The 60,948-nt window shown below is 42.9% G+C and overlaps 2 protein-coding genes across 2 annotated transcripts; one reads left to right on the top strand and one right to left on the bottom strand.

The window, feature by feature from the left end:
- Nucleotides 1–6,255: 6,255 nt before the first annotated feature.
- On the bottom strand, nucleotides 6,256–30,730 carry IQCE (IQ motif containing E). The gene is made up of 22 exons (XM_059826540.1): nucleotides 30,689–30,730; nucleotides 29,251–29,298; nucleotides 28,553–28,595; nucleotides 27,001–27,141; nucleotides 26,576–26,707; nucleotides 25,529–25,599; nucleotides 24,733–24,846; nucleotides 24,010–24,060; nucleotides 23,425–23,495; nucleotides 23,127–23,199; nucleotides 22,664–22,713; nucleotides 19,820–19,977; nucleotides 19,253–19,308; nucleotides 18,732–18,940; nucleotides 17,852–17,956; nucleotides 16,947–17,049; nucleotides 14,561–14,656; nucleotides 13,831–13,854; nucleotides 12,628–12,723; nucleotides 11,502–11,632; nucleotides 10,644–10,762; nucleotides 6,256–6,386 (listed from the first exon to the last, which is right to left on the bottom strand). The coding sequence occupies exons 1-22, from the start codon at nucleotides 30,728–30,730 to the stop codon at nucleotides 6,256–6,258; spliced, it is 2,064 nt and encodes a 687-aa protein (XP_059682523.1).
- Nucleotides 30,731–31,494: 764 nt separating this feature from the next.
- BRAT1 (BRCA1 associated ATM activator 1) lies at nucleotides 31,495–40,681 on the top strand. Its single transcript, XM_059826229.1, has 13 exons — nucleotides 31,495–31,621; nucleotides 31,947–32,101; nucleotides 32,889–33,036; nucleotides 33,972–34,344; nucleotides 34,434–34,553; nucleotides 35,712–35,803; nucleotides 36,058–36,176; nucleotides 36,688–36,874; nucleotides 37,267–37,340; nucleotides 37,921–38,023; nucleotides 38,281–38,379; nucleotides 39,405–39,583; nucleotides 39,795–40,681. Exons 1-13 carry the CDS (start codon nucleotides 31,495–31,497, stop codon nucleotides 40,524–40,526), a joined length of 2,508 nt encoding a protein of 835 aa, XP_059682212.1. The 3' UTR covers nucleotides 40,527–40,681.
- Nucleotides 40,682–60,948: the final 20,267 nt, after the last annotated feature.

Here is a 60,948-nt window from a genome sequence, read left to right as displayed (position 1 = left end):
TGGTGAATTCCAGGGAAATGGGTGGAAGATGTGGAAATCCTATTGCAAAAGCACCTGCCCGCTCCTTTCCTTTCCCCAGAGAGCAACACACAGAACATTCTATTATTTAGTTAATTGCAAAGAAACAATTACAAAGGAACTTGGCGAATTCTCTCTAATCACAGTGAGACCCATTGCAGTTCAGTAAGTTCAGCAAATTAGCAAATAAGTGAATATAAAAAGGAAAGAATAACAGAGCTCAAATTGCACTTTGCTCGTTTGTTTTGTCACTCATCGTTACTGTTTAATTATTTAAGATATTTCTTCATAGCATTCTAGTACATTTTGTATAATAATGAAGGTTTACTAGCACAGAAATGCAATACGTGGCTATTAAATATCTGCCAAGTGGAGGAAGAAAACTGCCAATTCTATGTGTAAAGTATGGAGAGCCTGTTCAGAAAAAAATTCCAGGTTAGATAAACAGAAGGTTCTGCCACAATTTGTGTAAGATACAAATAAGGATTATTGCTAGATAATGACAATGCTAAGTAATGTTTGCGCAGAACATTATAACTTGTACTACGGGCATTCATGGTCGATCCCCTGTTTATTAAAAGCTATTCTAATTTTCCATGCATATAACTAGAGGCTATTTAAACATAGCCTTTTTTTACAGCAGCACTGTAATCAAATGACAGATTTTACGGTATTTCAGTTCTAAATTCATATTACAGGAAAGACTTTCAAGCTCCGTTACATTACTGAAACAGAGCTTCATCTCTACAGAGCTGACGGACTGAGGAGGGGCAGAGGAGCGAGATCCAGGTGTGGTATTATCTGGCTGATAGCGAGGGAGGTAAGACAGCCCTTTACAACGGGCATGATGTCCCTCCTGGTTCTTTCCAGACCATTTTGAGCACAAGATTTTATGACACATCTGTTCGCAATACCAAAAATAGAAGCCCTAAAGGGGCTTTTGCGGTACCCAGCACAAAGTGTCTGTGAGGCATGCTGGCAAAAACCCTTCCAAATAGTAGGGGAGCTGTTACAGTCTGAGCAACATCTTGAGAGGGGAAGTTTTGTTTATGCACAGCTCCGGTGAGGGGAACAACATAAGCGCTTTCCTGGAGACCAGAAAAGATGTACGAATAAATACGCTCTCAGATTTGAAAAAGGTAATTAGGACAGCCAGACAGGGGAAGGGGCAAGAGGAGCAGCGTGCAACTTCATCAGTAGACTACAACAGCGTATAGTTAATAAGAACATAGCAACACTCGCCGTTCAAGGCTATTCCTTTGAGCACAGCGAGGACAGAATGAATGCTAAAGGCCACGTATAAGCAAGAGCCAACGTGCCTTACACACATCTGAAAATAGGGCAAACATTCAGAAACTGATGTCAGTGCTGTCTCCACCAGGCAAAGAACCACTTCAGCAGATGTTAGAAGGAAACATCAGAGGAACTGATGCAGCACCAGACCACCAACCACGCCTGAAAATCCTCCCCTAATAACCTAGAGTCTAGCATGGGTATTTTGTTCTTTGCAGGTCCTCATGATGCCCACAGAATGAATGAAACTTCTTTTTTTTTTTACCCTTGGAAGTTCACATGGGGAAAGCAATTAGTTAGCTGACAAACCTACCATAAACAGATGCTGCAAAGCTTGCAAGAGTCAAGGGCACTCTGACTTCAGATGAAGCCAAAGTGTGGTTTAATACAACTAGTGTGAACACTTAATTGCTTTCAACTGAATTCAAGACTAGTCTGCTCCAAGAAATCGTATCAAAACTTTTCCATTCGTGCCACATGGCTTACCTCCAGTGTTTAAGGTTTAAAACTGAAGTTCCTGCTAAGAAATCCAGAGCATATGTCAGTGGAGCATAGAGGAAAGAACAAAAAAAGTGAAATTTAGATAATATATTCAGCAAACACAGATTGTTTGTTTCATCTCGTACTCTTATAGCTGTTCTAGTCCTACGACAAGGACTCTGCTTGATAGAAGATGACTACAGGATTCCCATGTCTTCATGGCAGTTAGCAGGGTCTTTTATTTTCATAAAGCAGCATACGGCTTGTTTTTCCTGGGAGTCCCTAAAGGCTTTTTCAGTGGACCTGGAAAGGAATGCAGACATCCTAGTTCCTTCCACCAGAGCGTCATTAACAGCAAGAACCAAGGTAAGGGGATACACTACAAGTAAACTGGACAGTCTCTGGAACCCTGTAGACTCCTGTTCTCCCCCCAGCTGACGGCAGACCCATTTCACCCAGTCCTCTGCATGTCTAGAGCACTACCAAACCCTAGCACAGGGAGCGCTCTCTGGCCCTAGTGAGTTCGAATACTGGTTATCCATCCTGCATCCCTCCTACAAAAGGTTTCTGAGAAGTATCCATCAATAATGTATTTAGGTATGAACAGTCACCACAACGACCTCTTTCGAATCTTCTACCTGAATTTCACTGGTTTGGTAACTGGTCAGAGTGACTGTTGGAACCAACCAGCAGCACAACAATAGTGAAAGGGCGTAAACGAAACTTGCTGTACTCCGCACAAAGCCAGGTATGTTTGAGGCAATGGCATGGCTTTTAGTTATAGAACTACTTGGCAGGCCCATCACCTCTTTCAGTTCCACTAGGCTTTGGTCAGGAACACCGTTCACTCCTGATGGGAGAACCCTGAAGGTGTACTCAAGAAGTTTCACACCCTGTGCGTTTGAGAGTTATCTTGTTACTATCGGCTCAGGAAAACAGTTCAGAGGGAAACAGTCAACCTAGGTGCAAAGTGAAAACAGCAGGAGCACGCAGCAGAGGCCAGAGCAGCAATGCAAATACAGAAACTGCAGCAGAAATGCACAAACAATGAATTTATAAACATTAACTTTATTTGAAAGTTCAACAATTAGGAGAAAATACATTGCAATTGTTTCAGCTTTTAAAAGATCCAAAATAACTTACATAAGACTTGCACAGTTCTAAATATTAAAAAGATCATAAAAATTAATGGCGCTCTCATATGCCAAGATTAATCCTTTTCCATTTCAACTATATTAAAAGTTGCCTGTGTAGCGATTATTTTTATAGCTATGCAGAAAACAATACAGTTTTCAGGTCTTGATGCCTCAAGTAAAGATTTACAGGCATAGGCACTTAAGGGCAAAAAGAGATCAAGAGAGATAACGTCCCATGAAAGTCAGATCTCTCTATTCACACACGATCGCTAAACACTACTGTAAATTGCAGAAGGTTTTAAGTAGGCAACATTATCCCATATCAGCAGAATGGAAAGTGCGCTGTTAGATTACGTAGGTTACAGTGGAGTTTAATTTTAATTCAAGACCTTGACGCCCCCACAAGGTTACCAGTGCTTTCTACAGAAGATGTATTTTTCAGAAACTGAGTACGTTTGTATTTTGAGCCACACTGATTTTTACTGTCCACAGCTCCCTTTTAAGGAAAACCACCATTTATTCCAAAATTAATTTTTTCTTCCTTCATTGTTCTTCCCAGGTTTACAGGTGCTGGCATTCAGATATATAACCACAGAATGAAAACTACTGTCAATTACTACTTCTTTCAACACATTCCATTACAGTATATAACAAAACAACATTAAAGGCTGCTAATACTGGGGAGGTTTCTCTTTCTACTGTACCACACCAAACTTCTGATGTGCAGTGAGCATATAGTTATCTTCCAAACTAAGATATGGCTTTGAAGCCTGGCTCAAGTTAAGTATCAGATTTTTGATAGCTAGGAGATAGCAGACTCAAATTTAGGAAGCTCTAGACACATCTTCATTCATCCCAGGAAACGTTTGCTCCTTTTCACCCCGATTTGTGTCTGTGCCTTTGGGTCATTCCAAGATACTATTTACCCTTTATCCCAGAACCTATTGACAGCACTACTGCTAGACATATGCTCAGCTAAAATGCAAGTCTTCCTGCTCTCTATCTACTTCCTAATACTTTCATATTGGTTATTACAGCACAGTAAAGTAAAAGAATGTCATTTTCAATATATTTGCTGTCCAAGTATTTCCGTATAGGTTAACAGCTAGGTAGGTATTTTGTATCAGTCTTGGTCCTGACACACTACTTACTCTCCCCTTACTGTGTCACAGTCCTCAGCTCTAGTTACTCTCTCTGGAGGTATCCATGACAGAGTCACAGTTACAGACTTGAAATATTATACATAAGCAACTCAATATAGCTCTGCTTCTATTTAGCAAATTGACTCTTTTTCATAGCATGACTTCCAGAAAAAGAGGGAAACAGGTCTCAGCTTCTGCCAAGAGGATTCTATCCCTTTTATTCCATATATTTTTTTATCCTCTCTGCAGATGACAGTCATGTGACCAAAGTACCAGCAGGAAAAATTTACCCAACGGGAGCATAAATGACATTCTTCAGACTGCTTTGGGTACAGAGAGCTCCCAAAACTGCCTTTGGAAATAGCACAGGCAGCATTTCCACTGATGGGATTAAATGAAATCAGCTGCATTGTGCTGCAGCCATCCAGTTTCCTCTTTGGCTCCAAGTACTGGCATGAACTATGATAAGCCTCAGATAGTGCTTCATTGAAATCAAAGAACCGAGACAGCTCTGACTTATTAGTATTCTGTGAAACAGTGGCGACCGATTTTTAATTTAAAATAGAAGAGGGAAAAGGTGATAAAAATCTTATATTTAAAAGGGTGCTTTCTGTTTACAAGAGCCTTTATTACTGCTTGATGACAAAAAAACCCCATTAAGGTCTTCACAAAAACTTCACTGTGTGTTTGTAAAATTAAATTCTCCTTCCAGTAAATATCATGTAATTTATCTAATTCACCTTAAAAAAAACCCCCACACATTGTAATGCCTATGAAGGATGTTGGCATGATAGTAAAAACTGTAAGGTCCTCCTTCCAGTCAAGAAAGGGTACAGTCTGCATAAAAGACCCCTCTGACCATATTCTCCACAGCCCACTATGTCTTTGGTCCTTCCATGGACAACAATATTGTCAAATAGTGTTATTTCTGGATGTACTTTTAATTTCTACTATAATCCAACCTACCACTTCTGTTCCTAAACAAAAACGTGCATGGGTTAGGTTTTGTCTATTATGCTCATCCCAATCCATATCACTCAGAATAGAGCTGGGAGTGCCCATGCTTTCCAGCAGTCAGCCACGTAGCTATACCAGATGACAGAAGATGGCTATATATTGCGATTGCTCTCCCAGCCTGTGACCGAACTTACTGTGCACTCACACGCACACACACACGTATATATAGTGTGCACATGCAAAGGTAGTACTGAGAAGAGATATCAACAACAGCAAAGCAACATTACACTTAAAACCCATTAGTGCTCAGAGTATGAGCAATCTAGTTACGTGAAAGTTTCAGTCAGTCAAGTGATGTAAGCTAAAACAGGACATAAAGCAACATATCTCCTACGTCAAATGTTTTCACATATTAGAGATGACCCTGCATAATCCACTCATATTTGTAATACGTAAGGAGAAAAAGCAGTCACAAGGGTATCCTTCACAGAACACTCCTGCTATTACGCACCTTCTCTGACAAATACAAAAAATTGATTATGCCATTGGACATTTCAAATACAAAATGGTACTATACATATCATAGCAAGCAAACTTGGAAAAAGCAATAAATAAGAAAACCCTGCTGTACAGTAGGCGTAGAATAGCCCTATGACAAAGAAATGGCTTTCTAAAAGCCTTTACAAGGTCTGCACAGACTGTAAATGTTCAGTATAAAAATAAACAAAAAAGATATTAAAATATGACACAGTAAAAATTTTAAATAGAGAGGACCTGCTAACAAATACAAGCTGTTCCCTTTCATGTACCCAGGCTAAAAACTGGAGCCATGTCATTAACCACTTTCCAATTAAACGAATTATTTTAGTCAACCTGAAGCAAAACTTTGACATGAAATAGCTTAAGGCTTTATTGCTTTCATTTGAATTTGGCAATTGCATTTATAATCCTCATTGCAAGACAAAACATTAAAGTGTTTTTGTTTAGTTTTTAAATCCAAACTCTCTGCATACCAGGAGGATAAGGTTAACAATCAGTCAGTGGCTTTTAGCCGTAAAGTCTGCAGAGATGACCTATCAAACAATTATTTATAGCTGAAATAATGACAACTGTCATTAAAAAGGGGCAGATATTCCCCCTTTTTTCATCTTCGATATGCTTTGTTTTGGTACAAATAGTTTTGTTTGTGGATCGAATAATTCAAGATCATCAGAGCCTGTTACCAAAACTTAGAAGTGGTTGTGGTTTTTCTTCATCTGCAACAACGGAGAGACAATGACAATATCATCTGAATCGTCTGAGTGAGCTTCATCCACGGACAGAGAGGGAGTAGGCTGTGATTGCTTCTCAGAGGACCTGTCTGAAATAATTACAAAGGAAACAAGGTCATCAATAAACAACATTGACAAAAACAAGCCCTTGTGGGAAGTGTAATATTCTCTGAGCCATTAAGTTTCCAGAATTGCCTACAGTTATGAATAACTCTGATCTATCTTTTTCTGCATATAACTATTCCTGTTCATCTTTAATGAAAGAGCATGCATTGCAAGCGTTAAGTTGACATACTGACCACGCATGATTTGTCTTACTATCTTTAAATCTTTGCAAGTGGTTACACACCACAAAGTAAACCAATTCGATACTGAAGCCATCTCAGGTCATAAAAATAAATATTTATTAGATGACCAGAAAAGGCAAAATTGACCCAGGCAAACTTAAGCTAAGCAGAAAGGTCATAATGAGAATTTCAGTCAGATACAGATAGAGAAAATGGAAATCAGTGACGGAAAAAAGGATGGAACCTCTCAGTGACTGTCTTTCATTCTTATATCTGTAAAATACCAAAACCAGTACTACCTTACTTAATGACAATAAAAATGGTGACCACACTACGGTTTTCTTTTTTTTTTTGTTTGCTTCTTTGCTGTTTTTCTGGATGCATGGTTCTATGCATCTCATCGATTCCAACATTTGAAGAAATGTTCAGGGCATGAACAGATACAACCCTAATGGTTCCAGTAAATACTGGAAAATCAGAGGGGTAAAATGGATACGTACAAGGCCCCTGATATCTGATGAGCAGAACCAGCAGCTTGTATCCCCTTTGCAAGAGATCTATGAACTAAAGAATGACAGTTGTATTAATACCTTCTAGCACAATATTCTCCCCTCAGCTCCACTTATTTTTCAGTTTAAAATATCAGTTCTCTGAAAACACTATCTCCCAGAGAAGAAAACAAATCAAAATGACCTTGGTAGAAAGAGGAAACAGACAAGTAAGAAGCCGAGATTTTGACACTGAAATGGAAAGGAAAAATGGAGGGCACACAGAGAATATTACTCACGGAGAAGAACAGACATGCCATGGGTCTCATAGTGAAATAAGAGGTTCCTGACACAGAAAAAACCTCTTGGTATGGAAGAGGAGGCATACACATCAACTGGAATCTGGAATAAAGAAAGGGGACTGCAACCAGCCCAGAAATAGAAAAAGAGTGACAGAGAGCCTGTGAATGGAAAGGAGGAATGCAGGGAGGCCACTACATTGACCTCAACCTACAGAAGCAAAGAAACATATGACTTCCTAGTTAAGTTAAATTCTTCTTTGCATGAGTCAACAAATAATGTCAGAGTTTTTCAGAAAGATCTATGAGCCAGTAATACCAGTGATAGGGATGAGCAAAGAGAACTTCCAGAAGCAGGCATGATAACTAGAAGATGCAACTCCAACAATAAACAGATATTATATATGAAATAGCTTAATATTATCCAAATCACTCTTGATTATATCCTGCTCTTGATGTCTGAGATTTTCTTGTCCTCATCTTCAGTTTGATATACTTCAGAGTGACAACTTTATCTTTCTGCTCGTGAAGGTGTAAGCACTGTATAGAGTTAAGGGTTGTATGTAAATTAATTATGATTTTAAAAAAGCCTCAAATTGAGTTAACAGTTGTATCCAGAGTGGCTAGTGATACGCAGCGAGAAATGCTGCCCTTATTCAAGATTGCTGTACATGCACAGCAGAACATATCTTCCTTCGTGCCACTCCCCTGACAGAAAGAAACAAAATGCGAAGTTTCATAGACTGAATTGTTACTATCTGTTCCATTTCGCAGGAAGCAGCAGAAATGGCTTTACAAATCTCCAAGTACTGTCCATGTTCTGAAGACAAGCAAAGCAGCATTGAATGCTACACCACTTTTGCCTTTTTTTTTCTTTTTAATGAAAACACAAATACCTCTAACATGATGCAAACAATGAATTCAAAGCCTGCAATGCTAGACCAGGATTATATACAGCTATTGTAGCAGATACATAAGGTTCTTTAAAACACATTTTGATCTTTCCCATTCCTCTCAATGCCAAAAGGCTAGAGAAATTAAATGACTTACTGCAGTATACACTTTCACTGAAAGTTTAAGATCATTGCAAGATCTACAGGTCATGAAATGCAAATTTGGACTTGGGACAAATGAAGCAACAGCTTGTTCAACAGCTGCATGATTTAAAGCTAAAGGAATTTGATTGCTTTAAATCACTCAGCTGTTAAACAAGCTCCTTGTCTCATGTACTTTCCAAGCTGCAGGATGACCAGTGAAATACATTACATCAAAAAACAATTTTGCTAGTGGATTTTTACATCAGTCATGAGCTAGGAATGACAGATGTTGGACTTTTAGTTAACTTTAACCTGTTTAAGCCACATGAATTCAAATGGCAAAAACCCGGCTATAACCAAACAGATTGCTGAGGGGTCACATTTCTTCATAGCGGTGGCATTTACACCAGAATGCTCTGCCTCCTTTAGTAGGTTTTACCCAATTTGTCTTTCAGGAGAGTTTGGTTGAACTCTTCAATGCACCAAGAGCTAATACTTCACAGAGCTACTTAGTGCAAGGCAGTCTTTTGGGCAGTTGTGCAGTTACAGAAGCGCATATCCAGTATGCCTCTTCAGAAGCTACCTAGACACATTCTATCCTCATCCCAGACTTTGAAAACGTCTCCCATATTTGTAAGATCAGCAACAAATATAGCCTGCTTTGCTCTCAATCTCTCCTTTTTGATATTCACCAGAAAAGGACTGCAAGGAAGAAAGCTTGAATGCTTATGATCTCCTCTCTATCCCTTCTGGTATAAATTCTTCCAGAACTTCTTCACTCATCATAATCTGCAATAAGTTAGCTTTGGAGGCTTCATAGCAAGACAGTGACTGTGCTTTATTAGTATTCATACTATTGCATTTACCAGACTAGCTTCATCTTACACCTTTCTTTGTGTCTTAGAAGCACTTCTTCAGAAGCGCAAAGAATTCATTTTTTTTGTTTAAGTGATTCTTTCTCTTTGGGTAGAATTTCACAAGTGATTTAGTCTGGGTTTAGACTGAGTGTACCAATAATGACTACTACAGTACAGCCCAGGCAAAACAGTATGCCGTGGCATTTCTTTTCTGGATACTATCACTAGACGTAACTAAAAATCACTCAAAACCGTAACATCTTCAGAAGCAAGTACTACCCACTCCTTCACAAAGTAGAACACACAGCTGAATATGGAATATAATAAAGTTTCTTAAATACATTTTCGTTCACTGAAGAGTAACCTCTGTATTCACAACCCCTGCAAGTCTGGCTTATTCCCCATCTCATATCTCAGAGAAACAGCCTCAGCTGCTTACAGCATGCTCTGTTTCTGAGCAAGTCTGCAGGGACTGTCAGCTTTTCACTGACAAAAAACAAGTCAATGTTTCTCAGGTCACCCTCAGAGTTGCTCTTTTTTCTCCAAGTGGTCCATAAAAGCCTAAAATATCCCACTCTGGATAGAACAAACCTTTTCCAGCTTGTTTTTAACTCCTTTGAAGCTGCATGTCTAACATCATCTTATCTGCATCATTGTTTTGCCTTTCCTACTCAGTAGTTCTAACTTCTTCTTAAAAGCCTCTTTGGCTTTAACTCCATCTTCTCACAAACAGCAACGAAGAATTCAAGAAGGAAACCAAATGGCATAAGACCCATAAAAAAGACAGATATTTTCCCAGTTTGTATTATAGTAGTACTAGTTGGCAAGGTTATCCAGGACTTCATTTTTCCCCTTACTGCAGCAACTGAAGACTGCTGAAAAAAACATGACTAAATACACATGGCTGACTAGGATGGTTCTTTTTACCAGATGTCTGTCCCCTTCAGAAACTAAGTCAGGACAGTGGAAACGTTCTCAGCTTGTTTATGGCTTTGGGCCCAAAACGTAGTGGAAAGTACCACATTACAGCTACAGGGCTGGGGGGACTGAAAAGGAAGTAGAGAGGCAATACAGGGGAACACCATGTTCCTTGAATAATTACCACGCACCCCAGAGAGAGACCTTCCAAACCACAGTTGTGACAAATAGGCAAAGCACTGTGAGGAAGCTGGTACTGATACTGTCAAAGCTTTTATTTTTTATGTAAGGGACTGCACTTGCCAGTACAAGCAACATGTCATCAAATTAAAAGAAGACACACACCCAGAGTACAAGTAAGCATTTGCACGTGTGTGCATGTGCAGATGTTCTCTACAAAATTGTGTGTGCACCCACTCAAAATCCACATACTTTTGAACACAGAGGGAAATGAGATTACCAGGAAGAGATGACATGAGGATTGAAGGAAGTCTCTGGAGTGCTGCTGAGACTGGTTTCTTTTCTGTAATGTAAACTGCAGAATCTCCTTTCTCACTTGGTGCACTGGACACAAAGGGCCTGCAAAAAGACAAAATGCATAGCATAAGGCACAGAACAGGAATTGCAGTCTGTCTTCAGAGGGTATGCAGAAAAGTTTCTTGTGTTGCTAGCCTCCAAGAGACAAAAGCTTATCACCTGCAGAAGTGAACTCAGACACTAAAGTGAGGTGACAAGTATGTAACTCTCCTCATAACCATAGCACCCAATATTAAAAGACTTTCGGAGCAGTAAACCCTGGAGACAAAGGAAGTATTTTCAAGACAGAGTCACCATAAACCTAAGCATTATGCAAATCACTGTGTTCTTCCTGAGCTAAGTCACTAGACTGGATGCAAGATGGTATTCTAGCTCTTCCCTGTTCTTCCTCCACATAACCCTTAACTTTTACATGTCAGGGCTTCAGATTCACTTACATTGAGGTGTGTACTAGCAATCAGTTTTATAGCAACTGTAATTTTTTTTTTGGTTTTGTTTTGTCCAAAGAGCAATTATTTTACTTTACTTCTCATCGCTATGGAAGAGAACACGGAACAGGATATGGGAAGACTACTACTGCAACAAGAAACCCTTTTAATTGCATACCCTTAGCAACTTCTCATGAGCAAGCTCTCCCTTGTCTTTGTTGGAACAATGGCCTTGTTCTCCTTCTCTGCCAAGGAACCCACACTAAAATTCTATTAAAAAAGCATGACCCCCCCTCCTGTAATAAAAACAATTTTGCGACTGCATGTTGCAGAAATATCTATTCCTCACTTACCTCTCCTCAAGCAGTGCTGTACGCGCTAAGTGAGCCCTGAAAATGGACTGGATGAATGTCACAATCTCATCTTTCTCCTTGCAACCAGAAGACAAGCTCAAGGAGTTTGACATGGAAGACATGCAGGAGTTCTGCAAAGCAATCAGGTTAAAGAAAACTGACCTTTTACAGATTGCACAGAAGCTTTCACAATTTTACTCCTGATTGTGAAAGTGGTAGCAGAGCAAATATTCCCATCTTTTGGTCTGCAGTCTATAAGACTAAAACAGCAGGAAATGCAAATCTGATCATCATACAAGCTTTGAAGCATCTGTATTCAATTAATGAAAGAGCAGACACCTGCAAGGAAAGTTCATTTATTTTCCAGGAAGGAAACCTTTCAAAGTTGAAGGAGGCAAGGCAATCTTCATGATGGATATATCTTCTGCTTGTATCAAGCAAAAGTATTCAGCCCTACTACATTGGGCCAGTTTACTGAAAAAAAAGTGCATGTAAAGTGCAACCAAATGGACAACCTGGATGGAGAATTACGAATTAACTTTAGCCTGCTGAAGGTCCAAATGATTTACAGAAACTAAATGTTTAATTGGTAAGGAAATTTTTTCATATTCAGAACTGAGCTATCTGGAGCGAATTTGAAGTGACAGAGGACACTACAAGTCTTTGGCTGAGCATGCCACACGCAAGACTCCTCTACTTTTCAATCCAATCAAAGGTGCTTTCCAAATTCTTATTTCTGAACTTCAGTGACAAAGGTTTGTCTATTACTACAATGATTCAGTGAACACTCGAGAGCAAGCAGAGTTTTCAATAGCAATCCGAATTAAAGAGTTAAAGGGTACGTTATTAGCTGATGGGAGAACCAGAAAAAAAAGGAGACTTAGTTACAGTCCATAATGCAGAGAAGTTATAGCTCTACATCTAAGAAAAACTGTGAACTAAAGAAGATGGAAAGGAAGGCTAGGGGATGAGCTTGATATCTTTCTGCAGTTACAGTGGTGCTGCCAACCAGTGCATTAAGACAACATCACCGAGCGATTCAGAGAATTAAGTCTGGAAGTACAGCACTTCACACTGTAAACTAAACATAATGGGATGCCTGGATACCCATTTGCCCCACAATTACCTTGTTGTGAGATTTTGCATCATGCATCTTGTTATTCAGTAACAGTTTCTGTTGAGCTAAATGTCCTCTGAAAGCTGCCTGAAGCGTAACAACTGCCTAGCATGGAAAGAAATAAGTAGATGTTAGCTCCTTTGAAAGATGGCAGCTATAAATTAAAATAAGAGTCCAGAGGGAAGAGGCACATGGAGAAAATAATGTTTCCCTGTGCAATGGAAACTCTTTGATTTCTTCATATTTTCTTATGTCTAAGGGATACATACACATCCCGTTCACTTCACAGGCATGCTGCTGCAATCCAGAGAATCCCCAGTGTGTGACAACCCATAGACATACACCTCCATGGTTTAAATTGAATCTGGGAGGTGTTTGTGATTGGTCTTATCAAATGCAGTTAAGTTCTAACTGCCAGCACTAGCCTATATTTCACAAATAGAGCAACATGCTCCCATTCCTGTATTAGATTCTGGCTACCCAGCAGGCTCTGTGACACTCTGGTACAATCAGAAATCAAACCAAGTCTTGCAGACCATTGCAATGATTACACTGAACATAAGTCTCTCCTCTCTACTCAGAGATTTTACTGGATTCTAATCAACAAAAAGCATCTAGATGTAAAACAGCATGTTTGTGTCACATGGTTAGAATTTGTTCTAATTTCTGAAAGTAGGATTTTTAATGTTAATGGAAGAAACAAATGTAAGATGCTACATTGTGCTATTTGAAAAACAGTTTAATCAAAATATTTGCACAAAACATTTATCAAAAAGTGACAAGTTTGTCAAACAAAGTCAATTTCTTCATAATACTCAGAGACATTTCTTCTTAGCAAAGGCTTCAAATTCTGACTTCAAATCTTTCTGAAGACTCATCATAGTGAAAATGAAAGCATTATTAGAATTACCTAATATAGAAAAACTCTCCTGCCTGTTTGTATCAAATTCTGTTCAAAGTTTTCTGAAGTGTTCATCTTGCAGAAGGTACCAAGTACAGAAAATTTGAGACCAAAAGCAGAAGCCTTTGACAAGATATATCAATCAAAACCAGGATCTTAGACGGTAGATCATGAGCCAGCCTGAAGAACACACATGATCTTAGTACAACAGTTTGTATTACAATAAAACCTCTTTAAAAATAAAAGTTATTTGTTTGTGCTGCGATACAAATTATATGTTTTACTGTTTTGTTGGTGTCAAATGCACTCACCTCATCCAGAGCAATTTCTTCTTTCTGAAATGAAAAATTACTAAGTTAATGCCACAAAGATATACAAGTTTTATCTAATAAAGATTTTCCACATTTTCCACAACAATTAAAACACACAGAAATACCTGTCCCATCTCCCCCTGAAAACTGAAACAACAAACTTAAGGTTAAAAAAAAAAGCTTTTCATCTTTGAAAGATGTGTGGGTAGTTCTTTTGTCTTTAGATTCTTAAGAAGCATTTACAAGACCCACCTCACACCATATGTTCTATACATGGAAAAAGCAGCATTATGTTTTTGCCCATAGAACAATATTTAAGGTTAACGCTTTTTTTTCTAGATCATTTTGTCCTAATTGAGTGTAACTCAATACATGAAAATTCCTGTATTGTTTGGAGGATTTCTGCAAGGGGAATTTAATTGCTCAGTCATACTCCAAGGAAGCAACAGCAGCAGTGCTGCTTCAAACACTGCTATGCTTCCTTAGTTCTCTGCTCACCCAGACCCCGGCTATCTCCCAGTGGGAACAACAGGGTTCTAGGGAGCAAAGGCAAAAGAAGCAGCAGGGAGGACTTGAAAAAAAGCAGTGGAAGAGAAGATGGTGGAAAGGAATCATACTGGGAAGCACTGCTGCAGTTCCTAGAGCCCAGCAGCAGGTTACTGTAGATACTAAACCAAGAGTAAAACTCAGAGGGGAATGTCCTCACTGTTCCCTCATAAGAGAATCTCACCTTGCTTTGGTACATCTTCCAGTGTCTCTGGATGGTTTTGGCTGCTTGTTCTTTCCTGTGATCTTCTTTGCCTTTAACCGTGCAGACTGGTGAAGGCTGCAAAGGAGAATCTTTAAGTTCGTACACTAAAGACACAAGTTGGAATTCTATGAGGGAAACAGGTTACAAATGACTCAAAAATCAGCACCAGAGTTGTTAAACGTTCATCCTGCTTGTGGGGTGGAAGGAAGTTAAGAGAGGAAACTCTTAGGTCTGAATACTGCTCATGTTCAAACTTATCATCTAGATGACTGTTACAGTGAAACACATTCCTGTCCCCATTTTAGCTGTTAGCAGAGCATGGGAATGGAAAGGTTTTCATTTACACATACTCCTATTTTTCTATGCATTGATAAAGCAATAGGAGCTCCAAAGTGGAATCCACTGCTTTGTTGATCAGAAATGGTTTTTATGTTATCGACAGACTGAGAACAAATATCAACATACCTAATTTTGCAATTCTTCTCCAGGAAAGACTAGTATTAATTAACTGGGAAGCTCTCTGATGTCTCATCCTGGCAACAGTGGCTCCATAAACATCTGTTTAATCTTACTGATGAGTTGACCATCATATAACACCAAAAAAGACAGAGAGCTTGTGTAAATTGGCATAACTCTTCTATCTTGAAGAAATTAATTAGAGGAAAAAGAAAGAAACCAAGAACAAAACAAGATTTTGTTCCAGTTCTTTTTTCTGAGGTGTGCCTGCATATTCCACCTCTCACCATCTGATCCTTTTGGTCCCTAATTATCCCATACTAATTGTCATACCTCACTTGCCAAACAAAAGTTAACTTCAATTTTAAAAGACTAATTTAATTTGTTGGTGTAAAATTCTAAGTGGAGGAACAAGAGATTTTATAGACTTTGAAAAAAACCTCTTGATTCTGTGAAAAGGATTTATTTATAACCTAAAAACGGCGAGTTACAGGCTTAAGTTTAGCAAATGGATCGTTATATTAAAAATGACAACCTACTATTAAAATGAAAAATTGGTAGGAACTTAGTGATAATTACAAATAATGGGAACATTTCAATAAATGGATTGTTACTGGCCAAGAATATATATAGTCTGCAGAGGCAAAAAGGAGCTGTTTGTTGGCTGTTTTTAAAGAATCAAGTTATTTGGTATTCAAGACATCATCCAGCATCCATCAGCCTATAACACACCAAAAAGAATCTAAAGAATTGCACAGTATATCAAAAAACAGCACCCTCTTAAGCTAGTGGACATTTTTATTCATATTTTTTACTACCTGTATTTCAGGGCCTATTTATTTTCAAGTACAAACAACCAAAATCCCCAGTAATAATTTTCAACTAGTTTTCAGTGAGATGAGATTAACATGACCACACTGCATCTGAAAGCATGTCTGTCAGTGCCCATTAATCTCCACTGGCCAGTTACAACAACGTTTAGCAGAGGGACGGAAGATTGCAAAGATATCAAGTTCAGTCATATTTCAGAAAAAACATCCAACTGATTACAGAGCCCCATTTAAGACTGTGCAGGGTTAACAGATGCACAATTATATTTATTAGATACTGGAAAATCCAAAGAGAAGAGATTATGAATACCTCAACTCTAAAAAAACTTCAGGTCAAAGGGAATAAGGGTTTATTTTATTGTATTGACATCTTTCCTAATTCTTTACTCAAATATGGTGTCCCATCAGCAGTGGAATTAAAAAAAGCCACAATTTTCATGATGATTACTGCTCTATATCCTGTAAGCCTGCCCATGAAAAACACCTCGCTTCCATCCAAACAGAACGGCTTAATGAATATTTTCTGACTGGACAGCACATGTGCCCTAACTGATCACCTGACAGCATAAAAATCATTGAAAAGGCTTTTTTTCTTTTGCCAGTCTGCCAGCAAGCACCCTTACCTGTGTCTCTATCCTTTATCTAACTGTCAACTCCTACAAGACCTCCCTCCCTCTACAAAATTGGACTGAAATTAGCTAACAGGTTCAGATGTTGTAAGAGGATACAAGCAAAACCACAAATGTCTTTTTTTTTTTTCTCAGAAAGTAAGGCAAAACCCCCAAACACTCAAAAGCATAAGCTTTTTGTAAGATTCCACTGAATAAGAAAAAAAAGCGATGCTGGGTCAGATCTAAGAGAAGAGCTCCAAAAAAACCCAAGTTGCAGTGTTAATTATTGAAACAACTTACCAGCAAATGCTGGGAATTAACCATCATTCAGAATCTCTATGACAAGATTTAATGCCTCTCTGAAAAGACACAACTAGCAGCTATTTAGACTATCAGCTCAATTTGCAATATATTAGTTAGATGCAAGGGAAAAAAAAAAAAACCACAAACAAAACCATGTGTCTGTACCTTATTAAGCTTTTCCATTGTATCTTCTGCCATTTGTCTCTTGTCTTCCTCCAATTTTGACTCCAATTTCCCTACTTTCTGTGTCAGGTTCTGGATTTCCTCACTATGGTTGGAAAAGCAAAGGTATTTATAGCTAGAAATTTTCTGTTGCTCCTGCTTTGAAGATACTGAACCTATTTCATAAGATTTGGTTGCTTTGTTTTTTTTAAAGGCCAAAGGGAGAAACTGCTCAGGATACTATAAGAATGTGTATCATGTTAACAGACATGTAACATCAATTCTCCAGTTGTGATAGTGTAGCCTTACATTAAAATTAAAACAAAAAAAACCAAACACCAAAACCCAAGAACTACTCCCAAGGTTACAACGGTGCCCTTGATACTATTAATAATGCATCTAGATCTGATGACTGACAAATATGAAATTGTAGCAAAGTCCTTTCTTACAAAGCAATAATGAAATAACCTTTTTTGCCACCCTTGCACGGATTATTATCAACAGTTATACAGAATACATGAAATAAATGGAATGACATATTGGCAATGGTCTAGAAGCATAGGCTAAGGCAAGGTAAAGATATTACAGGTTTTTCTTAGAAAGGAAAAAATGTCTCTGAGCCCAGCATGGCAGCTTTCTTCTTCCATTTATCATATTAATTTTCATTATAATTTAATTCTTATTTTTACTATACTACTTAGTCTTCCACTTGCTCTAAAATCACTCTATAGAATTCCTCCACTAATAACTTATTCCATCCCTCCAAAACAGTTCTGCTTAAACGAATTCCCAGCTTCCTGCAGTTCAGATGAACTCCTATGGATTTTGAGCCACTTCAAAAGAGAATTATACTTCATCAGATATTTTTTTTTTGTCCTGAAAGGATCTACTAATACAAGTTATAATACCTTAAAGTCTGCTCTTCTGTACTTTTTTCTTCCATTTTATTCTGCCACTTATGCAGCTCCAGCTCCACTTCAGCCTTAGCCTGCAGTAACTGTTTGATATCTAATCTATACAGGTATAAGGAAATTAAGCAATACTCAAGACATTCATACTTCAACAAAGTAGTTATTTTTTGTTTAAGCGTCTAAATAAAATAGGTTCTCAAATTTGTGAGGTAACTAAACGTTTCCTTTTTAAACAAAACAAAATGCAAGCATACACTGTTCAGAAGCAAAAGGCCTCTTCGCATGCTCTCACTATGCATTTTTGTTCAGAGGAGAGTTGACACAGGAGGCACAGTGTCTTATCAACTATACATAGTTGTGTGCACATCTCTGCTTATGATCAGATTAACCTGCCTGCCCTTATTACACCAAACAAATTGCAAATCAATTGAGTACTGGGGAGAATAGAAGTCACAGTGCATCATATGGCAGAAGGCAGGCTTAAATGGAGGAAGTGGTAGATCAGGATGAAACATGTTGAAAAAACAAGACAAATTTTTACAGCAAAATACTTGCAAGAAGAGCTGTGTAAAGTGACATATAACCCTTCAAAGGCTTGTCAGTGTGGTTGGCAAAAAATATGCCTTGAAAAATGTATCAGAAACAAGCAGAAATTCTCATTTTCCATCCTCTCACTGACTTTTTTTTCTGCAACATAATTTTACAATGCTAGTAGGACTAGAAGAAGCTTTTGAAATAAAAGCTGAGGGGACCCTCAAAATTCGTTTTCTTGCTGAAAACGTGAAGGACTTATTACACTGTTTCATAACGTGATTGGAGATAATTAAATAATTCACACCTACAAAAGAACAATATCTCAGACAAGAGTTGCACTTACTCTTTACTGAGTAGGAGATTTTGAAGTGCCTTCCTATCACTCTTTAGTTTCTTCACTAGCCCCTGGAGGCGATGACATTCCTCAACGTGATCTACCTGTTGAGAGGCTGGATGATCCAGGTCTACAGAAGGCGGAGTTGACACAGCAAGTAACTGTGATGACTCGCTATCTGCTGATGACACCCTGGTGTTCTCCATGGCACATACTTTCTAAACAGGATAAATTTACACAAAAAATACAAAAGAAAAAAGAAGAAAATGAAATTTAGCATAAAATTATTTTATTTAGGCCATGAGAAAAGATCAAATGGAAGTTAATTCTAAAATGTGCATCTATGTGTAAGAAGCATGAGAAAAGAAAAGAGGGAGAAAGGGCACACAGTACAGACAACAGTTTACATGTATAAGCCAGAATGCACAAGGCTGATACATTGAAGAACTACATGCCATGAACACAAGCCAGTGGATCTGCATTTTCTGCTCAAAGACAGGTAAGATGGCCACATAATTATGATCACTTACTTTTTCTAGTTCCGAAATCCGCCTCACCAGCCTCTGTCTGCTCCACTCACTATAATCTAAATACAATAACAAAGTTTTAAACATGAAACTGTATCAGTGAGTCAACATTGTTCTTGCTTTTTGAAACTTCTGTCCATACAGAAAGACTATCTAAAGACCTCTGAACCCCAACTTTAAATATGCAGCAATAAAAAAAAAATGGGAATGGTATTAAAAATATCTGACTTGTACACCAATTAGCTCAGAAATCAATATAAACCATTCGCATTCATCAGTTTTCAAAAACTGAAAAACAGCTTTCCAGTGAAACGTTAAATCTTCAAGTTATTCCAGTCCAGAATTCTCAGGGATAATAATAAAGGAAACCCAGGTCTGACTGGAGCAGCATATCCAGAAGTCAGAGAGAGACTCCTGTAAGAAACTTCTCATTCCAATCTTTGCCCCTCCTGAATCTTCACCTTTGTAATAATTATCTTATTTCTACCACTGTAGGGCCCTGCTCTCAAACACATCTTTCCAAGGTACCTAAATCCCTTGCCACATGTTCACCAACTTTTCAGCACGTACTTTTTGTTTTATTGGAAGGAGGAGAACTGCTCAGTACATGATCTAGGTCTTCTTTCAGCCTCCGATTCTCATTCTGTAATTCCTTGATGTTCCTGGATAATCTCAGGACAGCAGCATTCAGTGCCTTTAGTCGTTTTTGGGTATCTCTGCCCTCTGTACTTGGAAATGGGGTCAAAACCAGAGAGTTAACTTAAAAGCAGAGAACAAAGAAGCAGCATTGAAAAAGAGCAGAACAGCCTCACTATTCAAGTCAGCTGGCTAAGTTAACTATCTCAGCTCTCCCCCAACAGCATTTCTCAACATCTTTTACTTGAGGAGTCACCTATTCTTTTAGGAAAAAATATGCAAAGACTATCTTGCTCAACACTTTCACAATTGTTTTAATTTGTGTCAAACAAAGAAAATACTTTGAAACTTTGAAAGTTCATTCATTACTTTTACTTCCTCCCCCACTCTGTTTCATTAATGCATAAACAAGGGTGCTTATATGAGTTTTACTTCTTTGGTTTTCTATTTGTTTTGTTAAGCAACCTTATAATGCTTTACCAGTGCTCTATGGACCACTGATTTAAAACCACTTATATTCAGCAAATTGGGAGACTTCTCCAAAAAACTGTTCAGCACGGAAAGCTAACCTGCGTGTTCTGAATTGCTTTCTTTCACTTAACAAACAGAATGAGATTGGGAGAGAAAGAGGACTATACATAGATGGAATAACTCTCAAACAAATCCAACACACAAGTGTATTTTCAGATAACTGTGTGAACGCTGCTCTAATGTAAAAGAAACTACTCCTGTGAAAGTAAACCCCAGAGAAATTTCTTTCTTCATTTAAGATACATTTCAACCAATGAGAGATTTGAAACAGGTTTGAAGAATACCACTAACAATGATGCGATGGGAATAAAAGGCATCAGAAAATGGAAAGCCTGCTATGTATTAAAATGGCTTTAAATATATTACAATGATTTTGCCTTTTTAATTTTTCTAATAAAAGGGGGAAGAAATCTCAGCTTCTAGAAGCACAAAGTTGTAAAATTTGTTCACAAAAAAGGTTTCTAGCGAGATGAAATACTTGTTCTTTAGTGCTATGAGAAAATTCTTAAAAACTTCCTTCTGGAAACAAGGATAGGAAGTAACTGATGGACCTACTTTTAGACAAATGCCTCTGTCAATGACAATCACAGAACAATGTGCAAAGGAATCTTAAATCCCATCCACTGGAATAATTACAAGATAAAGGGGGAGACAGTCTACAATGAGCATATCAGAGTGAAAAGTTGAGTCTAATCTACTTTTTGGAAATTAAAAGGAAATGGAGCCATAAAAACAAACAAAAAAGGCTGTCCAGATGTCATGGATGACAATTCATACAGCTGTCCCAGGCAGGAGGAAACAAAGAAGTAAAAACCAAAACACAACACACCACCAAAAATGGGAAGTGACAGAAATGATAGGAATCATAACTGTATCACTGAGTGCCATTATTTTAGGTTCATCAAAACCTAAATGAAAGAATTGCAGACCATTTTGAGGACTTGAAAGGTTGCCTAGTTTCTAGCTACAATTGATTCTACAGCTTCACATATAAATACTTGTATTTCAGCATTAACGCTGAAAAAGAGGGGCTAAATGCCATTCACTTCAGCAAGAAATAACATAGACAAGCATCATGAAAGAAACACTCTCCTACAACTCTTATGTGCCAGAGTCCTGACCTTCAACATCATTTTATTATTTCAGTGCTCAGACTCTCAAGTAGAGACTAACAGTCACGTAATGGAGACTGCCCTGACCACTGCTTTTTGAAGCTATGAATAAATGAGGACAAGGAAGAGACCTGATGACTCATTTTCACCTGTAATTAAATGAGGTGTGATGGCTTACAACCTCAAGAGGCTAGTCACTGCATGCCTGAGCCAAAAGAGATTTTTTTTTTTTTAAAAAACAGTGACAAAACAAATTGCAGTTTTCAATCCACAAGAGACAGTGAATTAGGGAAACAAAAGTAGTACACATAATGACCCATGAAGAGTTCTCGTATGTTTCTATCAACCTAAATAATTACACCCAAAATTAAGATAGTTGCCTGTACTTAACACTAGGAAGGTGAGCATATTTTGCAGTGGTGTGGTAACAAATTCTCCTATTCCACAAGACTATTACCCTCTTCTCAGCTCGAGTGACACTCACTTGCATAGATGCTTTTACTTTGCTCTCTTACTGGAGCTTAGTCTTCTGCCTTTGTGCTTTGATTTTTATTTCTTCTGTAGACTGTTTACCCTCATCACCACGTATACACCTGCATACTAGTGACAAGCACAAGGTTCTCTGACAGTGTCTTACTAGTGCCACTCACGGATATCTCACAAAAGCTACCCTGACCTGCAGATCTGTCTCGTCGTACCACAGGAAAACAATGCTTACTCCAAAATACCTTCTTTGCAGCATACACCCTAGAGCAAGATGCAGTACTGACTCAAGAGTAAAATGCCAAACATCTAGTGAGTTTGTTTCAATCACCAGTGATGTCAGAATAGGTGTGATTATGGGGGAAGATGGATTTTATTTAACAGAGATAAATTTTCAGAGCTTTCATGTACTTTTAAAATAGCTCTAGTATTTTTTCCACATCCACAAAATGATCTATCTACAAGAAAAAAAATGACTAAGACATATGCCAAGGCTGTGAAGCCAACAAAGCAGTAGCAAAAAGCAAATGCAGTAATCTAAATGACAAAATAAACTGTTCCCATGTAGTTGTTTTCCTTCAGTTAAAGTAGTATATGAGTGATATATCAAACACATATACGCGAAGATTTGCCTCAAAAGAATTAAACATACTTTTTCCTCATAGTCTCAGATTTTGCCAGGAGGAGTTGGAGACGATGAACCTGTGAAATATGAAATACAGTTTCCATTAAGGAGCTAGCTGTGGAAGCTGACATTGCTAATGCAACACATTTGTCCATTAGGTGAAAATCAGAACAAGACTCTTTGCGTAGTAGCAGAGGCAACAATGCTATCGCTGAAAATCAGGCTACTGTTATATTGGCTTTCACCTAGGCACTTATGGATGTACATTAGTTTCTTTATTTCTGCTTTTTGGTTAACACACTCAACTTACTGAATAAAAAAGGTTTTTCAGTTCATATATTTGGAACTATGAGAATATCTATGAAAATTTGATTCCAATGACTGGTGCAGCTAAGCTGTAAGAAACCTATCTAAAACATTCCATTTATACTTCGACTTAACAACTAAACTTCTTCTCCTGTCTGCACGTTGAAGGACCTGTCAGACGTACCTCTTCATAGCAGGTTTCCATAGCTATCCTCATTTCTTCCAAATTAGTGGTCTTCATGTCTGCCTGGAATTTGCTGAAAATAGAATAATACAAAAAATAATTCAGTCAGACCAGCAAAGATGCTGCAATACCTGTTGGTTTACAATTTCTGGGTGGGTGGTTTATGATTACTGATGTGTTCTCAGAATTCATTAAAACGTCTTAAGGAACAAAAGAATACAGATGAAAAACAACATGGATTTCAAATTCCCTTTATTATCTCATCCAATACAAGCCTCTACCCCCCCAAAAGTCATACTTAATAGTGTTGTCTTTCTCCTTGCACTGTTGTTCTAGCTTGAGAATCTTCTGCTTTAATCCACTAACCATCTACAGAAAGAACAAAGAGCTCATGAGTCCTAGAATAATCCGTCTCTTCTCAGAAGTTCCACTTCTCCATAATCTTGCCCTGTCTTTATAAATTGTACCTAAACAGATATACATATTCCTACATACTTCAGTACTTTGTAAATCATACGTATGTCTGCTACCATGTCACAAAGAGTACACTAATGAAATCAGATCCTTAACTTATAACTGTAGTAACATAACCAGCTTAATAATATATTTATACACAATCATTAAATAAAAACAACTCTGCCCATTACCCTGCTAAATTCAAAGCAGCAAATAATAGGGAGAATACATTCAAGACAATGACAAAGAAGGCTCCCTAAAATAATGTTAATTCCAGATCTTTGTTACTGGTTTCTTATCTGACTATAGAAATAATGGTTACATGATTCCCTAATTGCTTACTCATTCTTACTTCATTTTACTTTCTGCTTGGCAAGGGGTGGAGGGGCAGGGGAAAGAAAGCAAAAGATAATGAAGAAACTATTACCCATCCATTATCAGTCTTCTTTTCTGACAAAGCTCGTGCCAGCTTCGAGCCCTGCAAGAGAAGACAGATAAAGCAAGTGACCAACCTTGCTACTTTATTCTACTGCCAGCTCTCTCCACAGAATTTTCTAACCTACTCATCTCCACAATCATTTCACAGTCCAACAGCTTAAATTCTGAAGTCCCTATGCTCATTGTTTTGTATTAGCACACTTCTGCCAAGATGTAGATCTGCACACAGAAAATGACAGCCACAAGGAATTCAGTGAAATTCAGGTCTTCTAACTATGACTCTAAATGCTTCTCAGCCTCGTGGGTCTGACAATAAGGGTCATCTTTTGCTTCCTGGTTCAGGTCTCAGGACCACATGCGTCAGTCACCATACAAGAGGTTAACTCCCTTCTACTCTTAGGCAAAATACTCAGAAAGTGGGCCCCTAAAGAGACAGTAGTTTAATTTTACCTTCAGAAATTAAAAGTATCTTTGCTAAATAAACTTATCTGCACAGCATGGCATGATCTTCCTTCGAACTGAGCTAGACTGGTGAGCTGAGATACACAAAGCAGAAATCCCTTCACACCAACCAACCACCTCTCATATTCAAGCTCACCATTCCTGGGAGCCAACACACTACAGACTCCTGAAATCTAGAGAGATGAGGAGAAGAGGATCACACTGCTCAGCACTCTTTTGCCCCACTTTCATCCCCCCAAGAAATAGTCACCCTGGAAGGATCCAACAGTTGTTCAATCTGTTTATCCTTTCTATTGTTCTCTTCTTCTAGTCGACGGAGCTTAGTTTTCATTCGATCTCCCTCATTTTTCTGAGCTTGTATTGTCTAAAAGAGGGGAGAAGATTTGTAAGCACATTTCAGAAATAGAAACACACTGAGTTTTCAAATGGAAACACATTTTGATGTCAATAACAATCCAATTACGATGGTGAGGATGAGGCGGAAAAAAAAGACCATCACACTGGATCAGGGCTGACAGATAGGGGAGTTGACAGGGCAAAGATAAAAAGGAAAAGGTTTAACAGAAGGGCAACCTCACACAAATGATCTACAACAGCCAAGATTTTGTCTATAGGTATCCCTAGTGTTCAACGTGCCCAGTCCTCATCTTTCATACACTGCACTAATCTCAACTGAGAAGTTGTTAAAATGTGATGGGTAACAGCCAGGGGAAAAAGAAAAAAAAAAAAAAAGGAGGTGGAGGGACAAAGAAACCAAATGCAATGAACCTTTTCAGCGTCCAGCTAGGGCCATGGCTGGGGTTCAGCACTGGGTATACTTCAAGGCTTCCACATCCAGTACTCAGAAGTATCTATCACACCATAAGAACAATGAAATTGCCTTAAACAGACACAAGTTTAGTTTAGCCTTACATTACAAATGCAAAAAAATTTGGTGGATGTCCCAGTTGTAGAAACCAAAGTATTCTGAACCAACAAGGCCTGGACATCTACAGGTGCATGGAGCGACGCTATGACTTTCTATGCAAGTATCGGAGAGACTGTACCTTTTTCAGTTCTATAATTTCATCATACATATCTTCTTTTTCTTTGTAGTCAGGAGTTCCAGGAACGTAGCCTACAAAAAAAGGTACATAAAATAAGCAGATCTGAAAGAGGTATTTTTAACTAACCAGAAACCTTGCAGTTAAAGGAAAATACTTAGAACAGCACCAAACTGGAAACTAGGCTTTTTTTTTTTTAGAAGAAAAATCAGCAAGGAAATTAATTTTAGAAATGGAGGTGAAATGGAGATGTTACTGTATGAAACATCCGCCAGATTTACATCAAATTTCTTCCATTTACTTCTCTTCTCTCTGGTGCTAGATTAAAATATCCATCTCAAGAAAGATACACACTTCACAGAAGACTGCAATCTTCTCACCTCAACAAATCAATTATTTACAAAAGATTTCTAAAATATGCCCGGAATACATTTTTCTATTTATGCCTAACACGTAAAGGGCTATCATTTTTTAAAGTTGCCAGAAACTGTATTACCAGTAACAGTATAGGTGTCATTTTAAGTGGAAGTAAGATTTTTAAGTTTACAGTTCTCCTTTAAGAAAAGCAGGATAAAAGTTTTAAATTTTGCTCCTCTCATGAAACTCAGTTGATTTTAATATCACAACCACATCATAAAACACTTTCTAGAGAAGAAGTAAAAGGAGTCAATTACATAGAATTTCAGGCAAGCAGATGGTTTCTGTCAATGGTTCCTAAACTATGTTTTGCAAAGTCACAATAAATTGTCTACAGCTGGCCCATTGAACCATATTATATTTGCAACGTTTTCAGCTGCAAATGCATGGCAATTTGCAAAAACTTCTGAAAGCTAATCATTCATTGCTCAAAAAAATTTGGAAACCCCTGTCTTATCCAATTTAGAAATCTCAGAAAGTATCTCATGGATCATATTTTGACACATATATTTTAATACAGGCTAAACTGAAATGGCTCTTGCTTTACTAAAGCTAAGATCTTAAGCAATGTGTGTTTTTACAAGGAAAAAAAGATCATTAACTTTTTATCTACCACACCATTATATAGTTTACCATTACTAGAAGAACGAGAATGTTTTGGCTTCTTCATTCCTAGAGCTTCCTTCAAGTATTCTGGAGTGCTACTAGAAATGTTAGTTCGCATATGCCTCATGTCAACATCTGATTTCAGAGGATGGCTCATTCCTGCCAACAAAAATGGAACAAAAATGCAAAAATCAGGGATAATTGTGAATTAAATTTGTGGATTTATTCTGAGCAAATGCAACACAGAAATCTCCAGATGCTGTTAATTATTCCCTCTAACAATTCCAATGCTCAAGATCAGATAATTCCAACCACCCAAATAAATAATAGTGAATTGACTTCCTAGGTAGCCTCTAATCAAATACAAACCCATTTTTTAAGAGTTTATAGGTTAAGCTGTCCACAACAGTGAATTTTGTCCACATATGCAGATAAAGCTTCTATACTAATACCTTGTTTCAGTGATCCCAGGCACATTTGCCTTGAGTTTTCTACAGCTGCACTCTCGAGACGTGCACTGCCTGTTCCCTGCAGGGATTGCCAAACTGCAGCTTTTTTAGGATACAGTTGTGTGCTAGAACTGTATGGAGACTCTAAAACAAAAGAAAATATCTCAACATTGCCTTAAAAAGCTCAAGGTCACAAAAATGCTTTCTGTCTTGTGCTTCAAGGTTCCCAGACACAGTCCTATTACTTATAAAAACAGAATTTAACAGCATACTACATACTGGCTATATGGAGCAATAGGACATTCACCTAAAAAAAAACCCAAAAGACACGATAAAGAAAAAAATCCAATTCCAAAAAATGAAGAGGCTTAGAAAGCAGTATAGTGACAGTAATATGACTCAATGCATGTAGAAATATTTACATCTACAGTTTCGATAGGCATCCTTAAGATACCTGCATGTCTAAATTCATACATTAAATTGACCTTTCAATGAATGTATACACAAATGTCCTGTCAATGAGAAAAATATGTATGGCTAAACAGACAGAAGTAAATCTGTAGCTACTAATGCACTAGCAATTTTCCTGCAGTAATCAAAGAACAGAACTGGTCTGATGCAACTGCTGGGGAGCGTCTCACAGTACTACTTCAGGTATGGTGGTCAGGTTCAAATACTGACACTAATTCCACTTAAAATTATTAGTATAGATGTGCACTATAGGTGCTAACTAGTTAGTCTTCAAATTACCAAGAGAAGTACATATAGTAAGAAGCAATGTCAAAAACATCATAGTTTAATTTAAACAGCTGTTTTAAATTCCATCATTTAGGCAAGCAAAGGGATTTCAGGAAAAGAAAGAAGATAGATGTACATCTACCAGAAAAGCATGCCTCTTTCTCAATGTAAGGCAAAATTTAAAAGTACAACATTATTTAATTTATTAGGAACAAAACATAGTAACAACAATCAGCAACAATTTGAAGGAAAGTCTTCTTTGAAACATTCACTGGAAGTATAAAAAGGAAGGTAAATGGAAAAGTATAGTAAGAAACATAAAACCCAGAAAAATTAACAAAACCCCACATTAAATCTGCAGTTCTAATAATAACGTACTTCTAAGGTGAAAAAAAAAAACCCAACAAATGAAACAGAACTGCTTAATCTACAGACATAGATATCTACTGGACGGTAGGCAGCTCCAGTAATTCTAGATTCTTTCTACATAGCAAGTATCAGCATTTCTCCAAAAAGACAGAGAGACAAAGAAATTCAGAATGCTTGCCATTAGAAGGGATAACATGAGAAGAAAGCAGTTTATGCTGGAGAATCAATAATTACAACTAACCCATAAACTTCAATATTTAGCCTATAAAAGTCTAACTTCACTGGTTACAGAACAAATCTCAGATAGGTGTGCTCTGCACACACCAGTGAATAATTCTAAGGAGAATAATAAGATGTTGTTTCAAGTAAATCTTCCAGTTCCTGTGTCCCACAAATCTATCTTGTTCTACAATAATGGAAGCAGAAGAAAAAATTTTGGAACACTTACTTGGTGACTTTGGAGGCTTGTGAAAAATTTTCTTCTTTAACTTCTGGAAGAGAAAAGGAATTTTTTATGTATTTAAAATATTCTACTCTTCAAGGATTTCAGCATATAATCTCAAAATTGACTTCACCCTACATTTTGTATGAAGAGTACTTGTTCTAATAACACAACATCTTCTGTTTAGAAAAGAAAAATATTAGCATTAAGTATATGCAGATTTGGCCACAGCAACGGTCACCAGAATTAAGGTGGTGCCTAATGAAGTTTTATGCTACAGATAAGAAGTAGTCTATTCATGCTCAGAAGACTAAGACCTTCCCCATCAGTATTAAATATGAGTAGCAGCAAACTCAAGATGATCACAGAGTAGAGGCTGATCTGTAGAGCCATTTAGCTAAAGGAAAGACTTACTCAATTCCATTAAAACTCTAAAAGGATTGCTTAGGCCCATAACTTGATAGAACAGCAAAATGAAGCCAAACATAATTTGCAGCCCCCAGTGCTGAGAATTTAGAAGCCAGAATTACACCTGGAATTAGAGGAGGTTTTTGAATCAAGCTATGTTGCAATAACATTGTTAGCTCTCCTCTCTGAAGGGTATCTTATCGACCAGGAAGCATCACACGAATGTACTGTCTGCAAGAACATGCGGACAGGCCTTTTAAAGTATTCATCCGCAGTATGCCATTAATAAAACTCACCGTTTCTGTATCTGATTCACAGGTTATCACAGACAGGCTGTCATCTCCCTAGGAAATAGAGACATTAACTGTGACATTTGCTACTAAGTAATTGGTTATAATACATATCCAGAAAACTTTATATCCTGTTACTATCACAAAGCTTGAGTGCAATAAATTCACATGGCAAACGTGTCACCACTGTTGCAAAGACCAGCATCATTTTCTCTAACACAAGTGTTCTGTGTGACACAGTGCAAGTCACTTCAGACTCGACCCACAGAGGCTTATGTGCTTCAGTGTGTTACAACAGCTGAACCTTCCGATGCTCCATCTTTCATGGCGCTGGTTCTGCATGAATTTATCCACCAGTAAGACTTAAGCAGCAACTCATCCATCTGTTCCCTTCCTCACTCACTTGTTCCTACCCTTGCTATGCTATGGGAATGTTCAGTAAACTCGACTGGGGAAAAAAACCCAAACCAAGGAATCAAAGTGGTTAATTTTTTCCTCAGACTGAGTTGACAAGTTTCCCTGCTTCTCAAATGTAAGCATATCCACAGCAGAAGGAAAACTTCCACTTTCCTTTCAAATTATCTGAATGTACGCAGCTCTCTCAGAAAGAACATTTTCACTCGCTGCTCACTCCATGGCGCTCACAGCTGCAGCACCATTCTTTGGACAGATGCTGATCTAGCTCTGTAAGAGGCAGGGCAGGGTGAAGTATTTTTAAGAACCCCAGCTGACAGAACAGGAGCTGGGACTGATAACAACAGAGCAGGTAAAACAGCTTTTTGTGCTGGCTGACAGCAATCAGGTATACATCTCACACACCATGCCATACAGATTTTAATTTCCTGAGGCAATGTTCCTTGCAGCACCCTGATTATTTTTGTTATTTTTAAGGCCTTTTTATCACTCTGGGAGATCTCTCTACCTAACTGCAGCTATCGCATTAGGAATCGGAGAATGTGGAAAGCACCCAGCCTTGATAGGAGATGGTAAACAACAAAACATTCACCAGGATATAAACGTGCAGTAACAAAAACACCCCAGTCCTTGGAACCCTTCACAGTCCCTTTGCTCTTGCAAAACAGGCCCAACAAGAGCCACCTACGACAGACAACAAGAGAGCATTGTGGCTCCCAGCAAAGGGCCTCAAAACCTCCATCTGGCTGCTGAGGGCGAGGGAAACGAACGCTAACACCCCCCGCGCCGGGCTACCGGCCAGCCAAGGAGATACAGGCAGCACCCCGAACCCCGCGGACTGGAGACGGACCGAAGCCGTCCTCCTCCCCATCCTAGCCACCGCCTCGCCGCCCGGGCGAGCCTAAGGGCGCTCCAGGCTTTGCCCCGGCCCCGCGGGCAGGCGGAAGCGTCTACCGGGCCGGGCACGGGCTGAGGCAGGCCTGTGCCCGGGCCCTCCTTCTTCTCCTCCTCCCCGCCACCCGCTCCTTACCAGCTCCCCCTCCACGGCCGCCTCGCCGGCCCCCCGAGCCATGGCGGGAGGGTGGCAGGGAGGCCTTAGAGGGCGGCAGGGGCCGCCTCGGGCCATGGCGCACGGCTCGGGGCAAAGGGCGGCCGCGGCGGCTCCGGGCTGAGCGCCGGCCTCCCCCTCCACGGCACTTCCGGGTTGCGGAAACCATGGCAACCAGCCGCGCGGCGGAGGGGCGGGGCGGGCCGAGCCCAGCGGCGCTCCACCCTGCGGTCGAGGGTGGCGGCGCCTGCGCAGAGCGGCCGAGGGGGGCGCCGCGCCGGCAGCCTCCGAGCACAACCAGGCGGGTCTCGGCCTTGCTGCGGAGCGCGAGTGCCACCAAGCGGCCCCGAAAGGCAGGAAACCCCGGCGGGCTGTGGAGCAGCACTTGCGAGGGCCGGCTCCGCTCCGCCGCCCCGCCAGCAGCTCCTGCCCGGGGGCGCAGGGACAGCCCGAGGCGGAGCACAGCTCCGACAGCAGCTCCCCTCCGGCTCCCCACGGGCACTGTCTCTAGAGCAACCGCGGGACCCCCTCCAGCACCGCCGCTCTGCAGCGCCACACGAGCGGAGCACTCCACCCTCGCACCGCCCGCCCTCTGAGCGCGCCCGGGCCACGCCCCTTGACCGATCCCCCCCTTGGCCACGCCCCCACCTTTGCGACACTCGCTTTGCGGCTGTGGCCGGTAAGGCGGGTCGTTGCCGGTGAGGGGGCGGCCGCGGAGGGTCCCGCAGCCCCCGGCCATGTCCATCCCGAAGTCGTGCTTCGTCGCCCGGGCCCGCCGCCGCTTCGCCATGACCCGCGAGTGCTCCCTCCTGCTGCCGCGCGTCTGTGCCGCCCTGGCCGACCCGCGGCAGCCCGGCTCCGACGACACCTGCCTGGAGAAGCTGCTCGACTGGTTCCGGCGCCTGACGGAGTTCGGTGAGTGCCCGCCGCCTGCGGGGCCCCAGCCCTGGCCGCCGGTGACCGGCAGGGGCTTGTCCGAGGGGGAGGGAGGCCTGCAGGCCGGGACCCTGGGGGAGGCCTCCCTCAGGGATGCTCTTCCCTCGGTGACACCTGAAAACACTGTTTAGTACTTGAGGCCTGTACCTGGGCTTGGGCTTCAGGTGAACCCAAATTCGTCTCTGACAGTTGTGAGGGGTTACACTCGGCTCAGGCAAGCACCTTAGAGTTATGAGAGAGGACAGAAGTCCTGGCAGTGACCCTCTGTTTTCTGGCCTCTTCTCGGGCAACACCCGGTTGCTAGATCCTACCGTGGAGCTGTTGCAGGACAACCCCTGTCTGACAGAGTTCATCACCTCCGTGCTGGCACTGCCAGAGCCCAGTCCGAGCATCCTCTCCTTTACTCTGCGGTTAGCTGGGATACTTGCCGCTTCCGAAAACCGCTTCCAACACTTGCAGGTGAGTCAGCTACCCAGGTACCTGCTGCCACATGTCTGTTTCCTCCTTCTGTATGGAGGACACCTGAACATGTATGTATTCTGCTTATAAAATTTCTGACATACATTGAACAACTTGGCAAACAGTGATATGGTAATGAAGACCTACAATCATACAGTTCCCTTTTCAACTCTCGTGTAAAGCTGCTGTTGTCTTACTTCTGTCTTGCCACAGTAGTACTATGAATGCTAAAATGTAGTGCTTCTCATCTTCAGTTCAAAACAGTGTATGGGATGACACTATCTCACAGCAGTCATTGCAAAATATTGTATCCCTGGACAGATCCTGTAGACTTAAACTGCACTAACAGATGTAGTTTTCTCCCCACAGTAGGTTGACAGGAAATCTCTGATTCCCTGCAAAAATGAGGGAGCATTTTAAAACCCTGCTTCCTACAGTAGCATACATTTATAGTACAAAACTCAAAACCCAAAAGGCTTCCTTCAGGGAAGAGATGTGTACAACTGCATAAAGCAGTCTAATGGAACTGATATATACATAAGTTGTCCCTCGCATCTAAAAAACAAGCAGTTTTGGTTTTGAACAACTCTGCTGCTTAGTCCATGAAAAGAGACATATGTTGAGTTTAAGCATGGGATTCTGAAAATTTTCTGGTTTAGTGATCCTTTAGCAAGAGAAGGTTTCACTACAGTATTGATACTCTTGACGCAGATGACAGAGCAGCCTCTCCGCTCCCCTTGAGACCCTTTGCTTACAGTTTCCTCTGTGTGTTCTCCTCTGGCCTCAGCAGGAGAAGCTGTTGGTCAGGCTCTTTGGCAGGGATGGGCCTCTGAACAGCGCAGTGTGGGAAGATGCATCTGTGCGAAGTGGCTGGGTGGAGGGTGTGCACAGCATGATGCATCACCAGCCTGCCCTCCACTTCCTCTGCAACAGTGGTGAGTACTTCTAGGACTGGGAACTCCCCAAATCCTCTGTGTCTCTTCCATTCCAGTCTGTTGCTCAGATCTCAAATGAGAGAGACAGGAGTTTTCATTTGTTTAAGAAAAAAAATAAGCCACTTGTCAAAAACACTGAAGTCATTGGAAGATGGTGGGGTTTTTATTAAATTAGTTCTGCATTTAATTTTTTTTATTTTTTTTTCTCAAACACTGAAGATGGTGCCCTTTTTGGAGGGGAGAGAGGCACATCTTATGAAACACATGATAAAAATAGCTTATTAAAAGCCTTCTGTATTTTTATTTGTAACTTATACTAAAAGGTACATTTCAGTATGATTTTAGTGCAGAAAAACTAACCAGGGGCTCATTTATCTCTTAATAGTTGCACACATTTGCAGTCCCATTGTTGTTATGCAGGTAAGTAAATTCTGCTGTTAACACCAACTTTAGGCCCCTCTGTACACAGGATCTAAAAGACTGCATTGGTATTAACATGCAGCATGTGCTGCTGTCCATGTGATGGAAAAGTAGTACTGTTGCTGCCGTTCATGTTTTTCCTACTGGTTGTGTCCAGAGATGGTGCAGGCTCCTTCCATAAATACACAGTGAGTGTGCTGTCAAGTCTCCTAATATTACTAATGCTATATTGAAGTCCTCTTTTGTTCCTGAGTTATTAAAACACCCGAGGATCTGAAAACAATTTTACTTTCTTCTTTTGTTTGCTTTTTGTTTGTTTGTTTGTCGTTAAGGACTGGCTGACTTTGAAATGCCATAGAGACTACAAAATAAAGTATAAAAACCCCCACGAACAGCATTTAAAGCTGTGTGGTACTTGAATTAGAATAATATGTGGTTGGAGTGCAACAAGGCTCCACCTCACAATAAGAAGGCTGTTGTTTTTTTCTCCAGTGACTTGTTTTGTTTTCACACAGGAGGCATAGATGTGATCTTCACTCTGCAAGGGGATCCCAGCCTGTTTGTGGCTTCAGCTGCCAGTCAGCTTCTGGTGCACATGCTCACCCTCTCTGTAGAGTCTGAAACGACTAAACCTCTCAGTACAAAGGACTGTGACTGGCCAGCGTGTGCCCAAATGATTATAAAGCATATAGAAGAATCCCTTCAGTCCAGCTCTGCCTCTCACATCGAGCAGTCATTAAAACTGTTAACTGGTTTGTTTGGCAGTTGTCGTGCTACGTGGACTAAAGTGCTTTGGTTACGTGTAGCAAAGCAAATAGAATCCTTTTTGACGGAAGAGGCTGTTCAAGCACAGCACATGCTGGCGAATCTTTTGCTTAACATGGCATGGTAAAGATCTTCTGCGACCTTGGATCCAGTGATGAGATATATCTGTTTTCCACCATCTAATAAGACATATTACACTTCTTTCTTCTCAGGTCTCCTGTGTTTTGTAACACTGAAGGCAGTTTTTGGGCATTAGTGACTTCTGCTTTGGAACACTTAACCCCAGTACAAGCGGGTCCTTTGGCAGTGGGAATTCTGAGGCTCTACAAATGGTAGGACTTACTGCAATGACATTTTTGCACTCTGCAGTTGTTTCTGTACTAATATCTCTGGTGTCTTTCCAAGAACTGTTTTTTTTCCCTCACTGCATTTTCCACTACATTCCTTAATATGTAAGACTGGTTGGCAAGAACCATGCCAATAGCTAACAAACTTCAGACCCTGATAGTAAGAATAATACAGTTTCAAAGAGAGAGAAATTAAAAGAGTCAATATCATGTTTATGTGTATACACTTGCATCTTACCTGCAGCCAGCTAGTTTCAGGAAGAAATAGCAAACTCCTTCAACTTTATACTGCCAAGGTTAATTAAGATGGACACAATTTGACTGCCTGTCAAATCCAGTAGTCTCTGTTCAGTTTTCTCTTTCACAAAAAACACTGACTAGTGTAAAAGCTTTCACTGCTGTCCAGCCGAATTGCGCATCTGGAGACTGTCGGCAGTTATAGAATAACTTAGGTTAGAAGGAACCAGTAGAAGTGATCTAATTCAACCTCTTCGTCAGTGCAGGGCTAACTTCCAAGATAGATCAGGTTGATCCGGGCCTTCACCATTCAAGTTTCAGAAATCCGCAAGGATAGGGATTCCACAGCTTCTCTGGGCAACCTGTTCCAGTGCTTAAGCACTTTCATTTCACCATGAAAAGTATTTTCTGTATATCCAGTTGGAATCTACCCTGTTGCAATTTAAGATTCTTGTCTTGTTGTGCACCTCTGAGAAGTCTGCCTGCATCTTCTCCATAACTCCCCTTTAGGTAGTGAAAAAGCATCAAGAAATCATCAGATGAATACAGCGCATACAGATACTGATTTACAGGCTAAGTAACACCTGTGTCTTAAGATATAAGGACACGATTTTGTTGACAAGAAATGCCCCTCTCTAAACCACCTTCTTACACAGAATCCCACTCTCTACTTGCATAGCTTGATGAGGCTGCTTCTAAATTCCAGAGCAATTTCTCCTCTGCTTTCAGTTAGCCAGGGAAGCTTGGAAGAAGGCTTGAATTGTGATAATGCTTTCATTGCTCTGTCATTGCTGGCTTGTTTAAAAGCCTGCATGAAAAACATTATTCTGCTCAGCATTTGGGGGCAGATATTTGGGAAGGAATTGAAGTGTTCTTGTTTTGGTAACTGCTGTTTCCTCCTTGAAGCCCACAAGATGTGAGGATTCAGGCACTGACTGTTCTACTTCAGCCAATGGACTGTATTTTGAGAGCAGCCTCCCAGCCTCTGGAATACGCAGGTACAGTTGTGATAGAAAAGTTAGAGGCTAGTCTGCTTGCCAGTGTTTTAAGTGTCTGGTGCAGACAAAACTGGAGGAGGAAGAGTAGAAGTCAAAGACAGGAGCAGTGTTTGTGGTGAAGTGCAGCACTCTACTGATGGTTGCATTTGAAGGGATATTCATACTACATCACCTGAATATCTTGATTAACTTTAAAAATCACAGTCCTTTGTATTCACTAACAACCTGAGCTTTTCCCTCCTTTGGTCCTCTAGGTTTGCTGGATGAGTCTGTTAGTGATCCCGTCACTGTTGAAAGTCTTCTGTCTTCCAAGTCATCTTGTGCTAATCTCCTGTGTCAGACCCTTGCTCATCTGGAGGAACTGCTGTCTCTGGTAACATTCAGAGAAGGAAAACAGCCTAGGGATCAAATTGGTCCTTGAAAGACAGCGTTAAGATTGGTTGCAAACTTTTGCAGTAGAGCATACAGAACGTGGAGAGGAGTTGACAGTGAGGACTTCCATAAGTTAAAGAAATCTAGCACAGTAGATTCCAAATAGGAAACCAGAGGAATACTGAGGCTTGTAAAGAAGGACTGCACTTAGTTTTAAATCCATCTTCAAAAGCTTTGTTACCATGCCTTACTTCTACTGCAGTTATTGATCCAGTGAAAAAACATAAATTGAACTGCTTTCCCAAGCACTGAGAAGAATCTCCTTCCGTCTGTGCAATAGTTCTTGGGAGAGAGGAAGATAATTTGTTTGTAGTTATTAGCATTGTGGTACCTTAAGAACACACTAGAAATAGCAATTTTTGCTGCCTCCTGACCAAAAACTCCTGCTCTGTATGCACACTTGAGACTTTTGCTGGAAACGTTTTTCTTTTTTCTTTCTCTGCTCCCATTAGATTCGTTTGCCAGTGGATTTACCCTATACATCTTTGCTACGCTCTCTCATGACAATATTACAATTCTGTAATGGCTTCCTGAGTCCAGCTTCTCCTCTGGGAAGCACAATAAGCCGAATCTTGATCAATTGCTTCAGAGTACAGAGGTCAGCTCTTGATGTCCTAGCAGCACTCTCGGAGCGAAAAGGTGAGTTAATCTTTGCACTTTAATTTTTTTTTTTTTTTCGGAAATACTTGACTATTCTGTAGTTGCAGAATTTTTCATTCCCCTTCACTGATCTTTCTGAATGAAGACTACCACTTCCATTTCTGAAACTTCTTCATTTTTTCCACTTCTTCCTAATGTCTCGGCTAACCTTACTTTCTGTTGATGAGCTAGGGCAGGTAATGCTGTAATTCAAAAGGTTTTAGCGGTTGTGAGAAATTAGATGTTTCTTCTTTACTTTGAGGACTCTACTTGCTTTCTTCTCCAAAACAGTTTTTACAATCCTCTGGCTTTCTGTGTTTCAGCAGTTGAATTGAGATTCAGCTGCTCCTTCTCTCAGTATTGGTGGTTTAGTTTTGTTTTCTGTGTTTCAGGCTGTGACATGCTCATAGGAAGTCTATTTGATGTCCTTCTGGCATACCTGGAGAGTCCAAACACCAGCCCTACTGTGAGTATACAACTAAGGAGAGATCCAAGTCTATTAGCTTGCCCCAGTGGGATATAGTTCTGAGAAATTGTCTGACAATAGTTGTTTCTTAGCACAGTTTGTATTAGAATGTGTAGACTTGTCTTGATTCTGGGTGGCTTGCAGGAAATAGCTAAAATTCTAATGAGAGAGTAACAGACCAATACATTGAGTGTTCTTGAAAAGACAGGAGCCATCACGTCTAAGAGTAGTGCCAACATACTCAACTTGACATGGCCCTTAAGTATTGAATTCTTGGCGTTAAGGGGTTTTGTTTTCATGCTTTGTTTTGTTCAAATGACTCTGATAATTGCAAATCAAAAGCTGGAGGTACTAGAACTTCATAATACTAAGCTGAGAACAAGCATTTTCTGGGTGTCTGTTAAAAATGTTATATAGGCACTATTTATTTGTGGCTTATTTCTTAGCAAGGAAGCATATGTACTTGTTTACTCTGAGAATTTCTCTGTAAGTTTGAGGCTGAAACAAATTTTGTCTAGCATAAAGGCAACAATGCCATCCTCCTGTAGTAAAGTCAATCATCTGCTTTATATTGCTTCAGGTTCTAAAGAAAACATTTCAAGCTACATCCAAGTGGTTGGTGCGTTTGCAGGAACTGTCCTGCTCCAACAGTCAGTGGCAACAAACTGAGAAGATTTTGGAAGGTAACAAAGCTATTCAAGTTGCGACAAACAGTAGCTAGCGGTATATATGAAACCTGCTCTTGCCTACCTTTCCTGCTCAAAGCACTTAGGATTCATTTGTTCACAATTATGTTGAATTTAGGTTTAGCTGCCCAAACAGAGCTTTGAAGAACTCTGGGAGAAGCACACAGCAGCAGCAAGAGGGATTGCATCAGATAAAATGATATAGAGGTTGTACAGTCATTGCTTCAGTAAGGCTTGTTACTTGGCTTTTGCAGATGTGTTTCTGGTGCTGCAGAAGCGTTTATGCAGTCCTTGTTGGGAAGTAAGAGATTCTTCTCTGGAGTTCCTCACTGTCCTGATTAAATGCTTGAGAGGTAGGTACAGAGATCTAACAGTTCAGACTGGAGGAGTATTTCTTGTAATGTTATAAAAGTCAGTCAGGCTTGTGAAGCATCCTTTGACCTGTAACTGGAGGCGTAAGAAAAGAAAGTGTCAAGATTTTTACTCTTAAATCATAATGAAAATCTGACAAAAAGATTAATAAACTTATCCTGCTTTTTTGTTGAACTCGGATTGCCCTGCCCTCCTTAATGGCAGTTTTGGTGAGTTAAACTGAGGGATGCTGATACAGTCATATATGTTGAGACATGTACGTCAAGGCAGGTGACTGCTTAATGGCAGATAATATTTCCCCTTTTTTCAGTTTGCAGTGGAGTCTGGTTTCACTCAGCAGGCTGGGGACTGGGATTTAGGAGGCTAAAAGCCTAGATCTGCTTTGCATGCTTTGGATTAATTAGTGATTTTCCACTTTACTGGTAGCTCAGGCTTTGCAGCAGGTAGCACTAAGGCAATGTTAATTCTCCTACAGTAGCTCTGCATTGTTGGAAGAGAGGGGGATGTTGTCAACTACTCTTGTTCTCAGATCACAAAGGAAGTATCCAGCACACTCAGCTGCATTAGCAGTTTACCCTGCAGCCCCTCTCAGTGCTGCCGCTGCCTTCTTTTTCTTTGCCGTATGCCTTGACAACAAGAAAAGACTACTATTTTTTCCTCCTTTAAGCAAATGCATAAGTTTGATGAGGCTGAAACCATGTTCCTACTTGCCCAGAGAAAGTTTTTTCTTGCCGCTAGAACAACTGTAAATGGATTTTTCCAAGTTCCAGTGTCTAGCAGGGCTTGACTGAAAGTCACCAAGCTGCTGGAAAATGGGGAGCCTGACACAGAGTGTCTGTGCTCTTGTGAGCAGCTGCCTGGTCTCTGGAGTGGCTCAGCTCACTGGCAGCTGTCCCTGCAGTCAGTGGGCATCCTTGTATGACGCAAAGAACTGTTTGCATTGGAAACAGCTTCATGCTCTGAGAGAATAAAGTCTTGCTTCTTCGGATTGCTGTCTTGTTTACAGACCAGGAGGAGTTCAGGCAGTCTCTCCTGTCTTCAGAGGTGCCGAGGCTTACAGAAGATCTTCTTGAGGATCCAGAAAGCTACGTGCGAGCGAGTGCTGTGACCGCTGTGGGACACTTGGCCTTCATTACTTACTTTGCTCCAGAGTCACCTGTCATAGGGAATCAATATAATAAAGAGGTATGATGACTTTATGTAGCTCACTGCAGAATCAAGCAGAACTACGCATCAGTTTACTGCTGTACTACTTATAATTTTCTTCACAAATTACCTGCAGTCTCATGCAGGCAGATTTCATAACCGGTACTGAAAATACTACATTTTTTATTTCCGCTGTTCTTGTTTCTTTGCACGTTCCTCCCCTCATTGTGCTTTCTCTTTGCACATTTAGAACACTGTAGCAAAGCTTCAAGAAATCTTGTCAACGGACCCAGAGGGCTTTCCTAGGAGGGCTGTGATCAGCATCTTCACGAAGTGGGTGAGACAAGGCTGCACAGGTCAGCTGGAAGATACAGAGCAGTTTGTCTCTGAAGTGATCCAGACTGTGGAGCATGACTTAGACTGGGAAGTCAGACATGGTGGTTTGGAACTGGTTGAAACTTTCTGTAGTCAGACAATTTGTCAACTTGGCCTTCCTGAGTGCCCCTGTGATCCTGACTCATCTGCAGTCGCTAGTTCCATTCATCAGAACGAGTCGCTGCAGATATTTTGCCGAGCAAAACTGTTCAGCTTTTTGTTTCGGTCTTTGTGTGACTGCGACAAACCAGTAGGTCAGAGAGCCTGTGATATACTGCTTGTCTTAAGAGGTAATTTCTATCCAATTAGTACCCTGAAGGATTCAGAAGAGTCTGGAGATGCACCTATGGGACACAGCATTGCCTGGTTACAAAGGACACTAAGGCAGGGTTCTTTGGCCCAGAACTTCCCCACAGATGGTGGTAATGGGGTGGATTTTCAAGATCCAGAGTGCATGATGCTAGCTTTAGGTACCATAGACTTAGAAGAGCTACATGATGAGCTCAGTAAAAGTAGTGACCATGTGGAGAAAAGCCCTCAGTCTCTCTTACAGGACATCCTCGCTACTGTGGGAACCATAGAGGAGAATGAAGCTGACTGTTACTGAAGACATCTTCTGCTCTGAGGGAGCAGTGCTTAAGCAGTTTTCTTCTGGAGAAGAATTTTTTGCTACCAGTCATGCAGTCTTTCTTGAGAAGAGGATAAAAGAAGTGTTAACGCTGAATGGAGAAAAGGATTGTTTCAGTAGCTGTTAAATGGGTTAGAAAGTCTTTGCTTTAATACTGATGAATTTTTTGTTAAAAAGTGTAGTCTCCAATAAACTGATTTGTTTTTCAAAGTAAACCCATTAAGAAATGCATTTGTTCTTTTTTTTTTTTTGTAAGTCCTCTGTCTTTACGTAAGGAAACACTCCTAAAAAGCAAAACAGTGACTGAAAACTGGTTTTTGCATGCTCCTTTTAAAGCCAGAGTAGCTAAAAACTGATGAAGACTTTTTAAGGGACAATTGTTTTGACCTTATCTGAGTTAGAGTTCCCTGGGGCATTTAAGGAGTCAAAAGCTGATCAACCTTAACATTATAAACTTTCTTCCGTAGATAACATACTTGTTTGATCTCAGCAGTGACACTAAAAAGCTGACTTTGTTCTTAATTGAAGCCAGAAGCAAGTCCATTTTGCTGAATTTTTCAAGTGCTGCTATTCTCCATTCCTAAAGAACTAGGAGAGCTTCTAACTAGTAGGAGAAACTGACACCTGCAGCTTTTTCATCATAAAATAGATCTATGCTTAACCTTGGTAAACAGAGCAGGGCAGCTATAGTGCTAATGGCCAGACTGTTTTCTGAGAAAAGATCACAAATTTTTTAAAAACTCGGGGAAGACTGTAGTTTGCAGCTTGCTCCAATGCCTTGCATTGTGCTAAGAAGCTTTCTGAAACCTAGAGAAAAAAAAAAGTACCTTTACCAGTAGGTCAAACCATGCTGTATTCCTTTTTGTCACCGAGGTGTTACTTTACCCTTGTGCAGCCTATGTAGAGGCGGGAACACAACGCTCGTTTTAAGCTAATGGAGGCTATAGCATCTAATGCCGTGGAAGAACTTCTGCAATCTCCTCCTTCGGTGTTATGCCTGCAGCAGTACAATGGGGTGAGATGTAGTTTGAATTTATTGCTGCTGATGTTGAAGATACACTCCCTGCCTTTTAATGAAGTCAGCACACTTACCTATCACTCCGTGCACAGCTTTATGTATGACAGAGCCCTTGGGTGTTGTACCAGCAGCCGTTACTAGGAGAAAGCAGTTCTGCTTCTGATACGCAGTTCTACCTGAGCAGGGTCTGCACCTGGCAAAAGACAGAAGACATTAAAAATCAGGCCTTTTCCTGCCACTGTGTTTTTGAATTGAAAGGGTTAGCGAGAGAGAGGGGGATTTGCTTTTAAAGTAGCATGGATTGTTTTTGGAGTTTCAGCAATCCTGTCTGGTGAAGGGATTATAGTTCCAAAACTAGCATTGTGTGTTGGCAATAGGTCAGCTATGCTCCAGGAAAGGAGACAGCAGGTTGCTGGGTAAATGTCTTCCTCCTGTTCAGCACTAGAATTCTTGTGATTTCAGGGTTCTGCAGTTTAGGAGACTCTAAGGAATTAATCGAATATCAGCAAATTGAAAAAGTGACTTGTTACAGAAGGGAAACTCCACTACTTATTACAGAGGTCTCTTGACTCCCAGGCCTATTAATTTTTAATGGCACTTTTTTTCTTTTTATATCAGCTGGGGTGATGGTGACATTGTTAAGTTTATACTGTTTGCCTAACTGTAGTCCAAAGTCTTGTTACACACAGGATGCTTGTACACTAAAACCCGATGTACAACAAACTAGGAGGGCTCCTTATCTTTAGAAGGGGAATTAAGGACTCCTTTCATCTTTCATTAAAAACGGGTCTCCACCTCCAGCAATTAGGTGACTCAGTGCTGATTTTGTACTTCCCTCTCTTCTGAGCTCGCTACGTTGCCTTACTTTGTTTTCTCTGCCGCTCTAGTTACAGTAGAGAGTCTTATTAACACTGGGATTCTTGGACTGACATCCTGCACCTGATAATTGGGAGAAACATGAAGAGTCATGAACATCTGAGCAGCGTGAGAAACAAATGCCAGGGAATAGAGAGATTATGGGAGATGAAAGCAAAAGAAAAAAATCCCATGTTTATTTCCATAGAAAGTGATGGCAGTGGGTCTTGCAAGATGAAAATTTAGCTACTGAATAGGTAAACACACACCACCACCAACTAAAGATGGGAATCATCCATCATGCTGCGAAGCCATACCTTCTATAGGATGCCCACCTTTGCACACTGTTAAGAACTCACGTGCAAGCCCTACCCTACTTACCCTGCTCATTTTCAACCCACTTCTTACCTACCAAAACTTTTTGCACCTCCACAAGATCCTTATCCCAGCCACACAGCTTTCTGCTGCCTTCAGAATTTACACCACGGGGTATGTCTTGCCAAGGAGCTGTGGTCATGGTGCACCAAGGGGAAGAAGGGTTTAACGCTCAAGGAGACCGGCCTGAGAAGCAGACTTGTTACCTCCATGTGCAACCTGAGCATTCACTTCAACAAGTGCTGTTGCCACTTACCACTCCGCAGCACAACAACAGTGGTCCCTCCGTAAACTCTACACACCCAGCTCGCGCCTGTCACACACTGAGGACTCCAGCAACGTAGAGGGGGAGGTGGGCTGCCTGGCCTTCCATTATGGACACAGGAGAAAGTTCTAAGCTGCCTTTTTGGGCTGGATTTCCGTGGAAACTGCTGCTTTCGCACCATCAGTGCTGTAGCTGTGTACAGTGCCTGCAGGAGGCAGGCACCACCGAGGGAGTTTTTCCAATACACACACACTCTACAGCTGATTTCAGCAAAGGCTGTGGCCAGACATGGGCCTTATTTAATGCAAGAGGCACCAAGGCTCAGGACTGTCATTTGCTTTAATGTGGGCTGTGGATAGCCGGCAGTAGCAACACAGGTGGTATCAACGCAGAACATCACAGATCAGAAAAAAAAATATGTCTCCAATGGCTGGTATTGTGAAAGAAGAAGATTACAAAGCTCATTTCAGCTCTATCTGAACAGCAGCAATGTAAGCTCTGATCTGTACGCAGGCATGAAATTCCTAGAGTTGCTTTCAACACATTTCAACAAAGCTCTGAAGGAAGGATTTATCCCTTAACTGCTCAGACTCAGACAGACACAGGAGAGAATAAGCATCTTTGGCTCAGTCCTACACTAGTAATGGCTTTATAAAACCTGCCAAAAGAACGGCTGTTAATTTTCTGTTTTAATACACTGGACATTTAAAATTCAAATTCTTTGCCTAATTATACTAATTGCACAACTTCGTCGAAAATGGGCCATAAATGTCTGAGGCTGTTGCTTTAGCTTAGATATACGTGATCTGTGATTACAGATCAACTCGTACATGTCTTTGCAATTTCTTTTGTCCGTCTCTAATAAAATTTGCTCTACCTTTCAATCTGTATTCATTAAGACTTCTAAAAACCACCATATGTTAGAGAGGAAACTCATCAACCAGCTTCACTGCAGAAGTTCTCAGCAATTTACAACGGAAAAATATATCAGTAGCAACACCTCTGTAGTCTGTGTCATTTCCCTTTAGAGCAGTGGTTTTTGTCCTCTGCTGGGAAATAAAGCACCACTTAACACAGCCAGACCTCAGCCTGTGTCAGACATGTTCCTCCACAGACAGGATGGATCTTGCCTATAACCTTGCAAACCAGCACACAGAGAAATGGAAGGGCTTTTTCTCAAAGCAGCAGTGTGTCTGTCTGAACAAGGTGGAACAGAGCTGGTGATGTACAGCTGTAATGAAAGCATTCGGGGCTCTGCAAACACACATCATGGGTATGCTTCTAACTCATTGGGAAATGAGCAGTCCCTGCAATACTACAGGTGCAATTACACCACTCTTTCAGTTAAAGCAACATGAAACTAAAGAAAAGAGTATTGCTATCTGTAATATCAATGCCAAGTCTCTGCTTAGAGCACAGCAACTCTAAGTGTTAAAGGACTGTACTTACCATAAACATAGAACAGGGCTGCGAAGATGCCTTTCACGTGGCTGCCTCCAAAAGAAACCCATCCAAACCAAGTCACTCCCCAGCTCGCTTTGCAGCTGCTCAGTTGTTAAACTCTGTGCAAGGGCAGGAACACAGGAGAGAGGGTACACCCACTCCTTTGAGAGACAGTGCCCGATCAGACCAGATCAGGTATAAAGTAAAACCACAACCTTAAACAGCTCCTGTAGAGCATTAGGGCTTCAACCATGGTAGGGCTGCCCCTTGTCACTCCTTTTCAGTGCAAGGTAGGTGGGAATTACCTTTAAGAGATAGAAAGATACACTTTCAGATCTTCAGTTCTCCCATTATTTCATTATCTCTTGGTCCTCATATTTCCAGTCTCTATTGACCCCATATTCCCCGAGCTTTCAGGCTAGGTCAGTCGACGGGAGCAGGGAGCTTGTGCTGCTGTGCATGGGACATCAAGGCTTGCTTCGGCTGGTCCCTCACCACCACCACCACCACCCCCCTGCTCAGGGGGGTGATGTTTCAGCCACGCTCAGAGCTTTGGACTCGCATCAGCTTCGGGGCTGGGCTGTGATCAGCACGAAGGAGCTGCACAGCCCAGCCTGGCAGATGATGAATCCAGGCTGTACCTCTTGAAATATGACTTGGCCCAGCCGAGCCAGCTCCAAAATAAACCCTTATTAAGCTGTGTTAGCCATCACACATGCAATTCTTCTGATTTAGCCCTTACATAGGCTGGGCAGGGGCACAGGTGAGCCCCCGAGCCCATTGCTCTCAAAACCAAGCACACTTGATGGGACTGATCTCGTGATTACAACTCTCATTAGATGCCAACAACAAAAAGCTGCAGTTAAAACACCAATGGCAATGGTTGCTAAGTGACAGCATCCGTACAGGCTTGTCACAGCCGTGAGACAAACAGCCGTGGCTGCACAGCAATCCCATCTTCTCCATGTAATTGGGGATAAAAATGCTGTTTTCATTACCATCTAGTAACCTTAACTTTGACCTGTCAGAGTATTTTATGCTTTAGGTTTTGACAAAGAGCCCCGTGAAAACAAGGCTAAAGCCTCCACTGAAACCAGTGGAAGTGGGTTTGATTCAAAATATCTTTAATATTGCATGCTCTTTCAATATTTTTTCTTCCCAGTGAACTAGTGCACAAGGCAACAACATGGCTTTCTCAGCTAAATGGTCTATTTCTGTAAAACAAGGAGCTATGTGACAGTATTTTCAGTGAGGGTCATTTGAAAAAACAATGACAAAATCAACAAAAAATACACCTGTCAGCTTCTAAAGTGAACCTGTGGGCTATGTTCAACACTGAAGGTTTCTGCAATATTTGGAAAAGATTCTAACTTTTTCAGAGCGGCAAACACGATATATCCTTATAAATAAAGTATTTAAGCTGGAACTTTAAAATTACATGAAGTGACGGTGGAGTTGTTAAGGAGTCTGGGATCCAGCAGGGCACGAAGGGGTCACTTGCTCCAGTGAAAGCAGTGGTGGGACAAAGCAGTGGTGGGACGGGGTGGGAGGAAGCCGTAATAGGTACTTATGTACCATTTTGCCTGGGTGGAGTGTTGCAGACCCCTAAAGTAGAGAGACCCTAATTAGCACAACTGGCAGCTCAATGCATCCAAGGAAGATATATTTAAAAAAAAAGGGAAGGCAAAAAAATAAAAGTATTGCAACAGGCTGTAGGCAATAGCTTGCTCACCCTACGAACTCTTACACACTGCAGAAAAACCTGTTTGAGGCCACGCTGGTAGTGGAGACAAAGGGTCGGATCTGTCAATGCCTGGTGAACAGATCGGAAGTGACCAGGAAAAGCCACCACCCGGCAGCCAAACGGAGCGAGAAAAGCACAAACAGGCGTGCACAGCTCGGCACGCACGCACACCGGCTGCAGCGCAATCGTGAGAGCTGTACGGGCATATGCAGGCACTCAAACACGTGGGCTCATCTTCAGCTGCTGATGCAGTGCATCTTGGCATGAAACATCCTACCAGAGTGCGTGTGACCACATCTACTCCAAGCAGCAGTTCTCAGTGACTGTTGAAGCTAATTACGCCCTTTCCTAATGAATTCTCTTTTGGCTGCATCCACAGAAGCCTCGATTTCCAGTGCCCCGAGTAACAGCCCTGATCCTGCCGACAGCTCTAACAACACACGAGTTGCCAGTGCAGTCAAAGCTCATCCACATGGATAAAGCCAACTTGACTGTTGCCTTTGGTCACTATCTCCATGTCAGCATATTAAACATTTCTGGTTTGCACATCGCATTTTACTCTGGCACAATTTCCTCCTCTATATTTTATCCATAAATGCAGCACTTTTCCTAGCTGTTCTTACTCCTCAGATTGCTTTGCCACAGTCAAGAAAGTGAACATGCCTCATACTGGTATTAAAACCCCGCGTCCCTGCTCTCTAAATCACACGGCACAGGGTGAATATTGCTGTGCAGGCAAAGGTCGGACTTTTCAGCAGCATTAAATTAGGCAGCTCAAAGGTGTAGCACGCCGGCTGGATGGATGGATGAAAGGCACGTCCTCCGCGTATGCCACGGCGCAGCGCTGGCGGGCAGACAGCTCAACCGCGCCGTTACTACAGACATGGCATCGTGGAGGGGAAAAAAAGAGAGACCTCCTCTCTCCCTAATTCCTCTTGAGAACTTCTGCCCCGCAGGGATCAGCCTTGCCTTCCTCCTTAGTTTGGGAGCATCTTCTCCGCCCTTTGTTTATCACAACGAGATCAAACATCCATCTCCATGGAAACGTCTGAGCTCAAAGAGTTTCTGCACTACTGCTTTACACCCTGCACAGAGGTTTCGGCACTGGTTTGTGAACAGAAGCTTTGAGAAGATCAGCGTTCAGGTCTTTACAGAAATGGTTTGATTAGTAATAATTGACGACCTGAGCAGCGTGCGTGTGTGTATAAACAACACGCACACCGCAGAGCGGAGCTGCCCTCGCGTTAGGGCACCTGTGTGCCATGAAGGGCGCAGCCGTTCAGCTGTACACGGAGGCACCCCACACACTGGCTCCTTCGGCTTCCAGGCTGTTTTCCTCATGTCCAGAGTAGATGAGGGACATTGTCACGTGTGTTCTTTGGTAGACGGCACCCCAGCACTTTATCCCTCCACCTGAATTTCCGTAGGACTTTCAGCAGATCTAGGGACCAGAGCTGCCGGAGCACATTACTGCCCGCTCTGTGCTGCGTCTCAAGCCTCGGAGGAGCTGCCTGGACTTACCCAGCAGAGATGGCAAGTGGCACAACACCCAGCCCAGCAAAGACTTCACGAATCCTGCATTCAAGCTGTCACCTCTGGGCCAGCAGTGGCCGGGGCACTGGTGCCGAGTCATTTGGTGACTTCCCTCCCGGCAGTCAGGAGCTCCAATTCCTTCAGCAGAGTCACTCCTACAACTGATTCCCAGGAGAGGGAAAATAAATTAAAAATATAAGAAAACCAGACATGTTTTATGGTATTTTTGTTCCCTGTTCAGCGCACCACATGGCCACACAAACTGTTAAACTGCCGTACGGGGGGGCAGGAGCAACCAGCGGGGAGGAAAACTATTGAAACAGCCATTGCAGCAGCTGCCACCGACAGAAAGTGGACGTGGAGCTGCAGCCTCGCAGGAAATCCTGGGTTCGCCTTAACCCTCATATGAAGAAAAGTCAGGACAAAAAGGAGTGAAACAGAACTCACTTGCGAGACTCATATTTTCACAGGTGTGTCCCGAGAAGGGCGAGCGGGGAGCGGAGAGCACTCGGGGCTGTGTTAGCAGCGAAGCAGAGCTAACAGCACCGACCTGGAGAGCATCAGCCGGCGCCTGGGGCAGGAGGAAGCCCCATCTCGCAGCACTGCTGGGGGCAGATCCTGCTCCCAAGGAATTCAGACCACATCTCGCTACTGCTTGTGGCAGTGGTGAGCCCCGCGTTGCCCATATGCACACAGAATTTGATTTTCATAATCGTATTAAAAAATTTCAGAATAGCAACTGTGCAGAGAGCAATCCAGCTGCCAGCGTTTAGCCTTATCCTAGGGCACAGGCAGAATACGCCAGGAATGAATTAATACCGCATAAGCTGCGCCATGCTGAGTTTCATGGCTTAATTACAAAAGAGAAAGCAATAATCAAGGGATCTGTAAGGCTAATAAATGTTCTGAGAACACCAAATGTGACACAAGAGCCGCAGCCAGTGCGACAGGACATGAATGCGTTTAAAAAGCCCATTAATCACACACCGTGTATTAATTCGCAGCTGGTTTCCAATGACAGCACTTGGCCTTTAGCTGCCTTCGCAGCATCACTGGGCACAAGTGGATCATCACCTAGCCCAGAGCAAAGTGGGCTGCAGTCTACCCGTGAGCAAAAACATCACAGCCATGCATCAGTCCAAGACACAGACATTAGCTCTGGCTTAAAGCTCTGCAGCCTTGTGACTCTCCACTGCCTTATGCCTAAGCTCGGTTCAGCGCTCACACCTCTGTCAGCATTTGGAGGTTTCTGGGCCAGCGATGGTGTCCACCAGGCTGCACAGCGTGAGTCACCTGGCAAAGGACAGCACAAGGAGAAAATCACGCCCCTGGCAAATTCTCCAATCATCTCTGCAGTAAAATACTTGAAAGCACTTCTGTTTCTCAGCGCCTTCAACTATCTCTCCTCTCCATCTCGTATTTCATCTCACTGCAGCTTTTTAATTACGCAGACAGCTCGTTGCGGGGCTTTGCCTCTCACAGACTTCCATTCTTCTGCATGGAGTACATTTTTCTATAGAGGGTACTGCCTCCAGTTAGATTATTGCCCATGTGAAACTTGATGTCTATATGTCCCTGTCTTAAGGAAAACTCTGATAAGACTTAAAATGGAAATGCCATCAGAAAGAACCCCCTGCATGGGCTATCACACAGCGATCCCCAAATTCCTCTAGCCCAAGGACCTGTACCAGCACTTTACCAGCTGCTGACATCAGCGAGATACTCCTTGGGCTGAAATGCTGCAGGACTGGGTGCCAGTCAGGGCTGCACGTATAGAAACTTGAAACACTCCCAAACATCCACTTCTGCCCAATAATTCATTGCAATTTCCTTACTGCAAACATCTCATCCTCTAGCCCTCTACAAAAGGCAGCTCTTCGCAGTTCTCTGTCCAAAGATCAGTTATCAAACCAAAGCATTTCAAGAGAAATATCTACCCTTCTTCTCTTACTAATAATCCCAAATTTAACTATGTCCTACTTAACACCTCCTCTGAAACCAGGAAGCGAGATGCTATTTCTGCTGGCCTCAATAAGTGGACTCTGCTGAACCCCAGGGAACACACAGATGGGGTACCAGGCTGCAGTTAAAGCCTGGGCTGGGTTGCTCAGACAGCAGCCTCCTTCCTCGTTGTTCCTAAATCCTAATAAGGAGCCAAGAGGAATGAAACATGAAAATTAAAAAATAAAATAAAAAAAAAGAATTGAGAATCACTCTGTACAATCCCCAGATCTATGCCAGGCCAAATTTGTACACTGAAGTCGCATTCTCCTTGCTGTAAAAATACTTATCTGCCCCCTCCTCTGCCTCTGCGACCATATGGGGACCTAAAATCACACTTCCTCATGGGAATGAATCACGGAGCATCCACACTGACTTCCCACAGAGAGACTTCAAATGTTAAATCCGTGGTAAAAGGGGAAGAAGACCCTGCATATGGGCACAGCTTGGGGTAAAATAAATTTTCCTCAGATTGGCACAAAGACAGATTTGAACCAGCTATCGCGTAGATCCATGGGTTGACAGCCCCTTCTCAAGGGTCTCTAACACCAGTAAAAAGTCTCAAATCTGAATAAACCCATAGTATTAGAAGCTGCCCAGGATGCACATGGAAGCATGCTCTAGCAACTTATTTGCAAATAAATGGCTCCTTTCATTCACCCGCAGATCTTCTGCCCAGTGTTTTCATCTTCACTCCGTAGCTGTTCTCTTTTTCTCTCTCTTATCTTTTCCTCCAGCATCAGCTTGTGACAGCAGATTGCGTTCGCTAATCAAAGAAGGGCTGGTCTCTTTTGTTTGTTTCTTAAACTCTGTGGCACTATGTAACACCAGCCAAACACTTGTTCTCCTTAATGTTCCTCCCCAAGCCTGCCAACAGAGCCTGGACTGTGCCAGGACACAGCAGAGATGCACAATTTTGCTGGTCCGGTGCATTTCCAGACTGAGCACGAGCATTGCCTTAGGGACACTAATGCCCCTACTCCATCACCTACCAGAAGGTGCCTGCTGCTCTCTTCTTCTCTTCTACCACCTCCCACGAAGGGAAGGAAGCTGTCCTTCACTGCTGCCGATCCGAGCTGCTTCGCTTGGATTTCTCAAGGGAATCACGGGAAAACCCCGAGTACCACACTCACATTGCTATTCCCCCATGCCTCCATGAGGTTCATCCATAGGGCTCTTTGGGGAAGGGTGATGGACGGGGTGCAAGGCAGCATCCCGGGGCACGTCCCGGCACGCAAAAGGGGGTGGCTTGGGCAGCGCCCAGGGCAGCAGCTGGGCAAAGGAGGGGCCTTTCCGCAGCACCAGCACAATACACTGCATTTTTTAAGGGTATCAAGACTGAATAGAAGAGACAAGGAACATTTCATCTCCTTTTCATGCCCTCTGATGTACACATAGAGCCAAACCAACTGATTTCAGTGTGAAAGCACAAAGCTCCTGTGGTCCCTCAGGCTCTCCTGGTTCAGGGTGAAATCCTGCTTTAATAATTCCTCATCTCCTGCTTCAGGCCCTCTGTCTACCAGAAACACACCACCAGATCTTCACCTTGCAAAGGAAGCAAACCTGTCCTCAGACAGCTCCATGCTACATCCTCCCAGTAACTCCCAGGACGGTAACTCTCAATCTCCACAACAAACCAGTCAGTCCCGTTTCTCCTCTTCCTTTCCATCACCATTAACATGCAACAGATCTCACCCTTTGGCTTTTGTGCCTCTCCCTGCTACCAACCTTTGCAGCTGTCTCGTTTTTGTAGAAGCAGCGACATGAGACTGGTTTCTTATTTTCTTTTGTGCATTCCCTGATTCTCCTCCTTGTGCACAGCACAGTCCAAAGGCGAGGCAACAACGTGCCCAGCTGTGGCTGCAGTTGCATTAGGACCAACAGCAAAGTAGCTGCTAGTAATTGTGCAGTGCTGCCCAAATGTAGGTCAGTGCTTTGTGGTTGACCAGCAGAGAGAGAACAAGAGCTGAACCCACATTGCTTTCTCTAGACTGATACTAATACCCAAACTTTAAGAAAGTTTGCTTGCGTGCATTTACGCTTTGTGATAGCAGCACAGACTGAAATTAAGAGGCATCCCGGTCCCTTCGAAACGGCCTCAAGATTACATGGATGCAGAAATAACACTCTGACTTTTGAATAGCCAAAACTCCAATAACAGGAGAACATTTCACACCTGAAGTGAGCAATTTGCTTTGTGAAAAACAACTGCACAGATATTCAGAGCGTAATCCCACCAGGAGAGAGCCCCTGCAGAAGCCCTGGGTCAAGCTGAAAGGGCAAGCAAGGCTGAAGAAGAAACTGGGAGTCAGAAGGGAAAAGACTTGCCCCAATCACACAGCAGGTCAGCGGCAGAACCAAAAAGGTCCTGACAGCCAGCGCAGGGCTCGCTCTTCATCAGCTTGGGGCAGCCGACTGATGCTGCCCGGGCGTCACCTACCTCCAGCCGGCCGTCCAGCAGCCTCGTGTCGACCTGGGGTGATAAACGCAGAGAGACCTGACAGAGGTTTGCACCACCAGGCTCGCACACACCACCACCCCAGCTTGGCTGGCAGGACAGGGCGCAAAACCCCGTCAGCCAGACTGGGTCTGAGCGATCCTCCGGCTGCCCTTGCCCAGCTGCTTTCCAGAAGGGGATAACCCAGTGCAGCACCATCGCAGCTACCCAGGAGGGATTTAGAAATACACAGTCTTCAGTTCATTTCCTAAAGGCCAGGTGGGGCCACGAGGTGACCTCTTCGCATAGGGCAGAGACCACTACATCTCGCCCCATCCCTGCTCTGCTCAACGCAGGGACACGTGCTTGGCTGAAGCCCATCTTGTGGAAAGGCATTTTATCTTGATCGGAAAACACTACCATATGGAAAGACTTTCACTTTCCCCAGTAATTTGTTCCAGCAGCTAATCAACTTCATTCTTAAAAAATTAACGCCTATTTTCTCATTTCAATTTGTCTGGCTTCAGCCTGCAGCTGTGGGTTTGGGCCATGTCTCGTCTCTCTGGCTTCAACAGCTCTTGGGTACCTGCCTTTTCTCCTTGTGGAGTTAGTTATGTATCGCTACACGATTTTCTTCAGCCAAACAACTACAGTTGCTTAAGTTCCAGTCTTAGGCATCAGTTTGGGGATTTTTTTCATTCCACTTTCCCCTGAGGACTTGCTGCTCCATGAAGTTTTGGGCACTCACCTACCCAAGGCACACGCCTCTGTATTTTACATCCATCTACGTGGAGGCAACGGATCGTGGCCTCTCTAGGACACGCAACTCGGCATAAACAATTGAGTTTAGAAGCAGAATAATGGTTGCTGCTGCTCACTGCAGATAAAGGCCACTTGTGGTGAGCATCACGTCTCCGCTGTGACCAGCTTTAATTACAGCTGAGCTAATGCTGAGCGCAGCCGTCCCGGGACCCTTCCACTCCCTCCCCAGCCTTACATCTCCGTCCCTCCGAGGCACTGCACGTCTGCCCGCTGTAACTCCTGGCTGTCTTCTCATCTGGTTTTTGACCACCTCCTCCTCCCTTTTCCCCTTCCCGTTGTACTGATCTTCTCTTAATAAAAACACTCGCCTCCTAAAAAGACAGAGAGTGAATTTGTGGCTGTTTTCTCATCACTCGCTCCGTCCCTGCTCTCCATCTCCCTCGCTGTAAGCTCTCCTGGGCAAGGACTACCCACCTCCTCCTGGGTCTGCCCAGGACCAATGCACCATTATGAGAACGTGTAATAACACCACCAGTCCCGTTTGCCTGTGCTGGTCAGCCAGTGGTCTGGCAGCAAAGCCAAGTACTAATTAATTATTAAGTTTAAATGCAATAGGTTTCTTAGGAAAAAAAAAAAAGCATTTTTGGAGCACGCTGTATCGGGACAGTATTTTTGTCTGGTTTTAGCTCACGGCTTCCTTGGGGCAGGAGCTGACTCTTTGAGGCTTGTGTTGTTCTGAACATGTTGATGGTGTGCTACGAGCCACTTGCAAATAGATAATTTAAGTTAATTAATACAAATAAACTCTAATTACAAGCAGCAACCAATGAAAACAGCACAGAGGGCATCTCCTGTGTTTGGGGTAGCAGCCGAAATGGAAGATAATGCTGTTGTAAGGCCTTAGGACTCCCTCCCGCCCTCCCCACACCCTGAATCTCAGGAAGGTTTCCAACAAAGAGGCTTCGTGAGCAGCCGCTGCTGCCAGGAGAAGCTGCTGCTTTGCCTCTCGGCCTGATTATGATAGCAGAAAATTAGGGCAATTTTTCACCAGCGATGCTGTCGGCGCCTTAAGAGCAATGCGGGTCGTGCAGACGGCAGGCTGCAGCACACAGTGATGGTCTTATTCTGGTGCTCGCTAACCCCGCAGCGCGGCACGTGGTCGTTTGTCCACTTCTGCGGCCACCTTGGCTGCGGCAGGACATTTCTGCTGGCCCTTGCAAAGGCCTTGGTTGTGCTGAGCGTGCAGACGGCGTTTGGGCTGCCAGGGCCACGACGGCTCCTGCGGCTGTAAGACATAATTTTTTCCTAAATTCAGTTTATGTCACTTAGGGACATGCTTGGGTCCCAGCCAGGGTATTCCTTTTTTCTTCCATCTAGGGATGGCAGAAATGAGGGATCAAAGCACTGAAGGGATTGAAATATGAAAGCCAGAATAAATGAAGCCATGAAGAAATGGGAATGGAGAGCCACTCCTCTAATGTAATTAACCTTTCCAAGAACAGACAATACTCCCATATTAAAGGACGTTGTGGGACACAGACATGCATCCAGGTCATGTGGGAGAGATGCACTGGACGAAGCATCAAGGCAAACGCACACACCGCTCCCATGGAGGAGATCGCATCAGTCGCCGGCACAACCGCACACCCAGCCCCTGCTCTCCAGACACCCACTTCTGCGTTCGCTTCTCCCCGAGAGCAGAGATTAGAGGGCTGCCGGTCCCCGCAGCGCTGCCGTGCTGCCCGGCCCCGGCCTCTGGCGGGAACGCGCCTCCCAAAATGAGGTCTGACTTCGCCCTCGCTCCTCTCTCCCGAGCCGGGAGGCACCTGCCGCTGCCGCCAGCCGGCAAGCGCCCGCGGCCACCTTCTCCCGGGCCCCCAGCACCCCCGTACCCAGTTTGCCGGGGGAGTCCGGCCAAGCGGGGTGCCGCTCTCCCCCAGCCCCTGCGCTGCCGACCCCGCTGCCCCCCGCACCCGGAGCTGCCCCCCGCGCCGCTGCCCCCCGCACCCGGAGCTGCCTCCCCCGCTGCCCCCCGCACCCGGAGCTGCCCCCCCCCCCCCGCTGTCCCCCGCCCCGAGGGCGCCCCCGGCGGTTGCCCCGCGCATCGGCGGGAGGCGGCTCTCGGCGGCGGCTCGGCGAATCCCGCGGGCTCCCTGCGGAGGGGCCGAGCCCCCCCCTTTGCTCCCCCTTTTTTTCCCTCCTCCTCCTCCTGCTCCTCCTGCCGCCGCCGCCGCTGCCGGGCTCCGCTCCGCCTCGCCAGCCGGGTGCCCCGGCCCTGCCGCACCTCCCCGGCCTCCGCAGCCCCGGCCCGGCGGGCGGTGAGTGCTGCCGCTCCCCGGGCAGCTCGGGGGGGGGCACGGGGGGACGCGGGGTCGCCCTTGTCGGGGGGAGGGCGCAGCCCGGCGCGGCGGGAAGGGGGGTCCGGCCGGCCCCGGGGTGCGGTGGGAGCCCCCCCCGGCGGGGGAGCGCAGGCTCGGGGCATCTCCCGGGTGCGGGGCATCGCTCGCGGGTGCTGGTGGCCGCGCTCGGGGCATCCTCCCGCGGCGATGGAGGATCCTGCTTCGTGCATCCCCTCCGCCGGGGTGCAGCGGGCCGCGCTTGGGGCACCCCTCCTCCCCCGCCGGGTGATGGGGGTCCCGCCTGGGGCATCCCCCGCCGGGTGATGGGGGTCCTGCCCGGGGCATCCCCCGCCGGGTGATGGGGGTCCCGCCTGGGGCATCCCCCGCCGGGTGATGGGGGTCCTGCCCGGGGCATCTTCCCCGCGGGGCGCAGGGGGTCCTGCCCGGGGCACTGCCCTGGAGCGCCGGGCCGTCCCTGGTGCGTCCTCCGGGGGCTTGGGGTGCCGGGGGCTGAGCTCGGTGCACCGTCCCAGGGCGCTGGGGGACTGGGTCCTTCCCCACAACCCCCCCGTGCGATCCCCGGCCCGGGGACCAGCATCAACCGCCCCTTTTCCAAATCAGCAGGGCCGGGGGGGGCTCAGGTGTCCCAGGAGCAGGTCCTGCTTCTGCAGCGTTTCCAGAACATGCCTCTCACCCAGCAAACCCCCGGGCTGGCAGAGCTGTCTGGCTGGTGGGGTGTAGCTAAGAAATCTTGGGTTTGGGGTCTGTCATCGTCCCCCCCCCAAGCCGTGCTGGCTTTGTGGCTCCTCACCGCGGTCCTACCTTGGAGCCCCCTCCTTCTCCTTGGCTCTAAACCACACATAAACATCCCCTACCTGGCGGCACCACTTAAAAAGCACTTGATTTCTTGGGAGGAGGCACGGCATTACAGTGCATTTATACGGCATGATGAACCACTTTTATAATGCCTGTGCTCGAGGGACTATCTAACCATAGCCATACCTGTTTGGGCATTCATCTGTATGGAAAATGCAGCCTCTTTCCTGGCTAACACTGGGGTTGTCTCACAGACACCATTTAGTCTGTCTAGACAAGCATGATGAAGAGCAAAGTGCCTGGAGCCGTGAATGATTAGAGCTCGAGTATCTCTGCAGTGTTAGGTTTGTTGTACAGCGCTGATAGGTGTTGCTCTGCTTCTGAGTGCTTTTGGGTCTTTGGTTAGCAAACACAAGGAAGCAGCCGGTAGATGGTAGAGGTTTGTTTCATGTTAAGAGCAAGGGAAGAAGAATGCAGCCAGCCCTTCATCACCCATGTGCACGGGAGAAGCATCACAGAGTTTAACCGGACTAAAATACACAGAGAAAGCACTGAAAATGATGAATAAATGGGTGATGAGGGGGAGCGGGGGAAAGGCGTATACTGTCAGCTGACTTTCTGGAAGGTGGCTCAGAGAAGTTCGTGGATGTTTGTATGACACTCAGAGAGCCTCAGATAGAAGGCACTAAAAAAAAGGTAGCATTATGTATAAACATAGAATAAATAAAATCCTTAGAACAGAAGACTGAAACTAGGGATAATTTATGTCCTTAATACATATTCAAATGAAGAAAAGTGTACTGAAGAGAGCAGGCTTTAACGTAAAGGGGAAAGTGAATGCGTAGGTGTTCTTAAATACTTAAGAACACGTAAATAAGAATACTTAAATAAGGACAGATGGAAGCATCTGTCTCCACCTTAGGTATTTAATGACCTTTACAAATCTAGTCTTTAATCCTGCAAACCTTTCTCCATATGAGTTGTCCGTCTGACTTGTCCAACAGTCCAAGTAAATTAATGAGGAAGACTTATGTGAGGACAAACTTCCAGGACTGAGCCTTGCTGCAATAACATACCAATCACAGTTCCAATATGACAGGTAGATTCTCCTCCCAGTAAATGCATGTGTGAATCCCTGAAGGTTTCCACAGCACCAGGAATGACTCATTTTGAGAGATACCACACAAAGCATCTGTTTCCAAGTCACAAACATATTCTAGAGATGTTACACATAAATATTATTGGGATCTGGCAGTACGCGAGGCCAAAAGGTTTTATCTAACTTTACGGTCTGGAACACATACAGATCTGACTCAGTGTTTTGTGGCCATTGAATGCAAAGTGAATGGAAGATGCTACAGTTCCTTGTGGGTACGAGCATGGGGATGATCAGGTCCAGAGTGTATTTTCGCTGTGAGCAGAGGAGATCAATTCTCAGAAGTGCTGAGCATCTTCAAATTCCCCCGCAGCCCCTGGGAGTTGCCCCATTTCGGGTCTGAACCGGGTGAAACAGATTTGGTCTGATCCCAGAGCTGAGCTTATTTGGCAGGCTAAGCCTGGCTCTGTGTAAGGGCTGTGCCGAAGTCCTCGAGGAAGGAGCTGGACTAGTGAGAATTTTATTTGGACCAGAGTTAAATGCTCTCACACCTCAGTGTCCTCTCTCTGTCCCATCACGCTGGACTTCTTTACCCATTAAGAGTTCAGCTTCTTAGTCAAGAAAAATCTCTTTCTATACATGTCAACAAATAAACTGAGAAAATCGCGTTCAGGCTGTCATCCGTGTGATACTGGGAAGGAGAGGCTGATCCTAGAGTAGCCACAGCAGACACCAACTGCAAATCTCAGGAAAAGAGCTATTAAGCAACTAGGGCGTGTGTTGATAATTAGTTAATGCTTGTTATGTTTGCTCTGGCCTTTTCATTTTTGTTGATAGCTATGAATTTTCTGCACTATCACTGCTTGTTTACACTACAGCACCTAGCATAGGCAATTAATCAGTTTTAAGAGACTCTGCTAATGTCCCTCTGACATCGGAAGAGCCCAGTTAAGTGACTCTGCCTCTAAATGCTTCACGAGAGCTGAGAAGGGAAGGAAACAGAATGAATCTCCATCTGTGCATCTGCAGCCTGCAGTGTATATGAGAGAGTCAGAGTTAGAAATGACTTGCAAGTTGACTTATAGAATAAACAACTTTAGAATGACCAGCTTTAAAAAAAAAGGTAAAAAATGTTATATGTATATAAAAATACAATCTGTACAATGTTAGGATCAAATTCCATAAAATACCAAATAAATCCATTATGTACTGAGTGCCCTTCTCTGGACCTGTACAACATAGATTTTCTGCACACAAGACCGTTTCTATCTTGTCAGAATCTCCCAAATGAACTTGCACTGTTTGATATTGGCTTGGCTTTTGAGAATTACACTGTTACTGTCAGCCCCAGGCATATCTATCCAAGAAAGCAATGTCAATATAATAGAGAATAAATGACATAACTGTGAATTACAAAAAGAATAATTCATAGGTAATTTTCAATTACAGAGAATAATTTATAGGTGCCTGATTTGCAAAGAGAATAATTTATGAGTAACCTGAATTGGATATAAAACACATTACAGGTTACTGTAAGAAAGGGACTATACCGACTGCTCAGTTGTCACGTACCGAGACTGGATTTTGGGGGCATTTCTTGTGGAAAACACCCACCATGAAAAAAAAATCTGTCAAATTGCTTAGTAAAAAGATTTGTGTAATACGCCCAATCTGATCTGAAACCGCTATATGTTACCAAAAGCCAGACATACAGCCTGTGTTGTCCTTGGAGCTCCTGCCTCACAGCATATACCACAAGCAGAAAGGCCACAACTGGGTTCCTCCAACATAATTATTGGAAAAGGCTGTCCCCAGCAGCGGACAAGGAGCCAAGTGCCAAAACCTTTGGGTTATGTGTGTCCCCACTGCACTGCATGGATGTGATGATGAATAATATGAAAGATCTGAATAACAGGAAAGAGAGGGAGTTCTCCATAAACTGGATTAGGATTCCCAGCCCAGGCTGGCTCCTTCCCTGCCCTGCCAGGGACCCTGCGGGGGCCAGGAGGGCACAGGCTCATGTTTCATACTGCACAGATGGGCATCACTCGTTCGTACGGTCCAATACGGATGCTCCTTGTTTTGGAAAAAATACATTAGCAACTGGCTGCAAGATGGAATGACAAAATGCAGATTGGGAACAGGATGCTTTTTTCTAATGGTAATGGTAAAAGTAGAAAATGGCACATCAGTGGACATGGTGAGTGTCTCCACTTGCAGCAGATCTTTAAATTATTGTTTTGCTTAAAGCATTTCCTCCAGTTACTGGCCTTTTAAATGAAAAGAGTTACTTTCTCCTCCTCAGGGCTTGCTAGTCAAGTCCTACGGCTTGTCATTAAACAAGGAGCTGCTTTTTTTTCTTTAAAGACATGATGTCTCCTTCCTATATACCTGAAGGGCAGAAGGTTGCATTGATGCTTCCACTTCTTCATCACCACCTTGGCATCTTAAAAACTGAGACGAAAAAAAATCCAAGCTAAAGTGCCACTCCCTCCTGAAGCACTGCGTCACAGAGTTATACAAGGCACCCTCGACACAAGAGCTAAAAATTACAAAGCCCTTTTGCACTACTTCAGTTAATGAAACACTACATCCATATATTAGATGAAGCACAAATAACATCTACTATAGTTAATGTTGTAAAATGGTTTCTTTTTTAAACTGCTAAAGTTGTCCATAAAAATTTTCTGAAGCATTAAGTTTTTCCAGTGAAGTATTTTAGAAAAGCTTGTTAAAGAGAAGTAATTGTGTTGGATTTGGAGAATGTAATGGGTTGCTGCTATTCTGTCGGAAGGCAAACCAGAGTCTCCAGGAGAAGGAGACACGCGTGGCTCCAGACTGCGCGCTGCAAGTGAATCCTTGTGCTTGAGCTTTCAGACCTCTAAAGCGTAATCATGGACGTCCTTGGGCATGGTGGACGTTCACAAAACACCCATGCTCATAGCTGGGAATGTCTGGAACTGGGTGAATGTCCCCTTTTAGGAAGCCTTGGGAAACAATGTATATCCCATAGCTTCGGGTACACACTATATTCCATGAGAGAGCCCGGGGGAACACACGCTAAAAGACTGCGCTCATTGTATCTGCTGTTGCATACATCCACTCTTTGCTACTTCCCATTTAGAAAAGAAAAATCCATTCATTTTCTAACCAGCTCCTCCTCCCCCAGACCCACACTCCATTTATTGCCAGGAAGCGCTGATGAAAGTGGCTCGTGCTTCTCGGAAACCTTCTTTGACAAGATCACTCTCAACCTGGACCAAGTGCAAAGTCTCTCCTTGATTTCCCTGGGAGCAATAGGCACTCAGTAACTCACAGGATCACATCCTCAGTCATTTCAATATTGCTAATAGTTTCCGAGTGCAAGTTCTGCATATGACTGGAAAAACGATGCTTGTATTTAAAATTTGTGCAGAACAAGTGAAATCTTGGCCTTAGGAAAAGACAAATCTTCACCCTAGCCCAAGGCAAAACTCCTGATGACCTGGTGGGTCAGACTCTCACTTTGTCCTCACAAATGGCGAAGCAAGTCAGAAGTGTAGAGATTTGGGTGACAAAGTGCAGAACAACCTCACACGAACTCTTGTTGCTACCTGTAAAAACCAGCAGAAGCAATTTGGGTATTTTTGGGGCAATAAGAAGAGGTGGCTGAGAAAGCATCGCAGATTTTATTTTTAAACTTCCATCGGATTAGGGCCCTTGTACCACTTCAGATCC

The sequence above is a fragment of the Gavia stellata genome, chromosome 18 (assembly GCF_030936135.1).
Source record: "Gavia stellata isolate bGavSte3 chromosome 18, bGavSte3.hap2, whole genome shotgun sequence".
NCBI lineage: Eukaryota > Metazoa > Chordata > Aves > Gaviiformes > Gaviidae > Gavia > Gavia stellata.
Note: the sequence above shows the minus strand (reverse complement) of the source record. Positions and strands in the feature narration are given on the sequence as shown.

Bases quoted from the DNA above. Each gene is read 5' to 3' on its own strand.
- IQCE (XM_059826540.1), bottom strand. From the start codon at position 30,730: ATGGCTCGGGGGGCCGGCGAGGCGGCCGTGGAGGGGGAGCTG. The intron at 23,200-23,424 runs GTATGACTTTTG...TTCTATTTTCAG, and splicing joins GAGAAAGACAACACTATTAA to CAAATTCCAGGCAGACATGA. The intron at 10,763-11,501 runs GTAAGTGAGGAA...GTCTTTTTGCAG, and splicing joins ACAGCACTGCTTGAGGAGAG to GCCCTTTGTGTCCAGTGCAC.
- BRAT1 (XM_059826229.1), top strand. From the start codon at position 31,495: ATGACCCGCGAGTGCTCCCTCCTGCTGCCGCGCGTCTGTGCCGCCCTG. The intron at 32,102-32,888 runs GTGAGTCAGCTA...CTCTGGCCTCAG, and splicing joins ACCGCTTCCAACACTTGCAG to CAGGAGAAGCTGTTGGTCAG. The intron at 33,037-33,971 runs GTGAGTACTTCT...GTTTTCACACAG, and splicing joins CCACTTCCTCTGCAACAGTG to GAGGCATAGATGTGATCTTC.